Source organism: Cynocephalus volans, chromosome 16, assembly GCF_027409185.1.
Source record: "Cynocephalus volans isolate mCynVol1 chromosome 16, mCynVol1.pri, whole genome shotgun sequence".
NCBI lineage: Eukaryota > Metazoa > Chordata > Mammalia > Dermoptera > Cynocephalidae > Cynocephalus > Cynocephalus volans.
In genome coordinates this window covers 59,861,372-59,933,460 of record NC_084475.1, presented here as the reverse complement: position 1 = coordinate 59,933,460, position 72,089 = coordinate 59,861,372, and positions in this window count along the sequence as shown.

Genomic DNA, 72,089 nt, shown 5'->3' with positions numbered 1-72,089 from the left:
AGCAACCAACCACTAGTAGCTATTATCAGTAGATAAGTCACAATTATGGTTGCCACCAGGAAGCCAAGTCTCCAAATGCAGAAGAAATACTGAGTTTCTTATACTCCTTTGACACTTCACCATAATCTTTCCTTATACTTAGGGAAATATTTGCTAATCTAATTTAAAGAAAGTTGAAGATGCAGGTATCTTTTAGGGAGGGGGAATAACTTGAATGAAAAATGAAGACTTGCTGTCTACAAAGCTTTCTTCTACCACAGCCCCCACTGTCTTGGGTCATGGAGATTTCCTGGGCTGGCCCCTCAGCAAGGACTCTCTTTACCATGCCTGGACATTTGTCCTTAAACAATTAGTGCCATGTATTAGGCTGCCTCATCTGATCTCTTTCTAATTCTGAGAACTTTAGGGATCAGTGTCCCTCCAACAAAGAGTTCTCCTTAGGATTTCTGTAGCCACACTTTTAACAGAATAAACTGAGCATATGAGGGGGAAAATACACACAGCCCACATTTGATGCTGTAGCTTGAGCTAACTCAGAGAAGTAAGAATTTTTCTGGGAAATTTTTCTTTGGTGGTCTCCTCTTAAAGAAATAACATCTTTTCTTCTCACCTCCTTTTTTTTTTCTTCTTAGAATCTATAAAGTTTTTTTTTTTAATCCACACAGAACCATTGCTGTGAAACTAAGAACCATACTCAACCAGAGTCTCAGAGATTAGAAGTTCTCTTGGATATTTTAGCAACATTTGGAGACTAATTCATGTCTGGTGCTTGGCTAAGAATATAATTTTTGGGAAGAGTATTCATCAAACAGAACTCTTAGGGTAGCAAATTTGGTTAAGGAACGGAGGTGATGAGGTTGCATGTGTGCATTTTATACCAATCTTGCCCAGGCTGCTGTGCTCTACTGTGGAAACTCCCATAACTCCAATCATTTTACAGTTCTCATCTGAAATGTGTATGTGTGTGTGTGAGAGAGAGAGAGAGAAGCAGATATTGCAAAGCAGATATCATCAGTTCCAAATTTCACCCCATCCCCCTCTTAGCACCTTTCGTGGTGTTTTTAAAGGCTGCAATGCTTCCTTTAATAGTTCACCCCTGTCTTCAGCCATTTTCCAACTAATATCCCAATCCCAGGTGGACATTCAAACACTTTCTGGGTGGATATTTGGATAAGTGGTTATCTAAAAACCAAAAAACTTCAAGACTCCAAGGCATAATCTTTTAATGATGGGGTTTAAGTACCACGAAAGTGTGAAAGATTATGGTGGGTCAGAAAGGGGTGGCTCTAGAACACCTCCGCACAAAACCTCAAGATTTGGCTTGAAAATAAGGCCCACACTGGCCAACAATGAGACTGGGTAGGTGTGTCTGAATGGTTCACCAAAAATCACTGCCAGACACACAAGACAAAGCACCTCTTTCTAGAATGTAAGTGAGTGAATTATCTTGGTTCTTTGTAATAAAGAGGACAGTGGTAGGGCTTTCCTTTCCTCATTTATGCTTGGTGTTTTACTTCTATTTTTCTGACTTTGGGGTTCACTATTCAATACTATCAATACCACCCTTTCTGTGCAGGATTTCCTGGAGAATCTCCTCCCCCCACAGTACGTGTTTCATTTTTATTGTGCGCTTATTAAGTGATGTCTTGATTTATGGTAATACAAGCTCACTGTTGCCCCACAAAGCTGTGAGGGCTCTCGTGGGGACTGTCCAAGATTTGTCTTTCCAGTCCCTTTGCTTAGCACTGTATTTAGTCCAGAGTGTTCACTGAATGTGTCCCTGGGCATTGCATGCATTTTCTTATAGTGCGAGTTCAGCAGGACGACTGCTTCCCAGCACTGCTTGCTTGTGCTTTGATCGGCCGAGAAGGTCATCAGAAAGTCTTGGAAATGGAAGAAACATTAATAGTTCAGCTTCTGGTTCACTCCCTCACCATTAAGCAAGGCCATATCTAAAATATCCCAGACAGAGGGAAATCGATCTTATTTTAGAAGACATTCAGAGATACCACTGAAGTAATAATTTATTTGAGATTAAATTTAGCATATCTTTGAATAAGTAACTCAAATGTTCTCATGATGAGCTACATTTTTGCTCTTTACTCAGAAGCATTATTAACATACCAAATCTCTATCCATTAGCCTGTGGGATAAAGACCTGGAGGACAAATGCCATTAAAGGATATTTTTATCTTAATCTCGTACTGGAAAACTGAAGATATGAAATTTAGGATTGAAGATATGTGTATATTTTTAATCTTTCAATTCCTTTAAAAGGTCATGGAAACTATCCTATTTTGTCCCCACATTGCAAATACAATGTGGATTTCTTATTCATTTTACAAGAAGATTTGGCTTTTATACCCAATCTTTTATAATGCAACCCAGGCAGATGTGACATTCTCTTCTCCTGGCCTGCAAAGGCACATCCCTGTACTTCTCACAGGGCATAATGTTATTTTTAACCTTGTTATATATATGTTTCTTACCTCACCAGTTGGGACTATATCATCCTTAAGGAACTGCACCTCTCAAAGTGCCTAGTACAGTGCCCTGCCTCTAACAGGTTCTCAGTTAAGGTTTGTTGGGTGAATAAATAATGTATTCATGTAAGCTACTTCCCTCTCAAGAAATATAAAGAAAAAGATTGAGTACATGTGTTTACCTATTTAATCATTAATGGGGATGAGAGTGCATATCCAAGGGGGAATCAAATGGACCAGAGACTCCAGGGTAATCAGTTCTTTGTTGGCATTTCTTAAAAATCCTCATTTCCTACCCACGTGACCTATGCCATACAAGTTTAAAGCCCTCTTTCCTGGGTTCTGGTTAATTTATTATTTTTTTCCATTATTATCTAAAACATATACAGAAAGAAAATCCAGTTTAAATTGTCCAGAAAGTAATTTCTCTCTCTGAAGCAATAAACCATTTTAGGCTCAGAGCCAGGTTAGTTCCTACACATGTAATCCCTTGGGGCCTTTAGGTCACTAGCAAAAGGCCTTGGAAAATTTAATTAAAGAGATTTCCAGGAAGGGGAAAGAAATTAAAGAAATTGGCTCCCACAACATGAGAGAGTTTTCATATCTTACACAAAGGTCTTACACACAGGATACACTGAAATCTGGAAGGCAAGTGGGATCTTCCAGAAGTCTCAGCAATTAACACTATTTAATAACTCAGTGTTATTGTCAACTATGAGAAAGAAAACATTATAGGGCAAGGCGTTTTATTTAGTCACTCAACAGCATTTAATTATTTTCTATTATGTGCAAGACACTGGCATAGGTGTTAGGACTACCGGGGAAAAAAAGCAAGATGAAGTCTTTATCCACAAGGAGGTTATCTTTAGGGGTAGAAAGATGGACAACAAGAAAGTAACCATATGATAAGGGCTACAATAGAGACCGTACAGGATGCTTGAGAAATAGAGAAGAGGAAAGACCTGCATCCTTTGATGAACACCAGGAAGGCTTCCCAGAGAATGCCTGTTTGGTTTTGGAGGGTAGGTTTTTCACAAAACCCAGGAAAGACACTCTGAGAAGTGAGGGCAAGATGGGAAATGGCACAGAGGAAGGAGGGGGAATGCCGTGTGTGAGGTACGAGAAGTGGCTGGAGTAGCTGGAGCATACAACACATGCGGGTAAGGAATGAGGCTCAGGAAAGCGGGGACAGATCACAGCCACATTATTTTAAAAAGGGCTGATAAAGAAACCACATAGAACCCACAGGGAGAATGTGTCCGAATGCCACAGAAACATAGTTAAGCATTATCTGGAGAGGAGTCAATGCATACTTCCTGATCAAAAAGTAGGCGATTCTGTGAAGTGTATGGAGAACTCACAGGAGATTCTAGAGAATCAGCTGAGAAAGGGTGGGCGTCTTTTGATGTGACTAGAAATTTTAAGAAAATCACCAAAACCTAGAAAATGGCAAACATCCTAAATACATTTTCCATGTGCAAGGTTGCTTGTGTGTGTACAAGATATTATTCAATAGGCAGAACATACTGTACTTTTAACTAAAGAAAATCACCAGGGAGATTTTATAGGAGATCAGGGAGAAATGAAATGGAGATGAGCCGGATGCAGTTATATGTTGCCAATTTTATTACGCTGTTTAACAGATATAGTCAGTATAACATTTAAATGGTTGCCATTATTTTACTTAGTTCTGTATTACAAAGTTTTCACCAGTTGCAGCAGCATTCAGCTAATTAATACGAAAATTATTTTGCTGGGATTATGCACCAAATTCTGGTAATAGAAACATCCTGAAAATATTATATTCTTAAATCTTTGACTTTTTATAAGTTGACTTCCTTAAGAGTGATATCCCATTGGCAAATACAGCATTATTGCATTTGAATATTTTTGCAATGCTCATAATAACTACCACTCATTGAACACCTATTTTATTAAACACTTCGTTTGTAGTCCTGCAAAATTCTCATGTTATTATCATTCTATTCTTACAAGTGAGAAAACCAGCTCTGAAAGGTTAAGAAATTTGTCCAATATCACAGAGCTAGTAAGTGGTAGAGCCAGGATTGAAACCTAGAACAGCAAAATGCATGCTCTATCTATAATCAACAGTAATCCGTACTCGTAATATTAAATATGTCTAAAGAAAATAGCTACAAGGGCTGGCTGGTTAGCTCAGTGGGTTAGAGCACGACAGAGAGAGAAACAGCCAATGGTCACGATTCCTACCCAGTCCACCTGAAAGGTGGCTGGGAATTGGGGAGGAAGGTGACCGAGAAGGCATTCCAGTGAGGTGCGACCTTTCTGGCCACATTGCCTCTTTCAGGTGTCTATTTGCACGGCTTCAACTCTCCCTCTGCCGATGAAGTCTCAGTCCCAGTCTGAACTCCTCCTGGGTCTCTGCTTAGCCTCCTCGTCTCCATCCCTTCTCCTGTGAACTAGGTAGACACTGATGATTACACCTGGCACATTTTCTCAGGGAACTGATACCCAGAATCAATTTTCCACTCAGCCTAGAAGTCCAGGCAGTCATTAATATTTAGTTAGAGTAAGCACTTGAGATGAGGGTTTTGGTTTTTCTTCTTCTTGTCCTTTCTTTTTTTTTTTTTTTTTTTTTTTTTTTTTTTCCATGACCGGCACTCAGCCAGTGAGTGCACCAGTCATTCCCATATAGGATCCAAACCCGCTGCGGGAGCGTCGCCGCGCTCCCAGCGCAGCACGCTACCGAGTGCGCCACGGGCTCGGCCCTTCTTGTCCTTTCTTTTGAAGCACCTTAAGGAATATACTGTAATTCAAAGGATTTCATTCCTCCATTCACTCAGCAAACTGTGAAGAGCTTCCTATATACTGGGTGCTGAAAGCAACATCCTCCCCCTCAAACCCTTTCTCACTCAACATCTCCACTGCTGTCAATGATAACAGCAGAGAACACCACAAGAATCTACACCAGATGACACAGGTGAGTCGGTGCAGATCCCCAGTGCTTCCCTAACTCCAATGAAGCATGCCCCATGTTTGGAGGTGCTCATAGCCTGAGAGGAGGGAGAAACACACTAGGTCAGAGAAACCTGGAGCTGCAGGCTTGCAGCCTTTCTTACCCAGGCTTGAGGAGAGAACATGACAGCACCCAGGAGTCCAACCCATCGCCATGTAAGGGATTCCTTGCCAGCCTCACATACGTCTATTTCCTAATGCTAATCCCAGTCTATAGGGGTCTTATTATAGTCGATACAGCACTGTAGTTTAAGCCTGTATCACTTCACATATGGATAACTAATACACACTTCTCCAGTTCCAGTAATTGTCATAGGGTAGGCATACAATATTTAGTAAATGAATGAACAGAGAAACACAGTCAGATGGTTAGCCTTTAAAACCTTGTAATGTCAGTTTCTTGTCCCCAAAAGGATGGTTTCGTGGCAAGAAGTTCAAATTTTATAAACTTAGAATTTAACTCTCAAAAGTCTATAAACAACTTAACTCATAATTTTCCATTGTTTGTCACTCCTCAGTTCTCAGTTCCAATGAGTACAGTATCTGTACTACTCTCCCTACCTCCCTGTCTTGCTTTCTGCACCTCTGTGCACTGACGCACACACACACACCATGCTGATACCTGCCACCTGGCCTTGAGTAATAAAGACCATGACCCACCCCATGGAAAGTTCCAAAGCTGCCTCTCTGCCTGCTGCATCGGATCCATCTGTTTTGGGAGGAAGATAAAAATGATATTTCATCATTTAAAAATTATGCATATATCTTAGTCTAATTAGTCATTTATTTTTTGTAACAGCTTTGTTGAAGTATAATTGACATATACATTTTTAAAATGTAAAATTTTGTAAGATTTTTGCTATAGATGTGTATTTGTAAGCAAAAATGTTCACAATAAATTGTTACATTAAAAATAAATTACAAGATAACCTGTATTTTGTAATCTCATTTATTTTGTAAAAAAAAAAGTATATACCATACATAGGAGAAATATATTAATAATGGTTACTTCTAGTAGTGAGATTTGAGTTATTTTACAATTTTTATTTAAAAAAATATTTTTTTGAATTATCATACAGTAAAAATGACTTTTTGCTGTGCAGTTCTATGACTTTTAATACATGCATAGATTTGTTTAGCCATCACCACATTAAGGATACAGAACAGTTCCTTCATCCTCCCAGAAACTCCCTCATGCTATTATTCATTTATAGACCAACTCTGGCCCACCCCAAACCCCTGGTAAACCACTGATCTGTTCTATAACATCATGATTTTGGGTTTTTTTTAAGAATGTCAAATAAATAGGATCATGCAACTTTTTGAAACTGGCTTTTTTCATGCAGCATAATGCCTTTGAGATCTATCCAAGTTGCTGCATTTATCAGTAGCTTGTTTCTCTTCATTGCTGAGTAGTATTCCATGGTACAGATGTACCACAGTTTATTTATCCATTCCTATTGAGTGGTATCTTGGGGAATTTGGAGGCAATTATGAATAGAGCTGCTATAAATATTCATGCACAGGTTTTTTGCAAACATAAGTTTTTATTTCTCTAGAATAAATACCCAGTAGCAGGACTGCTGGTTATATGGTAAGTGTATATTCAACTATAAGAAGAAAAAGTTTTAATTTCGATTAAGTCCAATTTATCATTTTTTGTGTGTTTTTGTTTTATAGATTGTGCTTTTGGTGTCACTTTTAAGAACTCTTTGCCCAATCCTAGGTCACAAAGATTTTCTCCTATGTTTTCTTTAAAAAGTTTTATAGTTTAACATTTTCCACTTACATATATGATCCATTTTAAGTCAATTTTTGTATAAGGTATAATAAGGTTTAGGGTGAAGGGTTTTTTTTTGCTTTTTGCATTTCTTTTCCCACATAGATGTCCAATTTCCTTTTAACAGGATTTATTGTAAAGATTATTCTTTCTCCATTAAACTGCTTTGCAACTTTGTCAAAAATCTATTGGCCATGTTTGTATACATTTACTTCTGGAATCTTTATTCTCTTCTGTTGATCTATGTGTCTCTCTTTGCCAATACTACATTGTCTTGATTACTGCAGCTTTATAGTAAGTATTAAAACTGGGTAATGTAAATTCCTTCAACTGTACTTTTTTCCAAATTGTTTTATCTGTTCTAATTCCTTTGCCTTTCCACATACATTTAAGAATCAGCTTGTCTATAAATATACAAGATATCCTCTTAGGATTGTGAATGGAATAGCATAAAATCTATGGATCACTGTGAGGAGAATTAAGTCTTTACAGTGTTCAGAATTTCTGTCCATGAACAAGGTACACCTTTCCATTTATTTAGGTCTTCTTTGATTTCTCTCATCAACATTTTTTAGTTTTTAGTATACAAATTTACATGTTTTCTTAGATTTAACCTTATTTCATTTCCCACTATCTTATCCCTACATCTTACATAGTATCAGTTTATAATTTCAACTTCCAATTTTATGTGGCTAGTATATACAAATACTATTAATTTTTCTGTGATCATCTTATATCCTGTGCCCTTGCTAAACTCTCTTAAACTTTTGGTAGTGTTTTTGGTAGCTCCTTTGGGATTTTCTACATAGACAATCATAATCATGTATTTGCAAATACAGTTGGTTTTGTTACTTCCTTTCCAATCTGTATGCTTTTAATTTTTTTCTTACTTTATTGCATTATCTAGGACTTCCAGTACAATAGGAGAGGGAAGAATGGACATCCTTGCTTTTTTCCCCAATGTTAGGTAGAAAGTATTTAGACTTTCATACTAAGTTTGATGTTACCTGTGGGGATTTTTTGTAGATGCCCTTTATCAGGTAGAAGTACTTCTCTTTTATTCCTAGTTTGCTGAGAGATTTTATCATGAATGAATATTGAATTGTGTTAAATGTTTCTTCTGCACCAACTGATGGTATCTTTCTTCTTTAAACTGTTAAGGTGATGGTCTGCATTGACTGATTTTTTGAAAATAATGAATCAGCCTAGAATTTCCCAGATAAGCTGTACTTGGTTGTATTTTTTTCTTTTTCTATATTTCTCCGTTTGATTTGGCAGTTCTTTGCTGAGAATTTTTGTGTTCTGTAGTGTTCTTTTTTATTTTACTATCCTTGTCTGGTTTTTGCATCATTTATTCTGGCTTCATAAAATGAGTTGGGAAGTTTTCTCTCCTTTTCTATGTACTGAAAGAGACTGTGTAAAATTGATACTATTTCTCGTTTAAATGTTTGGTAGAAAATTCCAGTGAAACAATCTGGGCTTGGAGATTCCTTTTTTGACAGGACTTTAACCACAAATTCAATCTTTTTAATAGTTACAGAACTACCCAGGTTATCTGTTTCATCTTTAATGAGTTTTGGTTGCTTGTGGGTCAGCTGGGAATCGGTCCATTTCATCTATGGTGTTGAATTTAGATGAATAGAATTGTTTGTAGCATTTTCTTATCCTTCTAATTTCTGTGCAGTCTGTAATATTCCCTCTATCATTCCAATAGGGTAATTTAACTATTTTCTCTTTTTTTTTTTTTCTGTGTTAATTGTGTTAGATGTTTATTCATTTTATTGTTTTTTCCCAATGAACCACCTTTCATTTTTATGGGTTTTCTCTATTATTTTTCAGTTCTCAATTTAAACTAATTTCTGTCCTGATCTTCATTATTTTTTATTATTTATTTATTTATTATATATCTTTTGCTTACATTAGGTCTCATTTAGGTCTCATTTATTTTTTTGTTCCCAGTTTAAAGTGAAAGGTGAGGTTATTGTTTTGAGACCTTTCTTCTTTTCTAACACAGGCATTTAGTGCTATAAATTCCCCCTCCCAAGTAATACTTTAGTGGGATCCCACAAATTCTAGTATGTTGTTTTCATTTTCTTTCAGTTCAAAATAGTTTATAATTTCCTTTAATTTCCTCTTTGAGCCATGATTTACTTAGCAACAGTTATTTCATTTTCAAATATTTTGGGAATTTTTCAGAGATCTTTTCGTTATTTATTTCTAACTTAATTCCATTCTAATTAGAAAACATACTTTGTGTGATTTGGATCTTTTTACATTTATTAAAACTTGTTTTATGGCCCAGAACATGGTCTACCTTGGTAACTGTTCCATTTACACTTGAAAAGAATGTGTATTCTGGCAGAATATTCTATAAATGTCCAGAGTATTTTATAAATGTCAATTCGGTCAAGTTGGTTGATTATGCTGTTTAAGTCTTGTGTACTTTACTGATTTTCTGCCTACTTGTTCTATCAATTATTAAAGGAGAGGTATTTAAATCTCTGACTTTTTGTATTTGTCTCTTTCTTCTGCTGTTTCCTTGAGTTTTTGCTTCATACATTTTGAAACTCTAAGTATGTGCATTGTAGGATTGTTATGGCCCCCTAATAAACTGACCATTTATCATTTAAAAAAATGACATTTTTTTTTATTCCTGGTAATATTCTTTACCATGGAATATATTTTGCGTAATATTAATATATTCATTATAGCTTTCTCTTAATGTTAGCATGGTATATCTTTTTCTATCCTTTTACTTTAAACCTATTTGTGTCTTTTTGTTCAAAGTATACTTCCTGTAGGCAACATACAGTTGGATCATGCTCTTTTTTTATACAATTTGATAATCTCTGTCTTTTAATTTGGTGCTTAGACTTTTTACATTTAATGTGATCATGGTTAGGTTTAAATGTATAATTTTTCTATTTATTTTATGTTTGCCCACCTTTTCTTAGTTACCTTTTCCCTCTTTTTCTGCCTCCTTTTTGATTAAGTTAATATTTTTCATAATTACATTTGATCTCTTGTTCGTCTATTAGCTATAAATCTCTGGTTATTTTAGGGTTGCTTTAGAGTTTATAGTATATATTTTTAACTTACTGCAGTCTGTCTTATAGGTAATGAGTTATCTATGTTATAACCTCCATGCAACACTATTTTTGTTTATTCAATTACATTTTATAAACGTTCAAATATAAGAGAAAATATTTTGAATTTACCATATAGCTACTATTTCCAGTGCTCTTTATTACTTTCTATAGCTCCACATTTCCATTAGGCATAATTTTTATTCTGCTTGAAGAATTTCCTGTAACATTTTCTGTAGTGTGGGTCCACTAGCAATGAATTCTTTCAACTTTTGTATGTCTGAAAAAGCTTTTATTGCATCTAAATTTGTAAAATATACTCTGCTGGGTATAGAGCTCTAGACTGACACATCTTTTTTCTTTCAGTTCTTTAAAGATATTGTTCTATTACTTTCTTGTATATATTGATTCAAATGAGAAATATGCTATCATATCTACCTTTGTTTTTCTATATAAAACATGTCATTTTCTCTGGCTACATTTAAGATTCTCTGTTTATCACTGGTTTTGAGCAATTTGATTATGATGTGACTTGGTGTAGCTTCCTTCATGTTTCTTGTGCTTGGAGTTTGTTGAGATTCTTGGATCTGTGGGTTTGTATTTCTTTATTAAAATTTGGAACATTCTTCTGGCCATTATTTCTTCAAATAGCATTTTCTCTCCATTCCTTCCTATCTTCAGGAACTCATATTACATGTATATTGAGCCACTTGAAGTTATGTCACAACTAACTGATATTTTGTCATTTCAATTTTTTAGTTCTATGTTTCTCTGTATTTTGTTTTGAATCTTTCTATTAGTATTTTGTTGTTGTTGTTGACTAACATTTTCTTTTGCAATATCTAATCTGTTACTAATCCCATCCAGGGATTCTTTTATCTTGGATATTACAGTTTTTATCTTACAAGTTTGATTTTTTTAAAATATATCTTCCATGTCTCTACTTAACTTCTTGAACACATGAAGTACAATTATAAAAACTGTTTTAATGTCTTTGTCTGCTATTTCATAACCTCTGTGTCAATTTGGGGATGGTTTTGATTGATTGATTTTGCTCCTTTTTTATGGGTTTTATTTTCCTCCCTCTTTTTGCGGTTGCTGTTTTTGATTGGATGCCAGACATTGTGATTTTTACCTTATTGGGTACTGGAAATTTTTGTATTTATGTAAACATTCTTAAGCTTTGTTCTGGGTTGCATTTAAATTACTTGGAAACTGTTTGATCCTCTTGAGTCTTGCTTTTAACGTTGTTAGGGCTAATTATTCGCTATCACTGAGGCAAGACCATTTTTAGCACTCTACCTAGAGCTCTGCAAATTGTGAGGTTTTGCAGGTTAGCTGTGGGAACAGGCATGATTTCCTACTCTTTGTGAGTGGTGGGTACTCCTCTCTAATCCTTTTGGGGAGTTCTTTTTCTGGCAATCGTGGTTTTCTCTCATGCATGTATTGATCAGCACTGTTCTGAATACTCAAAGAGAACCTTCTGCAGGGCTCTGGGGTTCTTTCTCTGTGCAGTTTTCTCCTCGTTGGTACTCTGTTGTGTGAACTCTACCTTGGTGTTCCCGATTCAAAGCTCACCTCCTCAACTCAGGCAATTTGCTAGGCTTTGCCCAGTTTCCTCCTTCTGCACCACAACCTGGAAACTCTCTCAAGGAGGTAAGCTGGAGCAACCGCAGGGCTTGCCAAATTTGTTTACCATCATCAAAAGATCACTGCCCTTCACTACCTAATATCTAGTGAATTGAAAACCATTGTTTCATATGTCTTGTCTGTTTTTCGGTTGTTTCAAGCATGAGAATAAATTGGTCTTTGTCACTCCATCTGGGCCAGAAGTAGAAGCCTTTGTTTCTTTTTTAAAATGCTTAATAGAACTTTAGAGACTTTATTATACTCATACGTGAGTAGTGAACTACAGAGAAAATACCTTTTGTAAACCCAACTGTACCCAACAACTGACTGTGCTGGATCAACTGTAAACTCCTTTTGCATTTTTGCCACTCACTGTGATGTTCCGAAAAGTCGGATTTTATAATTTTCCAAAACATTTAGTAGTTTAGGCAGAATTGTGTTTTTTCTTTTTTTTTTCTTCTGAGTATCTGAGAAACAGAAAATGTAATCAGGGTATCATACTGTGGCCAATCTTTTATTTTAAAGCTCTGTTGGAAATCCCATAAACATGTCTTGAATAATTCTGCCATGATGGAAAGCAAGAAAAATGGGACGGGAAGTTGTGTGAGGGAAGAGACTTTATAACCAAGACTTTGAAGCCACAACCATTCAACAATAAAAGAGAATGAAGAGTTAGGCTCTGGGGTAACTGAAACTTTTTCTTCCATTTTTCTCTCACTTTAAAAAAATCAAGAGTAAATATAGTGTACCAGCTGTGCTGAGATAACTCTCCCAGTAGAAAACACCCCCAAAACGCTATGGAAAAATATTAAAAACTATTTCTTTTGTTTAAATCATAGCTGAGCTGGTAGTAAAATAATTATTACAGACATGGAATCAGTAGATAAACATGTTTTCCTCAGAAATCATTATCCTGAGAAGGTTTACAGGTAAATAAACAAATAATTAAGGAACAGATATTTCCAAGCATACAAATTATTTCAGAGCACAGAAAAAGAGAAACTACTGTTTAACTTTTCTGTAAAGCTACTAAAAACTTGGTAACAAAACAAGTTTAGACAGTGTATGTATATATACATATATATTCAATCTCACTCTTGAACATAGATGCAAAAACCATAAACAGAATATTAACAAATCATACTTAATAAAAGGAACAAGAACTTCTTGAAGAAATGGCTTACTTCATATCTATGAAGAAAATAAACAAGCTTAGCCTAGAACATCTTGTTCCAGAAAGCAAGGAGACTTTTAACAATATATGGAATCATGTCAAAAAGAAACAGGATAAATTGTTAAGGGGCTCCTACTTGCCTAACCTGGGATACTTTGAGAATCAAAAAGAATAACTATATTGGGCCAAAACACAACAAAAATATAAAAAATTGTGAGTCTACAATGACTCTAAAAACACAAAAACAAAAAGTAAATCATCTCATTTGTCATCACTGGTGGTTGGTAGGGCAAAAACTTTTAGTCTCCAAATTGATAAATAAAAGGAAGAAATGAAGAAATAAAGGGAAGAAATCCCATCTGTCCTGTATGAACTCGATTTCATTGTCCCTACAAGACTGATGAGGAAAAGTTCTTTTATGAAAAAGAATTTAACAAATGAAAAATTAATGATAGAATTAGAAAATCACCACTTTACAACCCCTAATGAAATAATACATGTGGGCAATAATCACAGATGGATGCTAAAACCATTATGTAAAGGATACTGGGGAACTTTACAATGGAGGAATTAGGCTGGCCCCACATGACTCCACCAATCAATCTTAACATCACTAACATGGGCCAACCAGGTATTTTGTACCTTACAATGTGATGCACTATGAAGCACACAGCACCACCTATGAAGTATTCTCACCTGAGAAGTTCAACCTAAGTTCAGTAATGCTTCTAGATCTGAATTTCAGTTAATAAGTTAAATGATGACATGAAAAAGCAATCCGCCAAATCCAGAATGAACATACTTGGACAAATAAGCCAGTTTCTCCAAGTCAATGTCATGAAGAAAAGGGAACAGCAGTGGGGAGACTGCTATAGAACAAAGGAGCCTTCACAGACATAACCATGATATGCAATTTGCAAAGTTAAGATCTCATTTAGATAATGATTTGGGGGGAACAACATAATGTAAAAAGACACCTTTGAGACTTTCCTGAAAATAAAAGTATAAAATAAGTATTACATTAAGATTTCCATTAATTCTTTTGGGTGTAATAATGGGATGGTTACTATATACTCTAAAAATACCTATCAATAAATAATACATATTTAATATTTATGGGTGAAATGACATGATGTCTGAGATTTGATTTTAAATACTCCACCCTAAAAAAATTGGAGTGGGGGAAGGACAGAGGAAGCAAGAATAGCAATATGTTGAGAATTTTTGAAGCTGTGTGATGATAACATTAGGTTGTATTTTGCTATTTTCCCTCTTTTAGTGTATATTTGACAATTCCAGTAATAAATCTGGAAATTACAAGAAGATAATACAATCAAGTTGAATTGTTTTAAAAAAATTTAAAGGCCAGCAACAGACAGTCATCTGGGTGTCCAAGAATACTATATCCAGCAAAGCTTTCCTTCATAAATGAAGAAATAATAGTTTCTTTCCCAAAACAAAAACTGTGGAATTCACCTTCACAAGATCAGCCCTTTAAAAAATCCTCAAAGAAGTCTTACGCCTGGAATCAAAAAAGTGATATATAACACCATAAATACACAAGAACGAATAAAAAACACTAGTAGAACAGAGACCCAAATGGGAAAAAGAAAAGGTATATAATCACACACACCAAAAGCAAAAAATAGCAAAGACAAACAATAAAAGCAAAAGAAAGGAACAAAAGAAATATAAAACAACCATTAAAAAATAATTATCTTCCGGTGAAGATGGTGGAACAGACGGTCCCAGCATCTCTCTTTCCCACAAATTAATAACCAATTTACAACTAGAAAAAGGCAAAGAAGGCCACGCTGGGGCCACTAGAGCCTAGGGGAAGAGGAGGAGAGACCTAGAGTGCATGAAGGTGGGAGAAGCCATGATGAGAGAAAGAAAAAAACTGTTCTGACCATTTCGAGCCCTGGCTGCATCCTGGCTGGAGCTGCTGAGCACACAGAGCAGGAGCTGGCAGAAGCCACAGCTGTGCCATTTGGATGAAGTTACTTGGAGGCAGCAGGGAAAAGAGGACCTTGGTGGCCCCCAGGCCAGCAAGACAGGGTTCCTGTGGGCCCACATAGGAGTGAGGAGCCAGAACAACTGAGAGAAAGGAGCCACTCAGAGGCCAGTGAGTTGTCACAAGGGACCAGCACATGGCCTGTCCCATGGGAAGTGTTTGCAGCATGTGCAATGGGGGAAATTGGCCCACTAGGAGAACACTGAGGCATAGTAAGGACAGCTGATCTGCACCTCAATCAGCAAAGGACCATTCAGAGGAGACTGGTCAGGAATACAGAATTGCATGGGGTGCAGTTTGATGAAAAGACTCAGGCCCAGATCAGAGTTTCTACAGAACCCAGGTGCACTGGCTCTCTCAAGAGCCAGAAGTACCTATAAAGTCAACCATTAAAATCTGAGCTGCACAAAAAGCCTTCCCTAGGGAATAAGTAGCAAAGTAGTAATTTAGCTCAACCACAGAGCTCAAGTACCGGTCCCCACAGGAAGTTCCCCCATTTTAGAAGTAAGCAAAGGACAACAAATTAGTTCCAGTGTAGAGTTTAAATGGTGGGAAGAGCAAATAATCCAACACAGAAATGAAAGAAAAAACAAAGTACCTGCAACCAGAGACAAAGTTTCATATTAACTAGTAAAGGTCTCATTTCATCAAAGAACACCTATAACACCTAGAAGGACTGAAGGTCCCCTGGGCTACCAAGGCAGAAAGGGGGAGGACCAGGGGCCTCCACAATGCCCCCCAACACCTTCAACCAGGGTGGGGGATGATGGCCTCGGTCATGCCCCCAGCCTCGGTCACGCCCCTGATACGTGCAGTCAGCCTAGCAACAACCACTGAGCCACTGCAGGAAGTGCCCCGGGCTCTCCCAAGCTGGGGCCATGGGAGGCCAAGGGCCTTGGTCACATCCCCCTGACATCCACAGCCAGCCCAGCAGTGACCACCGAGCTGTCACAGGAAGCACCCCAGGCTCTCCCAAGTTGGGGTGTTGGGGGACCTTGGGCATCAGCCATGCCCCCCCAACACAGACAGCCAGCCCAGTGACGACCATTGAGCTGCCACAGGAAGTGCTCCCGGCCTCCCAAGCTAGGGTGGTGGGAGGCTGAGGGCCTCAGCTGCATTCCCCCAACACCCACAGCCAGCCCAATGGCAACCACCAAGCCACTGCAGGAAGTGCCCCGGGCTCTCCAGAACTGAGGTGGTGGGGGGCCTCAGGCCTCAACCATGCCCCCCCAACATCACAGCCAGCCCAGTGGTGACCACCAAGCTGCCACAGGAAGTGCCCCAGGTTCTCCTGACCTGGGGCAGTGAGGTGCCTCGGTCCTCAGCCATACCCCCCTGACACATGCAACCAGCCCAGCTCTGACAACCAAGCCACAGCAAGAAGGGCCCTGGGTTCCTGAGCTGGGATGGTGGGGGGCAAGGCCTTTTGCCACAACCCCCCTGAAATCTGCACCCAGCCTGGCAATGACCAAGCCACCGCTGGAAGCCCCCCAGTCTCCCCTGTGGGAATGAAGGGGGTGCCACAGGCCTTAATCCTGCCCCTCCTCCTTCCTCCTTCTTCCGTCCCATTTCCTTTCCCTTTCCCCTCTCCCCCTCCTTCTCAACTGCTCTACAACAACATCCTAGAATGTAAAAAATAATATTAATAAAATTACATTTTCTTTAAAAAAATTAATAGAATGGCAAGCACAAGACAATACCTTTCAATAACAATCCTAAATCTAAATGGATTAAATTCCTCACTTAAAAGATGCAGACTGGCTGAAAAGATTTAAAAACTTGATCCAAATATATGCTGCTTGCAAGAAACTCATTTCACCAATAAAGGCACACATAGACTAATAGTGAAGGGATGGAAAAAGACATTCCACATGAAACCAAAAATGAGCAGGAGTTGCCATACCTATATCAGATAAAATAGACTTCAAACCAAGAACTATGGAAAGAGAGAAAGAAGGACATTATATATTCACAAAAGAGTTAATGCAGCAAGAAGATATAACAATCATAAATATATATGCACCCAACATTGTAGAACCCAGATATATAAAGCAACTGTTATTGGATTTAAAGGGAGAGACAGACCCCAACACAATAATAGTTGGGGACTTTAACATACTTCTTATAGCACTGGACAGATCATCTAGAGAAATTGTCAGAGAAATAATGAATCTAAGCAGCATTTTAGACAAAACAGAGTTTACAGACATTTATAGAACATTTCCTCAAGCAACTGCCGAATATAAACTTTTCTCATCAGCACATGGTTCATTCTCCAAGATACAGGTCAGGCCACAAATTAAGTCTCGACAAATTCAAAAAGACTGAAATAATATCATCTATATTTCCAGACCACAATGAAATAAAATTAGAAATTAACAACAAACAAAAGTTTGGAAGCTACACAAATACATGAAAATTAAACAACATGCTCCTGAACGACCAGTGGATCAAAGAAGAAATAAAGCAGGAAATCAAAAAATTCCTTGAAACAAATGAAAACACAAGCACAACTTATCACAACATACTGAGAGTCAATTCTGTACTCCATAAATATGTATAAATAAAAATAATTTTTAAAATTAATTAAAAAATGAAAGAAAACTTATTAAAACCCAAAGGACACTGCAAAAATAGTACTAAGATGAAAGTTTATTGCAATAAATGCTTACACAAAAAGAACAGAAAGACTTCAAATAAACAACCTAATATTACACCTCAAAGAAATAGAAAAACTAAGAAAATCCAACACTAAAATTATCAGACAAATAGAAAAAATTAAGATCAGAGCAGAACTCAATGAAATAGAGACCAAAAAACCCACAAAAGATCAATGAAACAAAAAGTTGTTTTTTTAAGAAGAAAAACTAAATAGACAAACCATTAGCTAGACTGACTAAACAAATAGAGAAGACCCAAATAAAAATCAGAAATGAAAAAGGAGACATTACAACCAATAAAATGGCAATGTAAAGAATCATAACACAATATTATGAAAACAATATGCCAACAAATTGAAAATCTGGAGGAAATGGACAAATTTCTGGACACATACAAACTACTGGGATGGAACCAGGACTAAACCAAGAAGAAACAGAAAACCTGAACAGAGCAAAATTCAGCAACTAGATTGAAGCAGTAATCAGCAGTCTCACAACAAAGAAAAGTCCAGCACCAGATGGCTCCACTGCTGAATTCCACCAAGCCTTTAAAGAAGAATTAATACCAATTATTTTCAAACTATTCTAAAAAACTGAATCAGAGGCCATTCTCCCAAACTCATTCTAAGGCCAGCATCACACTGATACCAAAATCAGACAAAGACACAACAACCCTGATACCAAAATCAGACAAAGACACAACAAAAAATGAAAGAGAATTACAGGCCAATATACTTGGTGAACACAGACACTAAAATCTTCCAAAAATATTAGCAAACAGAACATGAGAGCACATCAAAAAGATTATTCAGATTACACACCATGGTCAAGTGGAATTCATCCCAGGGATGCAAAGATGGTTCAACATATGCAAATAAATAAATGTGATATACCACATCAAGGACAAAAACCATATGAATATCTCAACAGAGGCAGAAAAAGCATTTGACAAAACTCAGCATCCCTTTATGATAATGAATCTCAGAAAATTAGGTACAGAAGGCAAGTGTCTCAACGCAATAAAAGTCATATGTGACAAACCCAACGCCAACATCACTCCAAACGGACAAAAAGCTGAAAGGTTTATTTTTAACAACAGGAACAAAGTAAGGATGCTCACACCCACACTCCAATTCAACATAGCATTGGAAGTAATAGCTAGGGCAATCAGGCAAGAGAAAGAAATCAAGTGCACCTAATTTGGAAGACAAAGTCAAAGTGTACCTGTTTGCAGATGACATGATCCTATATATAGAAAAAACTAAAAACTCTACCAAAAACTCCAATAGCTAATAAACAAATTCAGTAAAGTCACAGGATACAAAATCAATACACAAATATCAGTAGCATTTTAATACACCAACAATGAACTAGCAGAAAAAGAAATTTAAAAAGCAAGCCCATTTACAAAAGCTACCAAAAGAATAAAATGCCTAGGAATCAATTTAACCAAAGAGGTGAAAGATCTTTACAATGAAAACTACAAAATGCTGCTGAAAGAAATTAAAGAGGACACCAAAAGATGGAAAGACATTCCATGTTCATGGATTGGAAGAATTAACATTGTGAAAATGTCCATACTACCCAAAGTAATCTCCAGATTCAATGCAATACCCATTAAAATACCAATGACAGTCTTCACAGAAATAGAAAAAAACAATCCTAACATTCATGTGGAACAACAAAAGACCCAAATAGCCAAAGTAGTCCTGAGCAAAGAATGTAAAGCAGGAGGCATTATTACACCACCTGACTTCAAATCATACTACAAAGTTATAGTATGGTACTGGCATAAAAACAGACACATGGACCCATGGAACAGAATAGAGAACCTAGAAGTCAACTCACATACATACAGCCAACTGATCTTTGACAAAGGTACCAAGAATGTACATTGGGGAAAAGACAGACTCTTCAGTAAATGGTGCTGGGAAAACTGGATATTCACAGTTTTCAATCTTCTGTAGAAGATTGAAACTAGACCCATACATCTTGCCATATATGAAAATAAACTCAAAATGAATTAAAGACATAAATTTAAGACCTAAAACTATAAAACTGTTAGACAAAAATACAGGGGAAACACTTCAGGATATAGTACAGGGCAAAGACTTTATAAATAAGACCTCAAAAACAAGCAACAAAAGAAAAAATAAACAAATGGGATTCTATCAAACTAAAAAGCTTCTGCACAGCAAAGAAAACCATCAACAGAGTGAAAAGACAACATACAGAATGGGAGAAAGTATTTGCAAACTATACATCTGACAAGGGATTAATATCCAGAATGTATGAGGAACTCAAACAAAAGCAAAAAATAAAAATAAAAAAATTTTAAAAATCTGATTTTAAAAATGGGCAAAGGAGCTGAAGAGACATTTCTCAAAAGAAGATATACAAATGGCCAACAAGTATATGAAAAAATGCTCAGCATCACTAAGCATCAGGGAAATGCAAATCAAAACCACACTGAAATATCATCTCACCCTATTAGACTGGCTATTATCAAAAAGACAGAGAATAACGAATGCTGGTGAGGATGTGGAGAAAGGGGAAAACCTGTACACTGTACACTGTTGGTGGGAACCAACCATTATGGAAAAGAGTATAGAGGTTTATCAAATAACTACAGATAGAACTACCATATTACCCAGCAATCCCACTGCAGGGTACATACCCAAAGGAATGGAAATCCTCATGTTGAAGGGATACCTGTACTCCCATGTTTGTTGCATCTCTGTTTACAATAGCCAAGACATGGAACCAACCTAGATGTCCACTGATGGATGACTGTGTAAGGAAAATGTGGTATATATAATACAGCAGAATACTACTCAGCCATAAAAAGAATGAAATTCTGCCATTTGCAGTAACATGGATGAGATTGAAGAAAATTATGTCAAGCGAAACAAGCCAGGCACAGAAAGAGAAATATCACATATCCTCATTCATAAATGAGAGCAAAGAAAGAAGAGAGATAGATAGAGATAGAGATAGAGATAGAGATAGAGATAGAGATGAGACAGAGAGAGAGAGAGAGAGAGAGAGAGAGAGAAAATAATACACCAAACTTTCAGAAGGAGAGAACAGAACTGTGGTTACTAGAGGTGGGAAAAGGGGATTGAGAAGGAGGTTAGGGAGCAATTGGTTAATGGATACAAAGAATGATTACATTTTGTAATGATGAATATGCTAATTATCCTGATTTGAATTATGAATAAGACCTCAAAAACACAAGCAAAAAAATAAAAAAGAAACAAATGGGATTCTATTAAACTAAAAAGCTTTTACAGTATGCAATGCGTGATTTGATCATCACACATTGCACACTGGGACTGATATTCAGCTCTGTACCCCACAAATATATATCATAAATTACGTTTCAATAAAAAGAGAAAGGTAATATGAATCTTTCCTTGAATGTGTTGAAGTACTCTTGTATATCTAAACATGATACACTATTATGTAAAATCTTAGTCACTACTAGAAGTGATCTTCAAATTACCATTATACTAGTTTTAAATTAACTTGAGCCATATGTAACTCTTTTTTCCATTCTTCTATTTTTCCAAATTTCCCTTCTTCTCTCCCAAGGGAAAACTTGCAGGAACATGAAGGTGGCATGACCTCTTCCCTTCATCTGAGAAGGCTCTTCTCTCATGTCAGCTGTTACTTGGCTTGTCTGGAACCTGCAGTCCCAGCACACAGGGTGGTCCAAGGCCAAACCTGTAAAAATTGATTCTGGAATTTAAACTGTAGATGTTCACAGGCATTTGTAAAACTGCCCCTGCCATCTGCTGCCTGATGTTCCTGTATCATCACTACCATCTTCCATTTCCATCTTGTCACGAACCTCAGGGTTTGGAGGCAACTGAGTTGCCTGCTATGTAAGTAAATGAAGAAAACACAGAAGCTGTGCTGAGGGTGAGAGCACGAATAGTAAGTATTTGCCATAGCTGATGTGATTGAAAAGTCAAGTGATTCTTCACCCTCAGAAAAAAAGATGTTTGTTTTCTGACAGGTTTAAATATAGCTGGAACTGTACAGTAACGTAAAGAAAAAGACACAACTATGTAGGCAGAGCCTGAACCCTCACATTATGAGACTGGAGGGAGGCAAACCATGAGGTGTCTAGGGACTGAAGGGAAGGTCTAGCTCTGGATATAAAAAAGAGGGAGACCTAAGGGAAGTCTAATAAAGAAAGTTGCTGGTCAGACTTGATGGCCAACTAAAGAGAGAGAGGGAACGAGATAGATCAAAGATGGGGAAGGGTGCGCATGGAACAATGGTAGACAATCTGCAAAAGGAGAAAATGGAATAAAAAGGTGAATAATGGTTTTCCATTCAGGGAGCCAGAAATGCTGAAAATACCTAGTTCGTTCAGCTTCTTGTAATGGGAGCCTTTGCAACTCTCAGTGGTGGCACCAAGAAATCTAATGGAAACCCCAACTGATGGGCTTTAATGGAAATTTACTGTTTTTTCCTCACTGGGCATCATGCCAGGGTCCTGACAGAAGAGGGAACGAGAGAGGAGAAAAACTGATTAAGACACTCAGACTTTTTGTTGAAAGATACTTAGATGGGTTGAGAGAACTGTAGCTGAAAAGGAAAGCCTGGATGAATCCATCATCTGGTTATTCAGAAAGAGATCAGGACTGACAGAGCACCACCTCAGACAGACGTGAGCCTGGGGAGCAAAACCCCAACATAATTTAGACTTGTGCTCCCCTGGGCTTAGAACAGCTAGAAACACACTAAACCTGCATTCTTTGAGCTTTAGGAGAATGAGGCTTCTTAGATTCAAATATTCATAAAATCCTTCACAAGCATAATTATACTTCATTGTTCGGTAGTACAAGAAGAAAAAGGCTTTGAAGTATTCCAGAGCTAGTCAAGCCAATGAGAAAATAAAATGAAGGATGAAGCAAAAAAGATAAAATGTTTCTATGAAATGATAACATAAAAATGCATAAACTCATGTCAGATACATGAAATGAAAGTTAGTTGATTTAAATTTAGACAAGCTAGAGTGTGATGGAGTAGAATAGTATTCTTGAGAGAAGCTCCTATGAGAAAAGAGAATAAATAACTTCACCCTCATGGAAATTACAGCATTATTTTATTGTAAGCCATAAAATAACAGAACAGGAGGCCATAACCTCATCATTATTTCTTTCTATTGATATTTTCATGTGAAGCTAAATTTGAGATATTCCTTGAAAGTTTATTTTTACATGAAAGACTCATGTATTACAACCCTCACCCCCCTCCCATTCCCTGCCCACCAAAAAAACCCCTCAAAGTTAACACATATAGAAATACATAATAATAATATTGATTGAAATCTTTTTCTGTAACATAATAAATATTCTTCAACTTTAGATAAAGAAAGTAAAATTCCAGAAACAACTGAAGGACAAGATTGTGCCAGCCCACCAGGCAACAGAAATCCCAGATGGAGGGGACAGTGTGGTAGGAGAGACACACTGTACCTACCACAGATCTCTATGTCCAATTCATCACTGTCATTAAAATGCCAAAGTTATTAATTAATTCATTTATTTATTCAGCACTCAGGCATTAAAAACATTTTCAGCAACAGTTTTCCATGTGTTAAGCTCTGTGTTGGGTGCTGCTGAGACACAGAGAAATTAGGCAAGGTCTCTTCCCTTGAGGAGCAAGCTCAAAGTTTAATGGGGGAGAATGAAGGAAAAGATCATTACAAGAAAATGTGATAAATGGGCAGCAGTTAGGCTGAGCTTAACAGAACTAGCTTTGGAATCCATTAGATCAACCCAGACTTAAATCACAGCACTGGCACTTACTAGCAATGTCATCTTGGGCAAATTAGTCAATGCTACAAAGCCCTGGCTTCCTCACCTATAAAATGGGCAAATTACTAAAGTCAACCTCGTAAGATTTTGTGAGGATTAAATGAGAGAATGCATATCAGTATAGAACTAGCATTCAGTAAATGTCTAATTAATATTGGTAACAGCAGCAACAATTCTGATGGTGATTACAGCTCGATGGCAGTCAAGGCACAGGTAGACATTGGGTATATGCTGAGAGTCCCTAATTCAGGCTACTGGATGGGGTCTGAGGTCAGGGAAGGCTTTTTGGAAGGGATGACACCTATGCTAAGTGATGAAGAACAGGAGAGTATTTTAGGAGGGGATAACCAAAGGACACAAAGGCCTGGGGGGTAAGAAAGAACATGACCTGTTTAATGGACTGAAAGGTGCTAAGAATGGCTGAAGAAAGATTGTAAGAAAGAACCAAAAGGAGTCATAGGGATGCTATGACTTTAGATTTCCTCCTGAGAGCTCTGGGAATTCACTGAGAAATCCCAAGCAGAGGAAGGACCAGAAGACATTAGAGATTTAGAAAGATGATTAGGTAGCAATTTGAAATGATTTAGACCAGAAATGGGTGGAAGAGTGGCCAGTTAGAGGACAGATACCTTAATTCATCATTTAATAATGAGGGCTACCTTAATGATTAATGTAGTGGCAGTGGGGTGCAGAAATGGTAGGTGGATTTGAGAGATACTCGAACTTAGAACTGATAAATTTTATTGACCAGTTAAGCAAGAGGGATGAAGTACAAGTCAAACAAAGGATTTCTTTTTATCTTAGGCAACTGGTGTGGAAGAGAACTGATGGTATTCACTATGAAAATAAATAATGGAGCAAAGGAAGATCTGGAATAAGTATAAGTTTAGACAAATGGGTTTTCTTGATAGTCTCATGGGAAACTCAAAGGAAAAGATTTGGGTAGAGGCAGAGATTTGGGGAGATGACTCACAGGAAAGAGAATAGAGAATAAAAGAAATGCTCACCTATCACTAGATTGCTCTCAATAATACAGCTTTCCTTTAGATAGATATAACCAACCCTGCAAAAGGAGAAATCCTACATGATACATGCATATTTAATATTTAAATATTTACTTATACTAGAAATGCTGGTCATGGATCCTGCTTTCCCCCACGCTCCTTTAGGTGAGAATGATCCTCCCGTGGCTTTCATTAAGGGGAAGCCTGCCAGAAGCACAGCTGAGGTCAGGGGAGCAGGTTCCTCTCCCTGAACACATTCTCCCAAAGTGGTACATTTATAACCATTTTAAAGCTAATACATCAATATGACAGTTACTAATATTCTGATGAAAAGGATTCATTGTGAAGGAAAGACTGTGAGGTACATAGTAGTCAAGAGGTGGTGTTCCTTTACATGTGCTCTCGCCACCACTAACCAAGGGAGGAAGATTCCACCACCCCAGTTGTCCTAGTTCCTTGACTCACTTTCCTACTTTCCAAATGTTACAACTTGGTGATGCCTCGGTAGTCCTATTCAGATCACGTGGTACTGTCCCCTACCCTCGCCCACCCTGGTCGCAGGTGACTGCATTGGTACTTAAACCAAAAGCAACCACTTCTGAAGGGAAAAGGAGTAAACAGTGAGAGATTAAGCTGAAGGATGCAGTAAAAGAAGTTAGAAGGGAGAACTGGGCTCCATGGGAGTCCACAGAAACTCTGAGTAACCAGAAGCCATGTGACAGAGGAAATGTATAGAATAGTTAAAAAAAAAAAAAAAGCCCAAGTCAGTTGGAAGCGACAGAATAATGAAACTCAGAGCTGGAAAGCTAATCAAGTTTAAACTTCAGACTCAACTGCCTGAGCCCTTTCCAAGGCCCTAGAGTAGTCCTAACAGTGTCTTCATATCAGTGTAAGTTTTCCAAAAAAATAAAGTATTTGTTATTTATTGCAGAAGTAAAACATTGAAACCACAATTGGTTAAACCTACTATCTCTCTCCACTTCAATTTCCCTCCATTCTACTTTCTCTCTTGTCAAGTTTTACTGGAGTGATCAAGAGCATTTTCTGAGATCCAGCTAAGGGAAATTGAAAATTGGTGTAGACTTAGTTTGCATTTAGCAAAGTGTATTTATGTTGTTTACAATTACTTCAGGGTATAGTCCAGTTATTGCTAGCTATCCTGGACCTCTAGAAATATTCTGCCTACTCATTATATTGATTCACCTAATGTCATGACACAAGTGTGGAGCCAGAGGGGATTTTCTTTGAAGTAAGGGGTGCCTAAAACCAGAAGTATGTGGATAATGAGTAGAACCAAGATTTGGAATGTATGGAACCAGAAACTAGTCTGTGGAAAATTCTTCCTCTCATTAGACATATAAAAATTTTAAGCTGAGGATTTGGTTTTCATTGATACCAAGTCAAAATGGAAATTCACCTCTGTTAGAAACATATTCTATATACAATCACAAATACATCCTACATTTTCTACAGGAAGTACAAAATGGAATTTATTTGAATTTCTGTGTTTGTCGGGCACATACCTACAGCAGTAGTACAAACAGCAAATATTCTGTAAGAGCATATTATAAAAGAAACTTGATAAAGGCTTTCCAAATTCGACAACCACCCAATAAACTTTAATGAATTACCAATACTAAGTAATTGAAATTGAAAGAAACTTTAAAAATATCAATAACAATTGTTCTGATTAACAATACTGGAGGAAAGATTGAATTATGTTTCCATGCTTGTTATAAAAATGATTATTACCAGCTCATTGAAATTTGATAAGGTGATCAAAGAATATACAGCCCACCTACTTAGGAGTCTTACAGAGGTAGGTCAATAACTTAAAAATATGTTATTTCTGTGTTACAGAAAACATATGTCATAACTTAAAGGCTTTGGAAAGAGGAGTTGCTAGGGTTAGATTTAACTATAAGAACATTAATCATCAATCAATCAATCAATCAATCAAATTTTATTCCAAAGTAAAGCATTCTTATCAATCACCATCACTTACAGTATCATAGTACATCTAATTAGGGTTTTCTTTTCTTTTCTTTTTTTTTTTTGGTTATCTTTTTTTTGGTTATTATTGTGGTTATTAATGCATAAACAGAGACCTTTTCCTGAGCAACCTCTTATAATAAATGAGTTTATTATAAGAACATATGTGGACTGAAACCAAAACTAGGAAATCTGTCAGGAACCAAGACAACCCTTGGTCTCTCTGTCTTGCAGCAAACCAGCTCCAAGGCTATATATTCTTCAGATTTTCTTATATTTTTTATAATCTTTGATAAGAAAATATATTATTTTTGAAAGCTATGGCACAGTGAATTCTAAAGTGGGTACTTAAAATACATTAGATCAATTGTTGTAAGTGGATAGAGAAACTAGAGAAATTTATGATCTCCTTTAATCCTTAAGTTGATGAATTGTTTCAGGGCAAAGAAAAGACTGTTCTACTTTCTTTAACTCTTGCTCTACAAAACGCTTCTGACACCTGGCATCAAGCAGATGCAGCTCCACCCTCAAACTTGTATGCTCCCCAAGAGCCCAGAACGTACCAGATCCATCTCTATAACTCCAGGAGGGAACATCTATCTAGCACATATGTGGTACTATAAGGTATGTTTGTTGAATTGAATTTCCCTACCCTGATACTTCTGCAACATATTATCTTAAGATTCCTGCCCTAGGGATGGATATCATTTTATCAATTTATATTGTAACATCTAGTTTATCAGTTGATTTTTACTCTTTAGCATCTAACACAGTGCCTCACATATAATAAATATTCATTAAATATCTGTTGTAAAGAATGAATGGACTTTTTCTTGATAAAGGAGATTTGATTTTTTTATCCCTACTGTACATGAGATTAGGTCACTCCCCTACCTAAAAGCCCTTAGTATTTTCCCATTAAAATAGCTCATAACGTCCCACCAGATCTGCCTCCTGCCTTTCCCTCTAATCACTGCTAATAGAGTGAAAATGAATAATTGGGAACTAGATTAGTGCCTTGAACCATCTAAAGCAAAATAAGAATAAGTTTTATGTGAAAGATATGGTTTCATGGTAAAATGAGTGAAAAGTTGACTGTGAAAAGTTATAGGTCTCTTTACTACAGGGCCTCTCAGATCATTTAATATTCAAATGTGTACTGTGACTTTTTAAGAGGGAGAACAAAATATACAGAATTTTCGAAATTTCATTAATGTTAACTACTAGACAAATGATCCAGAGTGGAAAACCTAGAAAATGTAGGAAAAAATCTGCATATAGCTATTATCTGATGAACACGCTAGTTTTCAGGTCATTCTTAATGTAAAGAAAAACTTTTTAAATTATTTTAACTCAATATGATTTCATACTTCTATTTTATCATAATGACGACATGATTTTTTTCTGACACCATGGGAGGACACGTGGGTCAGTGGCAAAGTAATTCAACCACATATATATTACCTGAAGCATCAGAGTATTGAGAGTCTACCCTTTCAATGTGAATGAGAAGTCTGATACCACTTAATTAGAGAAATTTAATAAGATAATAGTCTGTTGTGGACCTGACAGAAAGAGAGTGTTGAAAACCGATACCATAAAGCCAGCTGTTAGACTGAATATATTTTCAGTGTCATTTTACATCTGACAATTGCATCTTGATGTACGTGGCCCTGAGCAAGACAATACTGCATTGCTCCAGGGGTCTTTAAAATGTACACACCTCATTATGGACATTAGCCTCTAAAATGTCCCATTTTTATGGAGGCTGGGGGAAAACATCAAGTTGAATACAGAGAGGTTGATGCAGTGACAAATGACCTTAAGACATCTGGAAATCCAGTTTGGAGTAGGACAATGAGGTGCAGCTGCTTACTAAACCTTTTAGAAGTTAAGTAAATATAGGCAAACACTGGGCTCTAAACAATTTAAACTAGTATATTTAATTTATCTTAAAATAAGCTTTTAAAATATATTTCAACTTCTCTGAAATTAAGATATGTCTTACAATCCAACAGTGACTTATCATGGCTTTTGCGAATTCAGACTGACAACCTGCATTTGAACTGGGTTTTAGTTCAAATAATCAGGGAAAAATTTTTTTCCTTCCTCCACCAGTGCCAGTGTTGAGAAATGCAAGCTTTCTTGCTGTTCCTTTTTACATAGTGGTTTTGTTTGTTCATTCATTTACTTGTACAGTAAGAATGTAGCCCTCTTCTGTGTAAGTCTATTATTAGATTCTTCATCTTGAACTTTTTCTTTGTGTTTGGAGTGCACATAAAATAAAGGTGCATCTCAGAGCTGGTTGGTTGGCTCTTTGGTTACAGCACAGTGTTGATCACATTAAGGTCATGGGTTCAGATCCCCATACCAGTCAGGCACCAAAAAAAAATAATAAATAAAATAAAATAAAATAATGGCATATCTTTCATCAAGGCATCATGGATTAAATAGCATTATGGACTCAAGAAATATGGTACTTGTAAAGTTCAGGGAATTTTTCTTTTCTCCCCCTGGAAAGAATAATACCAAAAGGCAGGATTTCCTTTTGGGATGATAACATCATATTGAAAAGGAAGTAAGGCACTCTCAACTCGGGCTAAAATTCATAACTTCATAGACTACTGGGAAATCATTTCAAGAACACCACCTGTGGATAAGAATGGGGGGAAAGGCAAAGTAAGAATTGGACAAGAAATCTAAATAAACCTAAACTTAGTGATAATGTCTAGTTTATGCATATGGGTTGGAAAAAACCACAGATCCCAGGACCACTGTAAATGGCATGAAATAAAGAATTAAAAATATCCTCAGGGATTCTGTTAGAAAGTACAAGATCTAGATCAATATTAAGATACAGACAGCCCAGCAGAAATCAGAAGCATGCCCAGGACCCAAGTCAGAAGCTACAGGCAGTCCCTACCACCTGGCAAAGGGCAGGATCATGACCAGGGTCCTAGACAGGAACCATAGGTAGCACCTACCACCTAGCACAGGGCATGAACATGCCCAAGGCCCTGGGCAGGTGCATAGACAGCCCCCACAGCCCAGCAGAGGACAGAAACACATCTCATGTCCCAGCCACAGGCTGTGGGCAGCCCCCACTGCCAAGCACAAGGCAGGAGCACATGGAAAATACAACTTTTGCATGAGTGGTCCACCACAGCCACTGCCACTGCAAGGGCAGCTCACCACCACAGTAGCAGCAACAGCCACTGCACAGGTGGCACACATCCCAGTCAACTGCACTGACACAAGGAGAGTCACCATGGAGATCAGAGAAAGAAGAGGAAGTCTCTCTCCTCAAAGCCCACTCCAGAGTAATGGAAGAAGCAACTGCACTACCAGACGACAAAACATCCACACAGAGATAATAGAAATATGAAAAACCAAGAAAATATGACAACACCAAAGGAATACAGTAATTCTCAAGTATCAGAACCCATACAGCAGGAAACTACTGAAATGACTGAAAAGGAATTCCGAAAAACAATCTTAAGGAAACTCACTGCGACATAAGAAGACTCAGACACCATGATGAAATGAGAAAAAAAATCTAGGATATGAAGGAGGAAATATACAAAGAGATTAATATCTTTAAAAAGATTTTAGCAGAACTCCTGGAACTGAAGGATTTATTCAATGAAACAGAAACACAAGTGAGAGCTTAAGCAGCAGGTCAGAGCAAGCAGAAGAAAGAATTCCTGATCTCAAAGAGTCTTTTTGAAATAACCCAGGTGGACAACAAAAAGGAAAAAAGAGAATTTTTTAAGATGAAGGAAATCTAAGAGAGCTAGCAGATAACTCTGAGCACACAAACATCCAAATCATAGGTGTTCTAGAAGGGGAGGCAAAAGGAAAAGGCATTGAAAAAATAACAGAAAGCTTCCCAAGTATAGGGAGAGACATGGACCTTCAGATCCAGGAGGCTTGAAGATCCCCAAACAGATTCAATACAAAAAGACTCTCTAAGACAAATTATAGTTAAATTGGCAAAGCTCAAAGACTAAGAGAGAATCTTAAGCAGCAAGAGAAAAGTGCCAACTCACCTGTAAGGGAGCCCCCATCAGACTAACAGCAGACTTTTCAATAGAAACTTTACAGGACAAAAGAAAATAGGATGATATTTTTAAAATACTAAAAGAAAAAAAAACCTTTTAGCCAAGAATACTGTACCAAGCAAGGTATCCTTCAGAAAAGGGGAAGAAATACTGTATATTCCAGATGAACAAAAAGTGTGGGAGTTCATCACCATATGACCAACACTACAAGAAACCCTCAAGAGAGTCTCCTGCATCTGGAATCTGAAAAATGATAATCACTAACATGAATATACAAAAAAGAACAAAACACTCTAGTAGAACAAAAATGCGAACAAGAAAATGAAAGAACTGAAACATACCACCTCAAAAAACCAATAAAGACAACTAATAAAAAGAGAAGAAACAAAAGATATTTAAAAATCCAAACAAAAATCAATGAAATGCCAGGAGGAAGAAAATACCTTTCAATAACAATCCTAAATGTAAATGGATTAAACTGCCCACTCAAAAGATGCAGACTGACTGACTGGAATAAAAAGCTAGACCCAATTATATGCTGTGTTCAAGAGACTCACTTCACTTGGAAAAACACACAGACTAATAGTGAAGGGAAGGAAAAAGATATACCATGCAAATGGAAACCAAAAATGAGCAGGAGCATCTCCCCTTATATCAGATAAATAGACTTTAAACTAAAAACCATAAAAAGAGACAAAGGGGCCCACTATATAATGATAACGGGATCTATCCAGCAAGAATACATAACAATTATAAATACGTATGCACCCAACACCAGAGCACCCAGATATATAAAGCAAACGCTATTAGGCCTAAGGAAAGAAATAGACCCCAACACCTTAATAGTAGGGGACCTGAATACCCCTCTCTCAGCACTGGAAAGATTGTCTAGGCAACAAATCAACAGAGAAACACAGGATTTAAATCACACTTTAGGACCTGGTGGATATCTACAGAACATTTCATTCAACAATTACAGAATAAAAATTCTTCCCATCAGGACATGAAATATTCTCCAAGATAGACCACATGTTAGGTCAGAAATCAAGTCTCAACAAATTTTTAAAAATAGAAATCATTTGAACTATCTCTTCAGATCACAACAGATTAAAACTAGAAATCAGTTACAAGTGAAACTCAAGAAACTGTACAAATACACAGAAACTAAACAACACACCCCTGAATGACCTATGGGTCCAAGAAGAAATGAAAGAGGGAATAAAAAAATTTCTCCAAATGAATTAAAATAAAGACACATCAAACCAAAACCTGTGGGGTACTGCAAAATTAGTAGTAAGAGGGAATTTTATTGCAATGAATGCTTACATTAAAAAAATAGAAAGATTTCAAATAAACAACCTAATGCTACACCTCAAAGAACTAGAAACCAAGAACAAACCAATCCTCAAATTAGTAGATGGAAAGAAATAATTAAGATCAGAGCAGAACTAAATGAAATAGAGACCCACAAAAATGAAACAAAAAGTTGTTCTTTTTAGAAGAAAAACATAATAGACAAACCATTAGCCAGGCTAACTAAAAGAAAAGAGAGAAGACACAAATAAGAAAAATCAGAAAGGCAAAAGGAGACATTACAACCAATAACAGAGAAATACAAAAATCATTAGAGACTATTATAAACAACTATATGCCAACAAATTTGAAAACCTGGAAGAAATGGATAAATTTCTGGACACATACACACTACCAAGACTGAACCAAGAAGACATAGAAAACCAGAACAGTACAATAAAAAGCAACAAGATTGAAGCAGTAATCAGCAGTCTCCCAACAAAGAAAACCCCAGGACCAGATGGCTTTACTGTTGAATTCTACCAAACTCTTAAAGAGGTATTAATACCAATTCTCTTCAAACTATTTCAAAAAATTGAAACACAGGCCATTTTCCCAAACTCATTCTATGAGGCCAGCATCACCCTGATAATAAAACCAGACAAAGATACAACAAAAAAAGAAAACTACAGGCCAATATCTCTGATGAACATAGACAAAAAATTCCTCCACAAAATATTAGCAATTAGAATATAGCAATGCATCAAAAAATTATACACCATGATCAAGTGGGATTCATCCCATTGATGCAAGGATGGTTCAACATACACAAGTCAATAAATGTGAAACACCACATCAACAAAGTCAAGGACAAAAAACCATACAATTTTCTCAATAGACACAGAAAAAGCATTAGACAAAATTCAATATCCCTTCATGATAAAGATTTTCAGCAAATTAGGTATAGAAGGAAAGCAGTTCAACACAATAAAAGTCATATATGACAAACTCACCACCAATATTATCCTGAATGTGTTAAGAACACATTCTGAATCATTAAGAACAAGAACAAGACAAGGATGCCCACTTTCACCACTCCTATTTAATATAGTATTGGAAGTACTAGCCAGAGCAATCAGGTAAGAGAAAGAAATAAAGGGCATCCAGACTGGAAAAGATAAAATCAAACTCTCCTTGTTTGCAGATGACATGATCTATATCTAGAAAAACCTAAAGACTCTACCAAAAACTCTTAGAGCTGACAAACAATTTCAGTAAAGTTGCAGGATACAAAATCAACACACAAAAATCAGTAGCATTTTTATACACCAACAATTAACTAGCAGAAAAAGAAATCAAGAAAGCAAGCCTATTTACAATAGTTGCCCAAAATAAAAATACTTAGGAATCAATTTAACCAAGGAGGGGAAATATCTCTACAGTGAGAACCACAAATCACTGCAAAAGAAATTAAGGAGGACACAAAAAGATGGAAAGACATTCCATGTTCCTGGATTAGTAGAGTTAACATTGTGAAAATGTCCATACTAGCCATAGTGATTTATAGATTCAGTGCAATCCCCATCAAAAGTCTAATGACAGTCTTCACAGAAACAGAAAACAAAAACAATCCTAACATTAGCACAGAACATCAAAAGACCCCAAATAGCCAAATCAATCCTGAGCCAAAATAATAATAATAATAATAAAGCCAGAGGCTTTACATTATCTGACCTCGTTATATTATAAAGCTATAGTAACCAAAAGAATGTGGTACTGGCATAAAAACAGACACATGGACCAATACAACAGAATAGAGAACCCAGAAATCAACCCACATACTTACAGGCAACTGATATTTGACAAGGGTAGCAGGAGTATACATTGAGGAAAGGATGGCCTCTTTCAATAAGTGTGCTGGGGAACAGGACATCTGAATGTAGAAGAATGAGATTAGACCTGTATCTCTCACCATACACAAAAGTCAACTTGAAATGGATTAAAGACTTACCATATAAGACCCGAAACTATAAAACTACTAAAAGAAAATATATGTGGTACATTTCAGGAAATAGGACTGGGTAAAGACTTTATGAATAAGACCCCAAAAGCACAGACAACAAAAGAAAAAAATTAACAAATGGGATTATATCAAACTAAAAAGTTTCTGCAGAGCAAAAGAAACAGTTAACAGAGCAAGACAACCTACAGAATGGGAGAAAATATTTGCAAACAATGCATCTGACAAGGGATTAATATCCAGGGTATACAAGGAACTCAAACAATTTAACAGTAAAAAATCAAGTAATCTAATTAAAAAATGGGCAAAGGAGCTGAATAGGCATTTCTCAAAGGAAGATATACGAATGGCCAACAGACACATGAAAAAATGCTCAACATCACTCAGCATCAGGGAAATGAAATCAAAAACAAATTGAGATATCATCTCACCCCATTTAGATTGGGCAGGATCAAAAAGACGGAGAATAACAAATGCTGCGGAGGATGCAGATAAAGTGAAACCCTCCTACACTGTTGATGGGACTGTAAATTGGTGCAGCCATTACGAAAAATGGTATAGAGGTTCTTCAAATAACTACAGATAGAACAGCCATATGGTCCAGCAATTCCACTGCTGGGTATATACCCAAAGGAATGGAAATCATTATGTCGAAGGGATACCTGCACTCCCATGTTTATTGCAGCTCTATTTACAATAGCTAAGAGTTGGAACCATCCTAAATGTCCATTAATGGATGACTGGATAGGGAAAATGTGGTACATATACACAGTGGAATACTACCCTGCCATAAAAATGAATGAAATTCTGCCATTCAGAGCAATGTGTATGAACTTAGAGAAAATTATGTTAAGCAAAATAAGCCAAGCATAGAAAGAAAAATACCACATGTTCTCATTCATAAGTGGGAGCTGAAAAAAAAGAAAGAAAGATACAACAATCATAATAATTCCTTAAAATTTCTTTTCTTTTTTTTTTTTTTTTTTTTTTTTGTCTTTTTTGTGACCGGCACTCAGCCAGTGAGTGCACCGGCCATTCCTATATAGGATCCGAACCCGCGGAGGGAGCGTCGCCGCGCTCCCAGTGCCGCACTCTCCCGAGTGCGCCACGGGCTCGGCCCATTCCTTAAAATTTCAAAAGGAAAGAATGGAACTGAGGCCACCAGAGGTGGGAATGGGGGAGGGTGAAGGGGAGTTAGAGAGAAATTGTTAATAGGCCACCAAAAATGATTATATTGTGTAACGATAAATATAGTAATAAAAAATAAAAAATAAATGACAAGACACATTAAAAAATATAAAGAAATAAGTCTACATAGTGCATGTAGAACCAATACCTACATTTCTTAGGCCCCCTCTTCAGAAATGTGTTGAGTTATAATTCTTATAACTTAAAAATGACAAAGTGAAATAAAAAAGAGTGTTTGAAAAATGTGAGACAGGGATAAAACCTTGACAATTAATATCGTCATGGTAAAGCAAAGGCATATTTTTGTGCAGGGGCACAGTTTTTAAGCAAATGAAGATTTGTACTTTATTTGCATTGAACAATATTAACATAAAACTACAAACTGCAGGACAAGAGTAATAGGTTTCAAGTAGTAATAGCAAACTTCCTCTGATCTAAGTCAGAATCTAATTTTGTATTGATTAGTCCAGGAGAGGACCCTGACATTCCAGGATCCAACCAACCTCCTGACTATTTCCATATGGAGCTAAATGTCCACAGCCATAGACACTAACTGTCTTAGCATCAAGTGGGGCTTTGCAAGGGTAGAAACACCTAAGAAGCAGGCCAAAAGCATAACAAAAGGACAGGAGTGCTTGCAGCATTTGGATGAAGTATGATTCTACCTGCTTCATGGGTTATCATAGATAACCTGTGAAAGTGTGAAAGTCCTCCTAAGGCAAGATCTGGCCTCAAGAATTCCCAGCCTCAATGGTCTAATTCAAATGCTGATCAGCATCGAAGATTTCTCTCTAGAGAAAAGCCAGACTGAAAGGGAGTAAGAAGCTTCAGGAACATCTGGAGAGCAGAAGACAGCATATAGGGATCTTGCATCTCCTCTTTGATGTATGCATCACCTATGCAGAGAATCAGCATAGTTGTAAATTTTAGTTTAGCTCCATAATACTCATCCAACAGGCATCTGTGTCACAGACCCTAAGAAACTAAAATGTGTCCCACTTAAACCTGGCTGAATCAAAACTAGTTAAACTACACTTCCCACAATTGTTCAGTTCCAAATTGTGAGCTCTGCCCACCTGCAGTTGAAAAGTACAGGTCTGGATAAATCCAATTCAGGATGTAATTTGGTCTAGGACTGCTTCAGAATCTTCAGAACTGATTCTGCATTGACTCTCCAACTATCCATTCATTTAATTTTGCCAAATAAATGCACTGTCAGGAAATGGGTCAGTTATCATTATGTCATTTAAAGTGCAGGTTCCTAAGTCTTCCTTTGGAGAAGAATAGGTATAATCTACCAGTCATGTCTTTAAATGATCTCATTCCTCAATGGATGAGATTTCTGAATAAAGCATAGGACTTTAATTCTACCAGGAATGCTGTGTGCTTGCCTAGCAACAACCAATACTCACATTTTCATTTCTTTATCCTTAGTGGAAAAAGTAGGTTTTAAAGCCACCACTGGTTGGGCTGGCTGGGTAGATCACATGGTTAGAGCACAGCTACATAACACCAAAGTCAAGGGTTCAGTTCCCCACTCTGGCCAGTCACACACACACACACACAAATATATATATATATATGTGTGTGTGTGTATATATATATGTATATAGCTCCTCCACTGATCGAACATATGCCTCATTTTTTTTAAACCTGAGTAAATTCAGTCTGGCTTCTTGTGAGTACTGTTTCAAAATGCATTTATAAACCTTACTGTTGCTTTTCCATGACACAATGCAGGAAAGCTGAAATAATACACACCTGGAAATAGCTTAAAGACAAAGGAGGAAGAGGGAGCAAGAGTAAACTGACAGATCTGTTTACTGGGAAAATGCACTATTTACCAAGTTGGGATATCAAACCTCAGACTAAGTGATAAACAGAATTACTAAAAACCAAGATTCCCAAGAGTCTTTGCGAGTTACCTTTCTGACAAATGCTGACTTTCTAACACTTTATGAAACAACCAAAGTCAAGAAGCACAGCTCCACAGCCTTTCAGTTTGCAGACATTTCTCCCACAGCCCTATTTATAACTTAACATCATGGGAAGTTTTCTCCTGGCAAAAAAGCTGATTAAGTGTTCATTTAATAGTGTAATGCAAAGAATGCTTTCTTTTCTTCAGACCTGCTGTTCTCATACTGTCTCATGCTATCTGAAATGGAGATTTGGTAACTATTTTCTGGATTGGTGTGCCTTTATGATTTATGTAATCTTGAGATATGGAATGAATAATTAAATTCATGTTGAATTTCTAATCAACCTTCTACTTTCTACACTCAAGGCCATTATTTTAGCCTGTTGTCTTTGTGGTTTGGAAATACTAAAATGGATATTCTGTGATAAGTTTCAAGCAGAATACTTCATAACAAACTTCTTTCTCTTATTCTCTGTCTCTCTCTCTCTGTCTCTGTCTCTCTTTGGCAGAATAGCCATTGAACAAATAACATCTGAAAAGAAAAAGAAACCTAATGGAATACTGGACTGAAAAAGAATGTTGTGGATAGATTCTGCTATTGGAATTAGGAATCTTAGCTTCTTTACAAAGCATATAGGCTTCAAGAATTTTTTACCAATTAAATTGAGAAATCAATGCAGCCTCCAGCTGATTTTTATGTTCAGTGGTTCATCCAGTTGTTTCACATCTTTTTTTAAAAAAAAATTCTTTGACCTAGTTTTATATATATATGGGTTTTTTTTTTTTTTTGGTTTTTTTGGACTGGTAAGGGGATTGCAACCCTCGGCATGGTGTGGTCTGCACCACGCTCAGCCAGTGAGCGCACCGGCCATCCCTATATAGGATCCGAACCCGTGGCCTCGGCACTACCAGGCCCGCACTCACCCGAGTGAGCCACAGGGCCGGCCCATATTTTTAATGCTGAAACAATCATCTCTACATAGTTCTGCCTCCTCCGCATGATCATACCAGGCTAAAATTTTCACCCATTCAATCAGGACAGCCACTAATTAAAAGCTTTATTACTTTCCATGATCATCATCTGCAATGCATTCAGCTGGAAAAAAGAAACCAGAAACATAATTCAAACTGGCTTACACATTAGGATATTTGTTTACTAACAAGGAGTCAGAGGTAGGGTGGGCTGCAGAGTTGGTTAATTTCACAGCTTAGCAATATCATCAAGGACTAGGTTCTTTTTTCTCTGTCTACGCGGTTGGTTTCATTCTAAGCCTAGTTCCTTTTAAAGTGGAAGGATGGCTGCCAGGAACATTGGGGAATTTAACAGGAGAGACAGGCTACCTTTCTATATTTCTCTATTAAAAGGAAGAAATCGTCATTTCCAGAAGCCCCTAGCAAGCTTCTCCTCACATCTTTTCAACCCAAATTAGCCCTTCCCACCTCTAACCAAACATTGGCAAAGGGGTGAGAATTTCCTGGAGTGAAATGGATGTTAGGAGTCAACTTCAATGTCCACCATACTATCTTCCATATTATCTTTACCAAGTCTGAATAATGTAAGATACAAAAAGAAATAGGAGAAAATAGGACTCAGATGATTATGTAGAGGAAAAAACTATCCCTGTTTGCCCAGAACTGAGGGGTTTCAGGATGTGGAATTTTTAGTGCTAAAACTGAGTGAGTCCTGAGCAAACTGGGATGGGAGTTCACCACTCCACCTGCCCTTTAATCCCTACCAGGTCCAAGCTACCATGAGCTCTCATGACTATGTAGGGGAAGTAATAAATTAAAAGGCAATTAAGTGGAATGCAAGAGCAACAATTTTTAATGTCCAAATTACAATTCTAATAAAAATAAAAAGCAAACTGTGTGTATATAATCTGTAGTAATAATTATATCACATATATATCATAGACTCATAGACTGTGAGTTAGAGTGAACTTTAGTGGTTCCTTGTTTCATCTACTCATTCATTCATTCACTCAACAAATTGGGTGGAATACTCAAAGCAGAAACCTTTTCTACAAGTTGATTAAAAGCACTCTAAGAAGGAACACACATGCTCTTTGCAAGTAGCATTATGCCTGGAATATGACAAGTGCTCAGTAAATATTGTCCTGAATTAAGTAGTCAATGTAGGTAAAGGGAAAGCATCTTCTTGCCTTGTGTAGCAGAAACAGCCTTGGTGTAGCCTAACACTGACAGAGACAAAGACCTGGTTTTCTACTGGGAAAAGGAAAGAGGCACCAAAATGCAGGTAGGTGAAGAAAAAGAAAGAAGGTTGATATTTCTCACTCTTGTTCATAACTAAGTGGATTTTTTCTTGTATGAATTTAGAATATACTTCAAAGTTTAAAAATGTGAAAATAAATTGTTTTGCATAATTCTACAAACTGTATGATTGCTTCATTCAATTAGCCTACTATTTTTTCAAGGTTATGTTGTAACTTTGTTTCAAGCAGCCTGGCATGGAAGCTCAGAATAGCCTGGCATGGAAGCTCAAAATGTAAGGGACAATGACAGAGTTTCAAAAATAATAAATAACAGAGATGAAAATCAGAGCTATCAGCAGGGAAAACTGTTGTCATGTAATACTGAGCAAAATCAAGGAAAGTGAAAAGAGCAGTGTTTCTTCAGGGCATGCCAGGCAGAGTCAAGGCATAGGGTGAAGTGAAGTCACGCTAGTCTGAGAGCAGGCGTTAAGACGCCATTATTTGCATGATAGTTCTAGACCACAGAAGGATTTTTACACAACCTAATACACTGTTCGTTCTTCCAGTACCACAGAGCTGGAACAGTGAGTGCCACTTCATTAACCATATGTTACTAAGAACAACACACTGACATTATGTGGTTTAAATGTTTTCATACACATTACATCATTTTGGTCCTCACAACACTGGTCAGAAGGTATTGGGACCAGTATTACTAACTATATTTGTAACAAATAAAGAAACTGAGACTCAGAGAATTTGTGACCTGTCCAAGTTAAGCTAGAAAGTAGTTGATTCAGGAATTGAACTGAAGTCTTCTGAGTCTTTGGTCACTATTTTTTCTGCTGAATCATACTCCCTTTCTAATTAAAAACTCTCTTAAGAACCCAAAAAAAAGAAATGGTTTTAAGACAGAATTATTCCCAAACATTGATTTTTGAAGACACATGAAGTACTAACACAAGAATAATTCCTGTGCCAATGAATATGATGGTCAGAGAAGCCCATATTTCAATTATTTATATCTGACTTTTTAGTATGGTTTTGTTGCAGGAAATTTCCAAACATTCTACATCCAAAGATGACTTTTCTTTCTGGAAACTTGAATAAAATCCTGATACTATTTAAGTTTGGGTAGAAATTAAAATATTTTTAAGAAAACATTTCTACTTTTGCTAAAGGAAAATAGAGTTGAAATTTTACACTTCTTTCTTGAACAGATTGTGCCCTTCTTTAAAGAATAATCATCAAGCCAAAATTTCTAATAAAACTGGAATGATGGACGTTTTCAGTGGCCAGTTCCAGCATGCGTACAATGAAGTGCTTTTTATTTGTCTTGTGGGGGTTCCTCAATATTTGAAAGAAAGAAATATCTCATTAAAAGTGGTCCAACAAACCACTTTGTTCATCTAAGTGTAAATGAAATGTTAACATTGAATCATGCAAATATAATGAGCAAGAATAATTTCTCATAGAGAATTAAGAAAACTGCATTCAAGATCTGTCTTAAAAAATGAACAAATTCTATAACATCTTGCCTAGTATTAATAGTTTTTAATAGTTATAATTAAAGAATTACAGAGTAAATAAACAATAATTTAACAAAATTTAGCAAACTATCATAACAAGGATGTGATTCCTATTAAACATTTCTCTAGTCATTTTGATAAAAATTAATTGAAAAGCTTTTTAAAATCTGAAAAGGCAAAGAAGGCAGACTTGCAAGTGTCAGAGTTTTGACAGGGAAAAGGTATAAAAATGACCTGAGTCTAAGTATCAAAAGTGCCCACTATGTTTTAGGTTCAACAAAATAAATGAGATCTTCACCTCCAAGCACCAGCATGGTTTTGCTATTAAACAGCAACAGCGATGTTGTGAATTGACAAGAGACCCAACTCACTCATGAATGCCAGGAAGAACGGCTCATGTAGATCATTCATTTTATAGCCAAAGTAATCATTTTCATTAGATGACCCCAACGTCTAGCCTATAGTTAACAACCATAAACAAATTAACACCTCTGGCTATCTCAGCATACATTATTATCCAACCCTGTTTATCTTGGAGTGCTTCCTTGGACAGGCTTACTTCCACTGGAGAAAGTTAAAGTTCTGTGGGTGTTCCACTGAGAGTGTTTTGAGGTTTTTATATATTTATCCCTGAGACAGAGTGGGCCTGAGTTGCATCTTGAGAAAATGTTGGACCTGAAAATAGGTATCTTGGTTTTCCTTTATGGGGACGTAGGGAAGACTTCTCCTGAGGGTTCTTGCTGGGAGTTTGTCAACACTCCCGAGAGGCTGTTGGCCAGACCCAGTGCAGCTGATCGTTACAGCATGTGGCTCTGCACTCACTAGCAGGGAGGATAGCTGTGCTCCAGGTGCTGACCACGGAATAAAGAATCTCATGTGTACTGCCATGCAGTAGGTAAGCAAAGGCTATCGGAGAGAATTCAAGTTTAGGTTGCCTGAACGACAATCCCACAAATTCTGATCAACTTAGAACTCAATACCACAGACTGGCTTTGTTGATTTATGATGCCACTACTTGTCGGCCCTGAAAACGTCTGTGCATCTTACTGCAGAATCTATTGTGCTAGTTGTTGAGATTACCGAGAGCCTTACGTTTCAGTCCTTTATGATTAACCAGAGAAAGATTACTTCCTAGTCTCTGTACCAGAAACGGTTTGCTTTTCCTGAGCAATTGTTTTTAAATCTCATGGACACTATGAATCACAAACTAGTCCCCTTCCCAGCCCTTTGCACCAGCTGCTGGAAAGTCTAGAGCCAAATTTATACCCCACCTTTAATAAATATACAGGACTTCATGGCAGATATTTTCTAAATTCTGACTTGAATATTCTTATTCTAATTTTCAATTTGCCCAAACTTCATTATGTACTTATTTATGGTTTATTTTATCTCTTTGCACATATTCTTTTACATTTTTTTAAAGCACTTTCTAGAACAATGCAAGCTACAGATGAACACATAAGATCAGAGCTGTCACTGTGAAGATGCAATCTGTGCCTCTCTGTGGGGAGTCCTCAGCTATATGTCTCTAAATACATGCTCTTAAGAACTACTTATTGTAAAATTGTGATTTCAATTATTTTTTCCTTTATGGCACTTTATCCCGAAAATAGTATGGTAGCCATCTATATTTTTATTTTTAAAGTACTCAATAAAAATTAACTCCTGTGTTCAGAAATTAATATATTAATGAGGAGAATGTGTAACCAGAAATATTTTTTCTATGTGTGCGCTTGTCACGAAGTTTTATCTCTACATACTACATATGAGCTCATTTACAATCTACGACACAGGTGGAACCGTAAGAATGATGCAGTTCAATTCCTGATAAGAACTACAATGCAACTGGCTGAACTAAGTCTGGGCAAAATGATTTCAGTAGTTAGAATGCAGGCAGTTAGTCTAATAGGATAAAAGAGGAAACTGGGTGGGCTTCCTTACATATACCTCAGTACACTTGGCACATTTTGGAAATATACTTGAAGCCCACTACATTTTTTAAATTGGTAACTGGACTGAAATTGGGCTATGTACATTAGCCAGTTTACATCTTCTAGAAGATGCATAGAAAGCAGTTCTTGGAGTAATTTATTGACATGGCCAATATATAGCCCTGAAGAGGTCTTTATACTTCAGGAATGAAGTAAAGAATTTAAAACTCTGTTCAATTTCCTAACAAAACAAAACAGAAAAGGTAGAAATGGGGTTGATTGGGGTAAAAAGAAATTCGGCGCAGAAATATTAATTTTAAATTTATTGAAGCCAAATATAGGTGTTAAAATTTAATGTTAGTCAATAAAAAATTGAAATAAAATAATTAACTTCTAAGCCAGTAGAGGGGAAAAAAGGAGAATAGTGAAAATGCAGAAAAAGAAAAGCATGGAAAGGAAGGAAAAAAAAAAGGTAGCAAAGAAAAAGTCTATTAAATATAAAGCACAAATTAAGCACAAATTAAGAATGTATAAACAGATACAAATAAATCATTAATAAAAATAAATGTAAACAGACTAAATGTATTTATTAAATAGAAAAGAGATTATCAGATTAAGTTTAAAATTAACAAAATCCAGATATCTGTTTACAAAAAAGTATAAAACTCAAGGACATTGAAAGATCGAAAGTACAGGGATGAAAAACTACATAGCTGGCAAATATGAGTATTATATAAAATAAAACATGCCTAGTTATATTAAATATCAGATAAAAAAACTTAAAGCAAAAGCATTAATAGGCGTAAAGAAAACATATAAAAAAGGCACAAATTCTTTATCAGAAAGATATAGCAATTCTGAATGTTTTGGTATGTGATAATACATCTTCAAAATAAGTAAAGCAAAATTTCCAGAATTATTCAGGGAAATGGAAAATTTTAGAGAAAAAATTTAAAATATGTCATTAATTGATAGATCAACAAAGAAAAAATTAGAATAGAGAAAATATAAACAACAATTTATCACCCCTCCACCCAACTGAATAGCCTTTTCAAGCATATCTTGAATGGTCACCTCAAAAATGACCCCAAAATAAGGCTCAAAGGACATCTACAGAATCATTATCATACAGATAATGGTTTCTGACCATGATGCAATTAAATCCAAAAACAATGATAGACAAACAATAAAAAACACATATGGAAATCAAAAAACTTTGAATACAGCCAGTGAATACAGCCAACAAAATACTGGAATCAACCAAAGTGCTTATCAATGGTAGAACTGATAAATCATGAATGTATATTCATACATTAAAATATCAGATTGCAATAAGAACAAATGGACTAGAACTATATGTGTCAACATGGATAAATCTAAAAATATGATTTTTAGAGAAAAAAGCAAGTTCTGTAATGTTATGTACTAAGTGAAATAAAATTTTTAAATGTAATATAAGGCTATATATGATGTATGGACACCTACAAATTTAGTGATGATTTAGAAACATGCATGAGAATGATGGATACTGCCTTTGGAATCATGGTACTTCTGATGAGGAAGGAAGGGAATGAGATATAGTAAGGCTGCAGAGCAGGCTTCAATGATATCACTGTTATATATCTTTAAAAAATAAATCTCCAACAAATATGGTGAAATATTAACACTAGAGAAACTGGTAATGGGCCCACAGGTGTGTGACCATTATACTCATTTGTTTATTTCTATCATGTGCCCTCTATATGTTTTATGAGCTTAAATATTTCACAATAAAATTATTCACATTGCTGTCTATCCATCCAGGTTTTTCTTTCTGTATATTACATTCTAAATATAAAATATTTAACATTTCCTACATAAATACATAAAATTGGGGTCCCACTGTATATATTGATTTTTGAAAATAGTTTCTTCACTGAACAATATTTCCTGAACACCCCTTCCACATCAATAAACATTCTTCTGCCCATCATTTATAAGAACTTCAATATGTACTGAGAAATTACTCTCCTGGACACCTGCTTCATTTTTGTCCCATGGAAACAGAAAATTTGGGAAACTATGCAATGAAAGGAAGATGACCACTAAAGAACACTATTTTAAAGACATTCAGCTGAGCTCATCATACTCGAGAATAAGTGAGAACAATCGCTGAGAAGAAATCAAAACAGCAAAGAAATCCCGTGGAGTCAGTGTAAAGGATCCTCCAATGTTAAAATATGAGACATACAATGACTACATGCAGAATATGCTATAATCCGAATTAAAATGCCACAAAGAAGAAGGTGGATCAGATTATTAGGTAGGAATATAAAGAATAATAGCAATTTCTGATAAAGCTAGGCAAAAATACAGAAAGACCTCAGGTAAACATTGTATCAAGCATAAAAAACAAAAGGGAAAAGAGAACTCCCTTATCAAAAAAGAAAACTCTCAAGATTCTCAGGAAAGAGATAATATTCTACAATTTTGCATGAGGAAGTCTGCTAGTGAATTTTTAGGTAGGTACACTGCTACCTTGGAACAGAGGAAAAATTCTGAAGCCTAGGGTTCCAGTGCCTTTAATGTGCTATGGTCCCTAATTATGCTGGCTCCAGAAATCACCTCCCCACTAACCATCATGGTTGAGGAATCACAGGGTACTCAAAAGCTGAACCATATCAAATCGAAGGTTCAACACTCAGCAATTGGTAATTGTATTGCCCTTATTTTGAAATGGTAGAACCAGTGATTATTTTCCTGGAACCAACAGTGTATTTTCAGCATTGTTTAAAATAGTATTTTTCAGTACTCTTTTTCAAACAACTGCTTTAGACAGCGAGTTCTAAAAGAAGACTATTTCTTCCACAAAAAGAAAAGCAGTTAGAACTAAAATATTTTGCTGATTTTTTAAAAAAAGAATAGCTAAGCACAAGTCTTATGAATTAATGGTTTTCGGAAGCTTGTTTTATTATACATTCTTTGACTTCCCTGGCATTTATATGCTGCCATAAAATTACTATTATCATTTTAGCTTGGAATAGAGAGGACGCAGGTAGGGAGAAAGCTATTTGAGAAACAAGAATGTGTAATCGACATTCTCACATCATTTAAAACAAATCCTGCCACCAACTGCCTATAACTCCCTTCCTGCACCATGTGTTACTAGTTTGGGACTATAAATGTGACAAGTATAAATGAAATGTCAGCCAAATACTACTGGAGAGGGGCAAACCACAATTCATCATGTATCAAGGATTTAAAAATTAATTTTGTGCTTTTTAAAAAGAGGGATGAAATTTTAAAGGTGGATAATTATTCTTTTCATAGTTAAAGTTAAAACTTAATATTCATTTTACAGCTGACATTACTAAAAGCTTTTGGAACTCTTGTATAGAAAAAGTATTGTGAAAGGAATGGCTAAGAAGCTTTGATTTGTTATTACTACATCTTCTTCAAATTAAAGGTAAACAAGCAGCATTATTTGTTAAACATTTATTATGAGTAATGTATTATTCAAGGTAATTTCAAGAGCAATGTAAAAGAAAGACAAAATCTTTTAGAGCTACAGAAAACTAAGTCCTTATTACTGTCAGTGGAGATGCTTGACTCATTTACCCATAGCATGAGTTACACCACCCCTGCCCTCAATTGATGTCTGGCAATCAGCAGTGCCAGATCTTGGAGGCTAATGTAGGCATCTGGGTAGATGATAAAGCCAAAGACCCAGGGAATTATCCAAAAAATGCAGGCAAAAGGTCAACCCAGAGGAAGGATTTAGTGGAAAAGTTGGTGGGTCATATTTTCTATGTTGGCTAAAAGAGAAAAATTCCCCAGACTCTCCATAATGGAATCATTTTTTTTTCAATCAAAAAATAATTGATAGGCCAGCCCTGTGGCTCACTCGGGAGAGTGTGGTACTGGTAGCGCCAAGGCCGCGGGTTTGGATCCTATATAGGGATGGCTGGTGCGCTCACTGGCTGAGCGTGGTGCGGGCCACACCGGGCCGAGGGTTGTGATCCCCTTACTGGTCAAAAAAAAAAAATGATAAAACATATCTGTGGGGTACAGAGTTGAATATTAGTATGTGTGTACATGTGATGATCAAATTTGAAGAAGTTTGCCTGCACTTTATCCTCATTTGACTGTGTGCTCTGGGAGGACAGGAAGGGTAGTATCCCAGGGAGTCTGGCATGACAGGAGGAGTTCAATTAATGTTTATTACTGAGTGGACAACAAAATTGGGAGATAAAGGCCCAAAGCATAGATTTAGGAGACGGACTTAGAGGTCGTTTTCTGCAAGATCTTTAAAAGGCCTGTAGGAAGAGAAAAGGAAATAGTAGAAAGACAAGGAAAGGGTCAGGTGATCTGGGACATGGGTAAGTAAAATCAGAAGAACTCAGTATAACACAACAATGGGCAAAGAACATTTCAGGAGTAAAGAAGTGGTCAATAGTGACAAATGGAGCAGTAAAGTCAAGGAGAGGGAGCCCTGGGGAAAATAATTCTACTGGGTTTGACCAAGAGGACATCAGAGACCCAAGCACAGTTCAGTGAATGACAAGCATGCCCACGGGGTTACAGGAGGCCAAGAGATGAAACATACATGTCACAGAGGTGGAGCTACTCATTCTCAATGGATATGAGGGTGTTTTTTGATTCAACACTCTTCCTATAAGACTTCCTTGTAGCTATAAGAGAGAGAGAAGAGGACACCGAAGTCGGAAGGAGCAAACATTTGTTGAGTATCGTCTGCCATGACCAGGTACCAAGCATTTGGTAATGTAATGTAAAGATTCACTACTCAAAGTATAGTCCACAAAGCAGTGAGCAGCAGTCTAGCGTTACCTAGAAGCTTGTTTAAAATGCAGCATCTGGGGTCTGGTGAAATAAAGATTCTGATTCAGAATCACATGCACAGTAAATTTTGAGGAGCCCTGTTTTCTATGTATGTGAAAGATACTTAGAAATGCAGAAATGCACCTTTCTCTCTCTGCACCTGAACCCAACCTCATCACGAGTCCTCAAGTCCCTCTGGCGGGAACCAAAACTACTTTACATTTGTCACCTCCAGGTGGGGCAGTGTCTTTCCATTTAAAGTAGTTTTCCTGGGGAGAGTATTTGATTCATTCGGTATCTAAACTTGGTCAAATTGGACAGTCAACCAGGACAGTTCCATCATCTCACAAGAGTTGTTTATTGCAGTGGCTTAAAATAACTATCACTTTTTAAACATTTCTGATGATTCTCTGGGTCAGCGGGACAGTTTCGTTTGACTTGACTGATCTCTGTGGTCAGAGAAATATTTCTCTGTCCTGGGCCTACCTCTTTCAAATGAAAGTCAGAATTTCAAGGCCTTAAACATATAACCCCCCCCCCCCCAAAAAAAAGTTTTGTTGGGTAGCTATGTCCTCTCCTTAGCACCCTCTCTATAGCCAAGAGCAGTGTCTACAGAAAACTGCCTGAAGAGTTAGGGAAAGACAACAGATACAAGAAAGTATAGGAGAACAGTAATATTTTTAATATTTGAAAATATTCCACTACCTTTGTAACTTAAGTTACCTTATTCAATACCTCCGAACCCCCCAAAACCACTCAAACCTATAATATAGGATTAACAGACCAGTAAGGTTAATCTCAGAGTGTTTAAGTAATTCCAAAAGAGACAGTGTGACAGTACGTACATGATGGCGCCAGAAGTGGAGCCTAGTCTAGCTGTCTCTTTCCATCCCATTGAAGGAAATGTCTAAGGATAGAGCACAAGGGTTATTATTCTACATTCAGCCTCAGCTGTTTCTAGTGCTTGATGGTCTGTCTCAATACATTCCTACTGCAGTGTCGTGTGCTCTCTGTATCTGCCACCCTCCAATTTGTCATCTGACAGCCTTTTGGAAATCTTTTATAAAGGTCCTCTATAAAGAGGACCAGTCTCACAGAGCTGTGTTATAATGAGCATCGTTCATCATAACTTAGGACTGTGTTAGTGGGGATCTCTTTCCACTAGACGTTCAGCAGCGCTGAGGGGTAATTTGAAGGAAACCACAAGAAGCACACTGTGATGTTGTTCATAATCCACTCTCACACATATTCAGGATATATCCTGCAGCCCTGGTCTCCTTCCTGCCATTAACATATCCCTAAACAGGCTCTGGATTTTATGGCTCCTTTGTTTCTTTGGAGATACTGATATTTCTTTCCTTGCTGTGCTGTAAGATTCCGTGTGCCTGTAGAGGGTCTCCAAAACAAACATTCCTCCCACTATCCCCAATCTAAAGCAGTTCTCGCTCTTAAAGAAGAAAAAAAGTCCTCCTGACACAGTTGAAAGGGAAAGTGGCTAAATTTAGACGTGTTCTGGAGTCACCTCTCCTGCCAGGATTCTGACAAAATTAAAATTTCCAAACAGTTCTGAATTAGAGAGACACATTTGCTAAGACTGAGATATGGCAGTAAGCCTGGCAACTGGAAATATGAGCATTGCTGGAGTTCACAACAGGAAGATGTGTTCTTCACCAACTTCTTAAAGATAACACATCTCTGAACCTTGAGCCAGTCTTTTGTATTTTCCAGCCTAGAAAACACATACATAATCATGGCAAGTTTTTAGTTTTAAAAGCCATTTCCACGGCACTTTGCAAGGAAGGGCAAGATACCTGCCACCTGTCAAAGTTCTCTAGCAGCAGGCCGAGAGTCTACACAATCATTGCATGAATCTGGCTTATCGCCCTCATACACCAGAAGTCATTGAAAAAGCAGAAGCCCTCAGGAAGGAGCCAAAATGTAGCACAGGAAAAATACTTCATTAAGCTGTCTAGAAATAGTATTTTACAGGCTATGGAAGGGAAAAAGGAAACATCTAAAACCACTACACTTTAAATAAAAGGTGCAAACATTGATGTTTTTTCTTTCATCCTTTGGCTGTCTTTAAAATGATCGTCACTGGTTATGGTGAAATACTTCACCTTGAAAATGTTAAGACAGTCAAAGTCCTATTCTCCCTTCCCTGCTCCAAATAAGCTTTCAGTGATACACAGTTTTTAAAATGGGCTTAGTTTTCTTTCTCTTCCTCCTCACAGAGCCAATGACATCATGGCCCTTCATCAAGTGAAAATTCCAGGTTTCTGCATACACATTTCATTAAAGGAAACTTCTCAGTCTCTATGAAAGGAAAGGAAAATCTTTCTTCTCCAGGTGAAGCCTGCTGCTCTATTCTGCCAATATCTCCCAGCAACGTGGGACAACACCACCTAGTGAGAGAACATGGAGTGGAGAAGTCAGAATGTCTTGGATCCAAGTAAGGCCCTACTCTTGATAGGAACATGATGCTGGGCAAGAAGCTTAACTCTTCTAAGCCTCAGCTTTATAATTTAGAAAGAGGACTAATACTATCTGCCTCAAATAGTTTTTCAAAAAATTCAAAAATATTCAAACAGTACCTGGCACAAAGTCAGTACTCGATAAATGGTAGCTATTACTAATACTACATTGTACCTTAAAAAACACAAAGATCTATTAATTTTTCACAGCAAGAACAAAATCAATTTTTAAACTTGATGGAAAAGATGAATGGAAATAATAATAATAATTTACTGATTTTCCTAAATATCTTTTCAATCATTTTCACATATTAAAACAATTTATATGAAGAAAATCTAATTTGCTTTGGATCAGTGGGTGGCCTGAGGCCCAAGCTCTAGAAAGAGCTTAACCACTTTAAACTCAATGTAAGCTTCATTATTTAAGTCAAACATACGAACATTATCATTTTACCCCAAATTATTTGCACCCACTCAAGTGCATTCCATTTGCATGATTTCAGCCAGGAGAACTGAACAGTCAGTCTGGAGAAGAAATATTCTAGCACACCTTGTGGGACAAAGGAGGTGGACTAGCAGGAGCCAGGTGCCACCACATGGTTTTTCCATCAAGGCCAGTTGGAATGTCCATCGCTGACTCAGAAGAAAGGGTTCTCCTTGGTGGGAAAGACCAATCCCTCCCACTCCGTTTTGTAACAGCTCATGCTGCATTGGTTTGTGGCATGTACTCACCTGAAGGAGTATAGTAAATGAGGACAATAGAATGGATAGAAATGGATGTGAACTCAGCCTTAATGAGAAAAACATAATATTTTTTTATATGAAATTCCAATATTTAAAATGTGAACTCTCCAGATTGACCAAGTCATTTGGAAGTTTATTCATGAAAATGTGCACTCTTCCTTCTCCAAGTTTTCCATTAAACTGCTCTTTGCTTCATGTGTAAGTAGCAACTTTTTGTGTTCTTTTCCCAGATGGGATGACCAGAACAGTAATGTCAACAAGTACAAAATTATTTATAACTTAAAAATAACTATTAGGGTTGCTGGTGGGAGGAGGAAGGGAAGGAATGTAAAACTCAAATTTGCTTTATAGTTTCCACTTAAAGTATACATATTTCTTAGTTTTCTCATTCCCTTATTTCCCTCCTGTTTTTTTATTTCTATAAAAATACGTTATTTGTCTCCTACCTTCTATTCATTTTGCTTCTCTTCCATTTATGATAAACCCTCTTTCTGTTTTGCAAGTTGCATGTTCATTCTAAAACTTTCAATTTCTCATTCAGCCAATTTTCTATCTTCTGTAATCCTTCTTTCCCCGTATTCCTCTTTCTGAAATCTTATACCAACAAATTCAAGCAAAAAGGAAAGCTTGGGGAATGAATAAGTGCAGGAAAGGCTGTTCAAATAAATAGTGAGAAAACCTAAAACAGTTAAAGTAGATGAAGAAATAAGAACATAACAGGGGAAAGAGACAGCAAGGATAAAGAAAGAGAAAAATGAGAAAGTAGGCAAATAGTCTATGTTTCTTATTTTAACAGCCCCTGAGTACTCCCTAAAATCAGCTATCCCACTCAGCATGTGCTTTATTTCCTTATGCCCACGGAATGAGAAAAGAGGAAGGGGGACTTCAATGAAGCCCTTAATCCCCGGTGGGATGATGGAGTAAAGGAAATGGCCCAAAAATGCAAAAATGGGCAATGCTGCTCATTTCCTAATTTACTCATTCACACTTATACCTCCTTACAGTAATCAAGCCTTTTCTTTTTTGTCTCATGAGATAGTTTATGTCTTTTATTGCCTTTATCCCATATTCATCATTTTTCTATTTTCTTATCCTCTCATCCCTTACCTAATAAGATTAATTTTCTTCCCTTTTCCTATTTCTGGACTTTCAAGGCAGCCTGGAGATCCTTTGGCAGCCCCTTCAGCTTCTCCCCACTACACAGTACTTGGCTGCCCTGGTACTTCGACTCATTCCCATTGTCAAAGACAAAATCACAACAAATTTAGTTATAGATCTAACTGGCTTTTATTCATGATTCATGAATCAGGGCAGCCTCCATTCTACAAAATAGAATGATTGCTCCCACTGGGCAATGGCAGAACCATGAGTTTTGTAAGATGGGGACAAAGAAACAGAATAGAAAAAAATCTCCTTGGTTAACATCAGGTTACTTCAGGTCACTTTTTTTCAGTAAGGGTTAAAGCAGAGGGGAATCTCCCGTTTGCAGGAAAAACTGGTCTGTTTTGCAGTCTATCTGTTTATGTGACATTTAGTATGAGTGACTTCATTTTGGTTTGGTCTGGTCTGTTGGAGCCTAGTACAGGAGCTCAGTCTAAAACAACTGCCTCCCACAATTTTTGTTAACACTATCAAGCCCCTCACCTCAGTGACCACCTCTTTAATCCCAGAAGATGCCACTACCCCCTTCTTCACAGGAAAAAATACAGGCAATGGTCAGGAGCTCCCTCAATCCCCTGATCTCTTCATGAGCCATCCCACTTACTACTTACTTTTCTCTGGTCTCAGATAATCAAGTGTCTTCCAGCCTATTCCAGCTAATTCCTTCCCTAGGACTCTCAATTGCATCCCTTCCAAATACCTTACTCTATCAATTATTTTTAACCCTACCTCTGTCTTGGTCCTATTAGACTTTGTGATGAAAAAATGTATTAATATGGGACTGATCAGAGGATGGCATGGCCAGGGAGGAAGAGGAAGGGAAGGACTTAAAAAGAAAAAGAGGTAAAGTTAATGCACATAATAAAGAACTAGGGTGGAGGAACAGAGAGTTAGAAGAGAGAAGGAAGAAGGAAGAAAAGCCTTAAGGGGGGAGATGAAGGAAAGGGAGGTTTGTTCTGCAGAGGATGGGGTGTGAGAAATGGGACACTGCCAGGGGAATGACTTGGATCTGCTTTAGCATCACAAAAGAGATGTCTGTACGGACACATTTTTCTGTTGGAATGTGCTTCTGTTAATGTGACACAAAACAAGAAATGTATGCTCTATGAGATGTAGCTTTGATAAGTTATACTTATACTTATTCTGATATTTCCCATTTTAAAAATAAAAACAAATAAGCAAAATTTAAAATGCCCCCATTCCTCTATTCCTCCTTCTTAAAGGATTTCTTTATTTAAAGTCTCTACTTGCTCAGTCATTACATTTTTGAAAAATCAGCTCAAAATAGCTACCATTTACTGAGTGTTTACCATGTGCCAGAAACCTGAACTTCACATATACTGTTTCCTTTAGTCTTCAAATAATAATCCTTGCATTTTAATTTGGTTAAAACTCATTACCTGGGTCAAAAGCAGACCAAGAAGCAGGTCCCTTCTTTAAATTTAGTGGCTTTACACAGATATTGCAAAGGTACCAGATATGAGTAAACAAAAGCAATCTTTACCGCCTCCTTTCACCACTCTTTCACTCAGAAGAAGGCAAGGTAGAAGGTGCCCTCGCCCCAGAAGAGGAGAGTCATGCTCTCATCACTTTGGCAGCTCATGGAAGGCTGAGTGGCAGACACTGGCAGAGGCACCCCAGCAGCCTTTGGGGTGCTCAGAAGCAGAGAATAGAGGTGGAATTCATGGCTTGGGTGTCCACGTACACCAGGCCTTTCCAAATGTATTTCTAAAAGCCAATCACTCTCTTACGATTCAAACATAGTACTGTCAGCCAAATTCAAATTCCTGCCTGATGACTATATACTTAGAAACTCCAATGTCCACATTGCATTAAATGAATGCAAAATAAATTTATACAAAGTCGTTCCTTAACAAAACAAAAATCTCTAAATCTGGATGAAGGTAATAACTTTACTATCAGGAAACACTTACTGAAATAAAATCTAATATTTATGGAGTGTCTTCTAGAACCAGGCACTATTCTATGTCCTTGACATGTACTAATTTATGCAGTCCTCACAACAACCTTAAGCAAAAGGTACAAAGATATAAATGTTATCCCCATTCTATGTATTAGAAACCCACAGAGAAGTTAAATAACTTGTTCAAGTTCACACAGCTAGTAAATGATATGAGAGGGTTTGAACCCATATAATCCAGTTTCAGAGCCCGTGGTCTTAATCCTTGTCTCTTACTTTTTCTCTGTCTTATCATAAAATTTGATTTTATAAAATTGAAGAAAAGTCAATCGATCACTATCTTTGTGAGAATTTTGAGTATTTATTTTCACAAACTGGTTTCTATGTCCTTGCATCAAATAAAATTTCTATGGTAATGTTCAGTAAGCAACATGTATAAAAATAAAGATACAAATAAAAGTACATATTTTATTTTAAATAATTATTTGTAAGCATACATGCAACTGTATAGAGAAACATGGTCAACCAAGCAGTAAAAGTCTTATTGATTCTTTGAACAAACATCAGCATCAAGACTTTTATCTCCATCATATCTACTTGCTGTGCTGGAGAACAGCTGTTTGCAATTCTGTTTTTTCCTCTTCAGAATCTCTCCAACTGGTCCCCTTTGTTCATTTCCTCATCTAGTACTTTCAGGCCCCATCCCCACCTTTCTAACCCTCACACCCACCAATGTTACTGGTAACTTTCTTACAGCTCTTGCCATTTTCTTTCAATCTTGCATTATAGATGTTTGTATATATAATTATCTTTCCTATTAGAATACTCAAAGGCTTATAAGAAATTTCTTAAAATTCTATTTATGATCATTTCACTTAGGGAAATAATGAAAGACCAAAGAGTACATATCATTCACTGCGTGGGAAATTCCTGCAGAATATTATTCTTGGAGAATAAGGAAGAGACATACTAAATATGTTGTGAGTTAGTACACTTTGGTTGACAATGTGTAATGAATTCGAGATAAGCTTGCATTTATCAGCACAAATTAGTCATAAAAATGATGTAATTTTATGCATTTTTACATTTTGTCTCCCGAAGTAAGGTAAAGCAATTAAACCAATAATAATTATTCCACCACCAATCAGTTACTGGGAATAACTGATTGATGTAATAATCCAGTTAGAAATAAGGACTGCCTCTTCCCGCTAATGTAATGATCTTAGGAAAAATAAACCAGTGAGGGGCTATTCTGATGGAGAACTGCCATGTTGGGGGACAGGGGAGGTGCACCAGGAGAAGTCTCAGCTCTGGTCAGGAGGTGAGTCTACTATGGTTGGCACATTCTTCTTGTCTAGATGATGGATGCCCAGTGACTCAGGCTGATTCCTTTACTTTCCTTGGATAAGAGCACTGAGGGATGTCCAGAGTATTCAAATCGTGGTCCTGAAAGACTCATTAATGTCATCCAATGTCAGCTCCATCCACCCAAGGGGGATAATCTCCTAAACAGTTGAGTATCTATTCCTGGGAAAAGTGATTGGAGAACAGAGAGGGGTGGTTTATAGGTGATTGGTACATTGGTACCACTTTCTTCTTTAACAGTAATGCATCTAAGGTATGGCAGGCCTATTTCCTTTTTAAGACTATTGAGTCACGTAGACAGACCAGGCTGACTATAATTCCACTCATTTGCAAAATGGATTTGCTTTGAGGAGTGTGTTATGTATGTAAAATAGGAATAAAGTATTTTAAAATATCTGTCCATTTGGTCCCTTATCAGTAAGCCAGTTTCTCTCTTCCAGAACTGCATTTTTCATTATGGCTCCACGGAAAGACCAAGGTAAATACTATTATATAAAGAAGGCATTACAAATGGTTCTGCACTTGGACTACATATTAGACTCATCTGGAGAGCTTTTAAAATTCCTGATGCCCAGGCTATATTCAAGTCCAGTTAAATCTGAATATCCTAGAGTGGGATAGGTCATCTATGATTTTTAAAACTCCTTGGGTGAGTCCAAGGTATAGCCAAGGTTGAAAACCACTGACAAAAGAAAATTCCATGTCAGACAAAGAGGAACTGGAAAACTCCAAAACAGAATAAAAAGCTCCCCAAATGGAAAGCTCCCAGCCCAGTTACTAGTCTATGATAACTACCCAACACATGTTGGCTGCTGTCATTTCTTTCGGGACCTGGAGACTGTGGGTACCTGGGGATAGAGGTAGAGAATATAGGTAGCGAGACATGAGTGTCAGGACCTCACTGGCCCTACTACTCCTACTGCTCTGGTGAAAATCCTTAAGGGAGTATATCGCGGGCTACAGGAAAAGTCAAAGCAGAGGGGTTTTGCCTAGTTGGTAGCGTGTGACTCTAGAAGGGGACTGCCTCATGTTGTGTTTCTTGTAGTAACCTGGGCCATTTGCACCAGAGTAAAATCTTTGGTGTGGAATAGTTAGGCTGCTGGAGGTGGCAGGAGTGCTCAGTTTAGATCTCCAAATTCTCCCTTGGTTCTAGAAGCAACCCTGTTGGCAGTGCCAAAGCAGATAATGGAAGATACCATTATTATAAAGGAAAATGGGAGTCATAGAATTGGCTTGCAGATTTCTGACCCCTCTGCAAACCCCCAAAAGCAGAGCTAAACCACCCTGCCCTCAGATGCCATCTTGAAAAGAAAAAAAAGGAGAGAAGATCTAAAAGGGCTGTCATAAACTAAAAGATGACTGGAATATTATAAAGTAAATATGGCTTATGATCAAGATTAAATAATTTCATAGAATAATAGTACTTGTTTTTGTTTTTTGTTTTTGCATGTTTGTACTAGCTTAAATTCCAGACAACCCCACAGAAAAATGGAAAGCTCTTTGGCCAGTGGTGAGCCCAGAATAAATTCTCATTAAATGTTAGATGGGACACTTAATTCAGAGGCCATTTTGTGACATAAAGATTAATGACCAAAATTTTGAAGACTGGGAAGCTCAACTAAAAGTAATTGAATCCTAGAGTTGGATGCGAAGGGACTCTAGACAGGATTCAACTTAATCCTATAATTTTAGAAATTACAGCAGCAAGTTCCAGAAGACAAAGGATTCCCTGAGGAGCATGCAGATAGCCTCCATCAGGCCTTTCCTGACCACCAGCCCCACCCTCACACTAGGAGTTACAACATGCCCAGGACGGGACCTTATTTATGATGTGCCCCCAGCCAAAGTGCTGCGAATAAGTGACTAAGTGAGGTAGTTCCTTAGTTTGATGCTTTGTTCCATTTTAGTGTTATTTTTACTATGGGTATGGTTTTATTATGATTTGTCCCATATTGCAATCTGGAATCAGGAAGTGGTTGTGTGTACAGAAAACATATATTTTAGAGAGCCCCACATGTAACCAAACCCTTCAATTCTGTATCACATCTATGATACATGGGAGCAAGCCTTCAATTAAAAGCCAAACCAAAAGACCTTGACGATAGAGCTTAGTGATTAAGTGTTTTTATAGTGTCAGTGAACACACATTAAATACAGGAAAGTGAGACTTGTGAAATTTGGAATTTGGTTGTCTGATAATAAAAAAGGGCACTGGATGAGGGGATGACCTCAGTGAAAGTCCATTATTAAGACCTTGGGCCAGCCTGTATCCCCTCTTTCTCCCTCAGACTTTTGCTCAGCTATAAAATGTAGATAATTCTTGCGTTACTACTCATAAGATGGTCAGGGCAATCAAATGAGATACTTACCTTAAAGGTCTTTGTAAACTGCAAAGAGCTACTTATGCTTGCAATACTATTATTCCAAGAGCATGAGTTATCCTTGTGATTATTCATTGGTATCTTTCCCCATGCCTCTTCTCTCTTCCTCCAAACCCTAATGATGGGATTTAGTGATTTTCTTGCTGGCACTATCTAGTCCTGAGAGCTGCCATTTCTAAGTCAGTTTCCAGGTTGTTTTATTATGCATTCCCTTTTGTTTTAAGAGCTGTATGGCAGACAAATCTTACTTTGCCACTTCTAAGCTCCCAGATATTACTCTCTAAAGCAGTCATCAGGGAAGTGCAGCTATTGATTTTCAAGTTGCTTTGTTGTCCAAGCCTATTCTTGTGTTAATTTTTTAAGTTCCTGCTGTGGGGCTTGCCTGTGGCTCACTTGGGAGAGTGTGGTGCTGATAACACCAAGTCAAGGGTTAAGATCCCCTTATCAGTCATCTTTGAAAAAAAAAAATTCCTGTTGTTAGTAATGTATAGATAATTTTGTCTATTTTAGAATTACCTGGAACCTCATCCCTATTGTGGTGCCTGATGGTGGGAATGGATCATGCATGGTCAGAGATCTAGTATCAGAGCTGAGCCCAGAGCCACTGTGGAGAAGAAACTGAGCTTTATTTATATAGTATATCTACCCTTCAAGTTCTGGGTTTCATGAAAACTACGTCTTGCTCCAGAGAGAGATTCTAAAGTAGAATAAGATTTGCCTCCTCACATCCTAAAGCCTACATTTATTTGTGATTGTGAAATACATTTTCCAAAATTCAGGACATCATAAAAAAAAGTTGATAAATTTTATAGCAGCATGTATTTCATGATTCTAAAACCCTGTTTAATATAACTTTACTATCCTTTTGTGTTTAACAATGTATGTTCAAAGAACTACATAAAGCTATCACAATAATAAAACTATTATGATTTAGCAAACATATATTTATACAGCAAATAAAAATATCCAGTAAACCTAAAAGTTACAACTCAGATAATATCAGATTCCATTAAAAAGAAAAAAACCTCCCTCTTGTACCTAGTGTGTTTTTAAGGTTTGGCAATATATGCAGTTTGCAATGTGATATAAGTTTCAGATGTACTCCACCCTTATTAAAATACCAACTGCAGGAGACAGACATTTGATGCATAATCATAAAGTATTATTCTAATGATGGAATTCATGATAGCTATGCTGAGCTTTATATCAAAAAGCAAACCTAAATCAAGATCTTTAAACAAGGTCAGAATGGATATTGCATATATGCATATATGGCTCAAAATACAAAGCATCAGAACATGAATAAAAATTGTGTGAGCAAAACCAAAGACCTTATTATATCTGAGCAATGTATTGTTTAAAGCAGGAATTTATTTTCTAAATTTAGATATGTTGTAATCCACGTATAGCAAATAAATTAAAAAAAAAAGAATTGGAGTTAAGGTCATCAAGAATTCCTATAAAAAGGTTTGACTCTCTTAAACAATGTTTTTCAAGGTAACATCTTGTAACAATCAGAGCATGAGTCAACATCTATTAAAAATGGCTCTATCTAGAATAATATTTACATCTAAATGTTTCCCTCCTCAACTTATATGCTAATTTTATGACTTGAGAGTATCACTTAGGATTGATGTACTACAATTTCTCTATGTGAAAAAAGCAAGAGCAATATCCTTTGTCTCCATCTACATTCAGTTAGAAAATCATGTCTGGCTCATAACTGGCACTGCTGAATTGAATGTGGCAGAGCTGTGCTCCCTTTTATTTATTTTATTTTTTAATTTTTAAAAATTTGTTTTCTTTTTTCTCCCTCACTTCCCACTCTTGTGCTGTCTTTTAAATAAAGATACTCTATATGCTCTACAACTTCTTTCTATATGAAATATACACACCAAACACACATATACAACCCCATAGAGGAAATATTTCTTAGATATAAATGATAATAAACTGAACTCATGATAACTAAAATGAAGGTTATTGCAATTTCTGTTAATAACTTTATCAATATGAATGTGAGCAGCCATCATTTACTGAGCCCTTAGCATGCATAAAGTATCCTGCTAAGTGTTTTATATGGGTTATATCATTTATACAACAATTTTATGACATGTACAATTATTATATCCACTTTACAGATGAGAAAACTAAGGTTTAGTGATGCTAATTAACTTGCTTGAGATCTCACAAGTAGTAAGTGGTAGAATTGATAATTCAAACACAGCAATATGATTAAATTAACTAAATTACAGTTAATTGACCAATTTCTATATTATACTATAATATTACATGGTTCTAGTTCCTGTCTTCATCATATCTAGACATTTTTTGCAACTGAGGAAAAATAACTCTAGAATGAAATCCTTGTTTTGTGCATAAACAAAGTTAATCAAGAGGCAAAGTATAAAGAATATATATCAGTTTAAACCATCAGTGAAATATTGTGCTTTGTGCTTTACTTACAAAATCCTGGACCAAACACTAGTACTCTAAGGTGTCAGTAGTAATTATTTTTTCAGCCTACTTGATGTTTACAATTTATTATAACTGCACTAAATGAATGTTACTGAAATGATCATAGCATGGGCTTATATGCTCATGTGTTGGAGATTTGACCCCCATTGTAACAGTATTAAGAGTATGGGAAATCCAATTATGGTATTTGAAAGATGAGGCCTTTGAAAGGCAATTAGACCATGAGGACTGTGCCTCTGTGACTGGATTGCTTCATTCATGGAGTAATGGGTACGGTTCTAATGGCTTTAAAGGAGAGCAAATGAGAAGGTTCTGAGTTAGAGGGAAGAGTTGGCGGGTCTTAAAGAGAAAAAGGAAAAAGAGTTTGAGAGAGAGAAAATGGGGGAAGACAGTTTAGAGTATTGCTGTGTACTCTGAATATAATCTCCCTTTGGCATTTTCTTGAGAGACAGTAATCATGATGTAATCTACTTATTATTTATTTTTGGATGCCAGAGTGAAGTTTCTTTGAATGCGACCAAACAAGAACCAAGGCGGTTCAAATTTATGCATTACACAGCCTTTCTTTTTTGTATTTGTTTGCTTGCATGCGTTCTTCATAGAGATAAAGTGAGCCTCCATTGGTTACTTATACACACGTGGCTGAAGTCATCACCATGCTTCATTTCCTCATGTGCCTTTTAAACACCTGTGTACCTTCATTCAGCCTCTTAGTCCTCTCCATCATTATTTTCCTCTATATGCTGAGATATTCACTATACTGAATTTTGTGTTAATCAATCCTTTGCTTTTTTTTTTTACATATAGTTTTACCACATATGAATGCAACCCTAAACAATGTGCTGCTTTTGAACTTTGATATTAATGAAAATACACTTGATATAGTTTTCTATGACTTCTCTTTTTTCCTTGATGTTTCTGAGATGTAACCACGTTAATAAGCATATCTATAATTCATTAATTTTTATGGGCTCTGATAGTAAGTATTCCATTGAATAAATCAGAGTATATCACAGTTTATTTATCTGATCTACCACTGATGGACAATTTAAGTTGGTTACAGTTTGGCGCTATTCAGAAAATTGCTGCTGTGTATATTCTTGTACATATCTTCAAGAACATATGCTAGAGCCTATGTTGGGTATATATTTGGGCCATAGAATATGGGTGTGTTATTGTGTATCTGATAATTCCAATATCTGCAGGCTTTGAGGATCTGTTTATATAATTTATTGTTTTTGTTGATTATACTTCATGAGGGCTTACATGAGTTTGGGGAGTTTTGATTGTGAACTCACGTCCCTTGGAGTTTTCTCTATGGGAATTCTTTAAGATCAGAGATTAAACTACATTGTTTGACAGAGGAGTGGGATTTGCTTCTACCCCTGGGGCATTATCAACATGGACTCACAGTTAACCTAAATTGTCACCTGAGTTTTTGTTTGGGGCCCCATACTTGTGTTTGTGAGTAGACATCTAGAGAGAATTATTCTATTCAGAATCAATGTTATGACAAGGAGGATCAAGGTGTCCCTCTACCAGATAGTTTTTCCTATTTACAGTACTGCTATCTGGGTGGGTGGGAGGTTTCCAACTTTATGAAGGAGTCTTCACTTTGATCTCCTGCTCTTCTTTGGCTCTTAGGCTTTATCTCTTGTCTCTGTAAACATATGGCCATCAGGGCTTGACAGATGGTTCCAGCTCATACTTTTCCTGCTGTATTTGTGCTTTCTCTTCATTTTTGGCCTCTAAGAATTTCTTTTAATTTCCAGCTTAGACACGCATTAAAAATGTGATTTTAATATTTTAGACAGTATATTCAGGTGTTCTGCATCTGGGATGTTTAGACCATGTTGCTAGAAACTATGTTCCTCTTGCTGTTTCCAGTGGTCTTGATTCTGCTTCTCTATGGTTTCCAGAGGCAGAAGGCACCTCTGTACTCTGTTTATCTTGCTTTTTACATTCCTTCACCTCTTTCTTCTTTAATTTTCCTCTTTCATTTGCTCTTGACCCAAAGCAGCTAGGTAATACTCGAGGGTGTAACATGTTAGAAATGAGAAGTTTTCAGCTCTGATTTTCTCCTTCCTTGAGCATTAATCAGGACTTTATGAATTACCTTACCTATATCACAGACTTACCATAAGTACCATAGAAAGATTTTGAAGATTATCTGTGGTACTTGTACTTGTGTGCCAAGTTCTATGTTCATAAGCATTTCTCACTAAAAATGTGAGCAATTATCTATTCCTACCTTAAGAATGAACAAACCAAACCACAAAAAGTTGAGTTATTTAACTTAAAGTCACCCAGCTCAGAAGAGGCAAAGCAAAACTAAACATTAATCTGACTTCTAAGCCTAGGTTCTTTCCATGCTGCCTCCCAAAGAATTAATTAAATCCTGTATATGGTAGTTGGCTTATAACAGGCAAATAAGAAATTGGATTGCCTACACAACGGAGTTTATGATCGTTTACTTAGGAGAGACCTCAGAAGAATCATATTAGCTATTGCCAACAATTTGTGGCAGGATGCCCGATGAGTGAGCTGGTCGGGGTGGTGTGGGGCCCTCAGTCAACACCTCATCTAGACAGAAAGGTACTAACTTTCCTGGGGAAAGATATGGCTCCCACTCAACCAACCACCTTGAGATAATCTTGGTCCCAGCATCGGTTGCTTTGTCTCCAATATCACTGTTAGGTGTGAGGCTGAAAGAGGGGAAATTTTGTTATCAACCTATGCCCCCTTGTTTAGCTTGAATCCTTCTGTTCTTTATTAGAAAGACAATCTGTATAATATCCATGTCAGAGCTTCTTGGAATGAGTTGAAATGTCAACATTATGCTTATTTGAGTTATTTTCCTTCGGCTACTTGGTTGGATTTCTTTGCTCTACTACAGGAATCGACAGTTTGTTGATTTCAGTAATTGATAATGCAATAACTAGGGGCTATTTTAGGTTATGTCTAACTATTCTAGTCTCGGTGTTTTGGTTAACTTAGCCACTGATATAGGACTCATTCAGAGAAGGAATATTGATTTACCAGCTAGCACCACTCCCAGGCTGGCTTTACCTTGCTAAACAAACATAACCAGTAGATGACATTAGACACCTTTCACAGCACAATCTCTGATTATGGATTATGACTATATGTTCAGAAACCTAATCAGTTAGTCTTATATACAATAAGCTTCCAGCAAAATGCCAACTAAGAACTAAAACACAAAGCAAGGAACATTTTGCTGTTCAGAATGCTTCCCTCCAAATAATTAAAACAAATCCAAGTTGAATATATGGAATGGAAGAGGCGTGGACCATGGAAAGAAAAAGTTAATTGCTAAAATTTTAATTTCCTGAGTTGGCCTATGTTCAATCAAACAATTATTCTGCACCACTGCAGTACTAGAAATATTTGAGATTTCTAGAGATTTACAATATATTTGTTCCAACATATTAGGCACCTCATCAGACCTGAGTTTTATTTTTTCCTGACTACCTTTGAAACTGATTTTGCATCCTTCTCTATGTTCCAGTATTAGAAGAATAAAAAATTTTCTTGAATGTTAACTCACCTGTGGCAACTGCAGCTGGGAGAAAATCTATGTGCCCATTGGTGTTAGAATTGTCGTCTTTTGTTTGAATGAAGATTCTTAGAGTGACGAATTTCAAATGGTAAATACAGTTGATGTCCAGTACCCACATATTTCTAGATTCTTTGTGCTTGACAATACTTTTACCTCATCCCTTTCCATATGTAACACAACCTTGACCTAAGAAAACTGTTCCCTCCAGGCAGAAGAAGTATTTTATACCCCCTTCAGCCCCAAACAGAGGGCCTCTTCTAAGCAAGGACTGGAAATTGTGCCAAATTGCACATAATTGTGCATGATGAATTTGTAATGCAGGCTAAAACTTGCTGGAAACTCAGCTGAGACCACCAAATTCATTTAGTTGGGTTTGGTTGGAGGCCAATCCTTTATTCACTAAGCTACAAAGTCTCTGGAGTTTTTATTTGCTCACAAAAATTTCTGAATCCAGCACTAGAATCTTTTTCTACACGAAAACTAAATCAGTTTGATGTTGCTTTTCATAGTTATGCTCCTTGAAGTACCCTAGGGGATTAAAAGTTCGAAAAAGAGAAGTGGCTTCGGAGTATAACACAAACAACCCTAGATGCTGAAAAATTAAATTTCCCTTATTATTCACTTTTAGGAGCAACACATCATTAAGTTCAAAGTCATTTAAATGGAAGAGTCTACAATTTCTTCCCCTAAAGCCTGCAGCCACAAAGATATTTATCAAAAAACAACTTCTAATTTCAAAAGGAATCATATAAATATTAGATGTAATGTTCAGTGAAAAACCTCTATATACCAAGTAAACCCACTAAAAGGAAATACACCAACATTTTAATAGTAGTTATTTTGGGAGTGGAATGATTATAGATGATTTCTCTGTTCTTTTCTCTATTTTCCAAATTCTCTATAATGTGACTTTAATACTCTTTATAATAGAAAAATACACTTATTGGAAAAGAACCCTAGATACTTTACAGATGGTTTCGTTTCTTCTCATGCCATTCACATACTGCTGTAAAATGTAAACCTGTCGACAGTACGACTCATGTAGGCACCCACATTCAAGCAGAAAACAATACCATCTTGTATTTTATAAAACTCCTGCATTCCAAAGGGCTCAAAACACATTTCACCGGCTTCATTTCATGATTCCAATCACATTTTTCTGAGATACATTTCTTACCAATTGTTAACTTCTAAGATTTACTCGGATTCGGATTTATTTATTTGGTGGCATGGAAAGCAAAATATGGGAAATGTAAAAATAGATATTTACTTTGTCCATTTTCCTAAGGGAAAATGAAAAGTTTAGGATTATGCCCAAGACTTGTTAGTCACAGACATAGGGAGACCCTTCTCCTGTCACTCAATTCCATGTATTAATTGGTGACTATTGGTGTGATTTTTCATGTTAGATGTTAGGATTTTCAAAACATATTCATAAAGTACAGTGTTTCTCAATAGGAGTGACACTGACATTTTGCATAGGACAATTCTTTGTTGTGTAAGACTGTCCCACATTGTAGGGTGTAATACCCCTCTCCCCTCAGTAACTGGGAAAGTTTAAATCATTCCATTAATTTACAGTTGGCTCTCTTTGATCATAATTAACATATAGTATCTAACCTAATTACCTCAAAGCATGAAGTAGTGCCAATACTGTCAGTTCCATCTTTCAGAAGAGGAAATTGAAGCTCAGTGAGCTTAAAAACCTTGCTCAGAACCTTACACTTGGCAAATGACAGAACCAGAACTGGAGCCCATGTTTCCGACTTCCTTCTTCTGACCCAGTGCATCAAAACCATGATGGGACTCTTGAAGCTAGTTACCTATTCCTTCAACATGTTTTTGTGTAGCTCCTAGAGCATAGGTCTTCAAGTTACTGTTGCTTCAACTTTGCTTTTGATTCAATTCAACTTAGTCTGAAGTCAAAGCCGTTGAGTGAGATAAGCAGACAGAAGCAGCTGCTCGGGGGCCAGGAGGGCACAGCATATCCTGGGAAAGCTACCCCAGACATGCCCACCTTCTGAAGATGGGTAGGATCTAGATGGCCACATCTGACTTCCCTTCACTGTGAACAACAGCAATAATACACATTATGGTATACTGAGCACTAATGAAGTGCTAAATACTTTGCTAGATGCTTTGATCTCTAACTCTCACAATAATTCTCGAGGATTGATGCTGTGTTATTATTAATGTTATATAGCTGAGGAACTGAGGCTCAGAGAGGTTAAGTAACTTTTTGAAGGTTACTTAATAGGAGCCCATGTATATCAACTGTCAAAATAGGGGTGGGGGAGTATTAGCCCTGCTGGGTGGGGTCTTTTGGTATAAAACCAACACTTTAATAAGGAACACCCTTACAACGGTTAAAAATAGTATGAATCATGCTTAATACATATCATACATGATTAAAATGGTAAGGCTCACAAAAGATGGAAAAATACCTGAAAACACAACTTTGGTGCACAGAAAAGCAAAGTGCACAGTCACCCCCTAACAAGAAGCTTTAACACTGGCAAGGACCCTGATTCAAATTCTCCCTGGTGAGTGAAAAACCACCATTAGTTATCATCTTTTGTGTCAAGCATTGTCCTTAATCTTTGTCCTCCTCTAACATGGCACTATTTCTGGGAAAAGAAATACCATGTTAAGCCATAAGTCACTGAAGAATGGTTTAATCGTGTAACTTTTCCTCAGTGATGATGGGTGCCACACAGTCTTAGGACAGCATCGGATTCCACTAGCAGAGGAATGGAAAAGATGCGGGCTGAAGGGATCAAAAAGGGTCCAGATGGAAGGAAGGGAATATTTTCACACACAAAACTTCTTCACAAGTCAGCCTGGGACCAGCTCTTATTTTGTACTAGAAAAGTGACCTCAGCTTAGTAATGTGCATGTATGTGTTTGCATGTCTGTTATTTAATTATATATAATTATTATTAAATTGAAATAGTGATCGAGTTGAACTTTACCTAAATTTACTAAAGACCATGAGTAAATTTAGAGCATGGCAGGACATGTACTTGTGGCATATACTCTAAAAAGGGAGGAAGGGTTCGAACTTTTTGAAGTCACAGGAATTTAATATAGTCCCCAAGAAGAGTCTGCTTTAGGCAATTCCAATAATCCCTACTAGTCAGCATGTGATACTGGAAAGCAAATTCTTAATGATCCTAATTGAAAGTATATGTTCACACAAAAATTTGTACATGAATGTTCATAGCAACATTATTCATAATAGTCAAAGACATGAAAACAACCCAAATGCATGTCAAATGATAAATGGAAAAACAAATGTTGTATATGCATACAATGGAGTATTATTTAGGCATAAAAAGGAATTAAGTATTGATACATGCTCTACCATGATAGAACCTTGGAAAAGTTATATTAAGTTTAAGAAGGCAAACACAAAAGACCACTCATATGATTACATTTATATGAAATGTCCAGAATAGGTAAACTCATAGATACAGAAAGTAGATTAGTCATTTCCAGGGGATATGAGGAGGGGAGGAATTGGGGTCGACTACTCGAAGTGTAGGAGTGATAGAAATATTCTGGAATTAGTGGTTACGGTTGCACAACATTGTGAATGTACTAAGAATCACTGAATTTTACACTTTCAAATGGTGAGTTTTATGTTATGGTAATTTCATCTCCTTGCAAAAAAAAGAAAAAAAATGTATTGGTCCTAATTTTCCCATGGAAAGAACAGAAAAACCATTAAATCCAACTATCATTTCCTCCATATTCTATTTTTCAATATGTGGGAAAAATAGTTCTAAGATGAACTAGGATTCGTTAAGCTCTTCTTTATGCCAGGCTCCATAATGTAACTAATATATTTCTCATTGAATTCTCACAACAACTCTAAGTGTATAATGGTATTCTCACCATACAGAGGAGAGAACTGATTAACTGATTTGATCAAGGTCACACGTCAGGTAAATGGCACAGCCAGGATTTGAACTATTTAGGTTTATTTAGTCCAAAGCCTAATGCTCTCATTCACTATTCAATATAGTCTCCTTGGAAAACAGGGTGGGAGGGAGTTTTCAACCGAGAAACAATGAAGTGAAATACATTCTTCTTTGGGGTCTAATCCATGGCTATGGAGGAGGGTGGGTGGGGGAGGGAGAGTGCAGACAGCCGATGAGGGTGGGGAGGGCTCAGGGTCTGAAACGATAACACTTTCATGCTACTAGAATAAATCATTTAGGGATGAAGGTCACATGATTGTAAATGACAACTCTTCATTTTCGTGTTTTCCTAGTCTAGGTTATGAAAAAAACCAATGAAATACATATTCTACCTTGTAGCTGGCAATACTTAGATTACTGAGCTTTTTGGCATTATATTTTACTACACTTAAGAACAAACACATAATAAAACGATAAAATTCAGTTGAAGAAAGAGAAACTGTATTCAGATTCTGAACTGTTATCTTTATGGAAACTTGAAATAGTGAGAAAAAAAAAAATCTAGCAATGTCACCGGAACACTTAAAGCTAATCTCTGGCTGCAAAATACCCCTGAAGAACCCTAAGAAGCATTAGAAGCACTCCTCTGGTTAGAAAAACCCTGATCTAGAACTCCTTGCCCTCTGGAAACCCATGGGGCAGGGGAGCTCAGTCTTTGTCCTTTTTCAATTTCCTGCTGAGGTAAAATTAAATATGTTAATAATTCTTCTACCAAAGGGATTACCAATTGGTGAACCTCAACTTATTTTTAATTAAAGTTCTTAATCAAAACTTTCAATTTTTTCAACAATATTCTTCTGTAGTGTTTTCAACAGTAATTGAAAAAATAATTACTTTGCTCAGGAAGGCCCTGCTTACATTTTCAATCAAGAGCCTCTAAAAGAGGTTTCTGATTAGGGCATGTACTCTAGGGCCTTTTCTATTAAAAAACATTCTCTCACACATTTCAGACACCAAGTAACTTTGCAAATTTGGAGAAAAAATGTCCTGATTTGGTTGACGTGTGTGTAGACTTAGAAGATGGGGGACAAATGACAAATTTGAGGCCTCTCAGCTTTTACAGTATTGTTTATTGTGCATTCAAAGAGCTCCATGTAAATATTACAAAGAAATTGTTGCAGCCATCAACTAGGATAAGTTATGCTAGGAGTGATGGATTTTTTAAATTTAGTGTAGATCTTAGCACAGATGTCTGCAATGTGTGTCATATGTATCAATTTTTGTGCTTTTGAGAACATGAATTAATGGTCCAGAGATCTTCCCTTTTCTATGAAGCTAACTGATAGCTTGTATTAATTCTTCATTCACTTAGACCCACTCTTTTTATCTTATCTCTCTGACCATAGAGCTTCCTCTTTACCTCTTAATCCTCTATATGTCAACTTTATTGATTCACTTTAACATCATATAGAAAGCAGAGCAAAATGAAGTACAGGAGATTTTTAAAAAGGAAATATGCATTAAGCAGGTGCATAAAGTTTTTTAGGTTGGAGACAATAGCATTTTTTTTAATAGGAATCATTGCCTGGTGTATTATGTAATAGAAAAGAAACTAAGCTTGATTCAAACAACTCTTTTAGATATACCACATTTTCCAAAAGAGTTGTCTGAATCAAGCTTAGTTTCTTTTCTGTTACTTAACTATACCAGGTAATGACTCCTATTAAAAAAAAAAAGCAAACAAACAAACAACTCTTTTAAAGTCTGGTGCTACAAGGTGTGCCGACAGTGTTTAACACGTGTTCAAAACTCTAACATGTATTGAATAAGGTCAGGAACTTGTATCCCTTTTTGTAAATATTCATAGACTGGTCTAAAATAGAATGGAGTTTTAGATACTGTATGTATTTCTTAACATTGTCTTTCAATAACTACAAAAATAGATCAAAATGGCTTCAGAAACATCACATACTCTGTTTTGTATCTGAAAAGGGGTTATATGATTTTAGGAATCCTTCTTGCTATGGAATTGAGATAGGAGGTGGTTGGTTTCCATGGGCTTAGGTTACAGGAAACACCTGTCTGGTTTTCAAGCCATTCCCTAAGGTCTCAGGCCCCTCCTCTAGGCCCTCTCCTAGAGGAAAATTACTGTTGCTAGTTAGACCTATTTGGGGCACCAACACAGGGAAATGGAGACTGTAAGGGGCTAGATTATGCAGTGGCTGGGCATGCTCAGTAGAGATGGGTTATATAACCCTGGTAGCTGAGCATGCTCAGTAAAGCAGAGTTTAATCCCTTGAATGGTCTTCCACTAGAGGTGCTAGAGAGCATGGAATATTCTTGAATATGTCTGGTACATGTGATAGGATTTGACCAATGAATATGCCCTAAAAAGAGAACAACTGAGCATGTGCAAGATTATTTTGCATAACAGGGAACCATCCCCTTAATTGAATATTCATTAGTGAAATTATACAAGTGGAATCCTGGTAGGAGGCAGGGTTGTTGCTCACTTTCCTGGGGCCAGCCCACACTTCTCTGGCTGAGGTGTGTATGCTTTACTTTTGTGTTATACTTACTTTTGGCAGGTGGCTGCTCACACTCCTGAGCAAGCCTGCACTCTGTACTAAAGTCTAAGTGTGTATTTCTTACTTTTATATTAAACTTGGTATGGTCCCTGCTCAGTCTCTGGAGCTAAGTCACAGTCACTCTGTGAAATCTGTATTTCATATTTGTTACATTAAACCTGTTCTCACTTTCTACTGTGACCCTGCTGTTGAATTCTTTCCTATGGCAGAGTCAAGAACCTGGTAACAGGATGGGGTGGGTTGAGGCCAACATCCAGCCTCCCCAGACCCTTCCTGTAGCATTGTAAGGACAACTGAGATGGATGAAAACATCACCTCAACGTTCTGAGCCAGCTTAACGTTCTGCTGGTACTTCTAAAATAGACATATTGGAACATGCTAAGTCATTTGGTTAGCCTACTTTATCCATTTTATAGAAATTTAAACATTTAAAGACTTTCCATTATTAAATAATTGCTTCTAGAAGTTCGAGGATCTTGAAATAACTGGTAATTGGTTCATTTTTACAGTACCACCTGAGAAAGGTGACACAGAGCTACCATTTTACAGAGAGACACAATCCCAAAGAAGTAAAACAGCAGGATTCAGGGACCCCCTCACTGAGGAACTCCAAAGCCTAGACTCTAAGCCAGGAATTCCCAAACCTGGTCTTGCTGAGGCCCCCTGGTACCCAGCATGAAGAAGCGTGGGATAATATCAAGGTGCTTTGTCTCTTTCCTAGTCTAAATATCTATTTGTAACCCATCATAATTTCACTAGACAGACATACACCATTCTCCCACCTTCTACTGTGTTGCCTTCTCTCTGCACTAGTATCATATCTTCAATATTCCTCTTCAAAAATGGAGAGAGAACAATGAAATCTTGAATATTACAATACATCAATGATCTCATTGTGTCAGGAGGAATGGATTCTCATTTAAAATTAAAAAAATGACATCCAACATAACAGCAAAGTTTCCGTACTCTCTCTCCATATGAAGATATAACATTACTTATGGAATATGTGGTTACCAATTGTTAAAGAACCTATCTAGCAACTTAACCAAATGCATCAAAAACAACCAGAGATGTACGTACAGTAATATTTAATTATATTATCAAAACCTCTAAAGTATCTAAACGTAAATCAATAGATGATTAGTTAATTAAATTATTGTATATCTAAATAAGGGAACACTATACAACTATTTTAAAAGGTGATTTAAATATAAATTTATATCAGAGACAGATGTATATGATACATGTGGAAGGAAAAGTATGTGGAATATGATTCTATTTTAACAAAGAAGAAAACTGATATCTATAGTTATATAGATACAGAAAAAGAAGTCTGAAAAGATATATACTAATTGATATCTATAGATATATAGATACAGAAAAAGAAGTCTGAAAAGATATATACTAAGAGGTTAACAGTGATTTCCATTTCCTTGAGATTAGATACTTTAAATTTTTCTTCATATTTCATTGCATGTTCTAAGGTTATCTGCAGTAGGCATGTATTACTGTTTAATCGTAAGAAATAATAAGGCTATTCCCATCTTGGAGGAAAAGGAAATTGAATTTTACACACCCACCCACACAAAGACGGCAACCACTGGTTTACACCTTATAACCTGTGAAAACAAAAGATATGACTATAACTTTCCATTGCCCTCTGGTGGAGTGATATGGAAATTTTATGGGCATCTGTACTAGCTAAACTAGCCGGTTAGTTCAATTGGTTAGAGCGTGGTGCTGATAACACATAAAATATCTCAATCCAAAGTCAAATAAGTGACAGATTTATGACCAAGGGCACACTTGTTCATTTTCATCCTAACATGCACTTTGGTGGGATAAACCAAAAC